At 41.8% G+C, this 72,089-nt stretch overlaps 4 protein-coding genes across 4 annotated transcripts; 1 reads left to right on the forward strand and 3 right to left on the reverse strand.

The window, feature by feature from the left end:
• Positions 1-28,304: 28,304 nt before the first annotated feature.
• LOC122054702 (heat shock protein 90-5, chloroplastic-like) lies at positions 28,305-32,519 on the forward strand. Its single transcript, XM_042616138.1, has 3 exons — positions 28,305-28,439; positions 31,909-32,016; positions 32,197-32,519. Exons 1-3 carry the CDS (start codon positions 28,305-28,307, stop codon positions 32,401-32,403), a joined length of 450 nt encoding a protein of 149 aa, XP_042472072.1. The 3' UTR covers positions 32,404-32,519.
• Positions 32,520-32,807: 288 nt separating this feature from the next.
• LOC122054703 (protein FAR1-RELATED SEQUENCE 6-like) lies at positions 32,808-36,582 on the reverse strand. Its single transcript, XM_042616140.1, has 3 exons — positions 34,453-36,582; positions 33,614-33,682; positions 32,808-33,083 (listed from the first exon to the last, which is right to left on the reverse strand). Exons 1-3 carry the CDS (start codon positions 36,580-36,582, stop codon positions 32,808-32,810), a joined length of 2,475 nt encoding a protein of 824 aa, XP_042472074.1.
• A 1,704-nt stretch (positions 36,583-38,286) lies between these two features.
• Positions 38,287-39,721, reverse strand: LOC121968100 (BURP domain-containing protein 6-like). Its single transcript, XM_042518604.1, has 3 exons — positions 39,648-39,721; positions 39,363-39,486; positions 38,287-39,275 (listed from the first exon to the last, which is right to left on the reverse strand). The coding sequence occupies exons 1-3, from the start codon at positions 39,678-39,680 to the stop codon at positions 38,482-38,484; spliced, it is 951 nt and encodes a 316-aa protein (XP_042374538.1). The 5' UTR covers positions 39,681-39,721; the 3' UTR covers positions 38,287-38,481.
• A 19,913-nt stretch (positions 39,722-59,634) lies between these two features.
• Positions 59,635-60,882, reverse strand: LOC122054704. The gene has a single exon (XM_042616141.1). It carries the CDS (start codon positions 60,880-60,882, stop codon positions 59,635-59,637), a length of 1,248 nt encoding a protein of 415 aa, XP_042472075.1.
• Between the last annotated feature and the right edge of the window lie 11,207 nt (positions 60,883-72,089).

Genomic DNA, 72,089 nt, shown 5'->3' on the forward strand with positions numbered 1-72,089 from the left:
CAAGGCAGCAGGATCGGTATCCTTCTAATTTTTCCTCAAGAAGATCGGATGCAACTCTCCGTGCAGCTTGATTATTGGGTCACCAATAACGAAGCCGAATAAGAAGCCTTGATAACCGACCTGTAGGTCGGGCAGCACATTGGAGCCACAAAAGTCCTCATTCACTCGAACTCTCAATTAGCCTCTCAGTAGCTATCAAGGACGTTCAAGATAACCAACTTCCGACTCAAGTTGTATGCACAAGCAAACTTCCAGGAGGCCATTATATAGAAGATCCCCCGATCGAAAAATTAAGCGATGGATGAGTTGGTGAAGTTTGCGAGTTCGCGGTCGCCGATCATGATACTGCATCCAATCGATCAAGTTTCATTAGTGGCGCATATCGACAGGATGGAAGGGATAACCTTCCCGAGCGATTGGATGACGACATTGATGGAATTCTTCTGATTGGGCGCCACAACTTTCGATCAGGAAGAGGCCCACTTATTGAAAAAGAGGGTCGAACAGTTCACCTTGGTCGGGAATCAGCTATATAAGAGAGACTTCTCCAGGCCCCTGCTCAAATGCGTTGGACTAGAGGACGTCGAGTACATCCTTCAAGAAGTGCTCTAAGGCTCCTGTGGAAGCCATCTAGGCGGTCGTTCGTTAGCTCGAAAGATTCTCTTGGCCGGATATTTTTAGCCCACCCTCCAAGAGGATGTCGCTCGGACGGTAGCCACTTACTTGTCTTTCCAGAAATATCACAATATCCCGCACCAACCGACCGAAGAGATGAAGGTGTTGGTTGCTACTCGGAAAACCTAGAGGTTCCACTGTACAAAAATTTTGTACAAATGTCTGTACCTTTTCCTAGCTACCATGTGTTCTTTTAAATTAAATTTTAGATCGCCTGCGGAACTTAACACGTTTGATCCAAAACTTAATCTATTTGTTCTTTTAGGTTTTGACTTGGATCTCCTGCGGAACTTAACACGTTCGACCCAAGTCACCTTAAGTTATTAATTCCATTAAATATTAATTTCCATAATTGGTTCCCAGTACTGACGTGGCGAGGCACATGACCTTCTTGGATATGGGAGCAACCACCACCGACTAGACAAAACCTTTTATGGAAAGCTAATATTTAATTTCCTAAAATAACTTTAGGTTAACCAAAAAGAACAATCAAATCACAAGGAAAAGAAAAAATAAAAGAACACAACATCGAAAAACATATTTGAAATCCTAGAATCGTAAGCCACTTGTATTTGGTATTATTTCCAAAAATAACTAGTATGATGCGGAAAGAAAAATTACTAGTTATACCTTTTAGAAAGACCTCTTTATCTTCTACCGTATTCCTCTTCTAACCTCGGACGTTGTGTGGGCAACGATCTTTCGAGATGAGAAACCACCAACCACCTTCTTCTCCTCCTAGCTAGGTTTGGCCACAACAAGGAAGCTTTACCAAGGATGAAGAACAAATCACCAACCAAGCTCCAAGGGATACAAGCTTTCTCTCCTTCTTCTTCTTCTTCTTCAAGTAGTATCCGGCCACCACAAGAGCTCCAAGGGAGATGAAGGATTCGGCCACCACAAGAGGAAGAGAGGGAGAGGATGTTGGCCGGCCACACCAAGGAATAAGAGAGGGAGAATAATAGAGGTTGTCACCCAAGAAGGCACCCTCACCCCTTCGTTTATATTCCTTAGCCTTGGCAAATTAGGAAATTTATTTATAATAAAATTTCCTTAACTTTCCTTGACAACAATTAATTAAGAAAAATTAAATAAATTTTCCTAATTAATTGTATGTGGCCGGCCACCTCATGTAGAGCAAATAGGATAATTTTAATCAACAATTAAAACTTCCTTATTTGTCTTTAGAAATTTTAAAAAATAAAATTTCCTTTTAAAATCCCTTCATGGTTGATAAAAAGAAATTTCTATAATTTTAATTTTCAACATGTGAATAATTTTTCAAAGAGAAAAAATAAAATATCTTTCCAATCTACAAATAAGGAAAGAGATCTAATCTCTTTCTTTTAATCTTTTGTAGATCTTTTAAAGAGAGATATTTTAATTTTAATTCTCTGTAATAAATTATATCCTCCACATAATAAAAATTAAAATTAAAATTCTTTTTTAATTTAATGTGGCTGGCCCCCTCTAGCTTGGGTTCAAGCTAGGGCCGGCCACCCTAAACCATGCTTAGGCAGGCCCTAGCTTGGTTCCCAAGCTAGCTTGGCCGGCCCCCTTTAGGTGGGTATATAAGGTGGGTATAGTACTCTATAAATAAGAGGCTACGATAGGGACCGAGAGGAGGAATTGGTTTTGGTCTTCCGATAAAATTAAGCATCCCGTGTTCGCCCCGAACACACAACTTAATTTTATCAATAATAATTCATTCCACTAGATAACTATTATTGAACTACCGCACCAATCCCAAATTACATTTTTGGGCTCCTTCTAATTATCAGTGTGTTACTCTCCCTGTGTTTAAGATGTCGAATGTCCACTAATTAAGTGAGTTACTGACAACTCATTTAATTAATATCTTAATCCAAGAATAGTACCACTCAACCTTATCGTCATGTTGGACTAAGTCCACCTGCAGGGTTTAACATGACAATCTTTATGAGCTCATCTTGGGGACATTATCAACCTAGATTAGTAGGACACAGTTTCCTTCTATAATCAACAACACACACTATAAGTAATATCATTTCCCAACTTATCGAGCTTATTGATTCATCGAACTAAATCTCACCCATTGATAAATTAAAGAAATAAATATCAAATATATGTGCTTGTTATTATATTAGGATTAAGAGCACACACTTCCATAATAACTGAGGTATTTGTTCCTTTATAAAGTCAGTATAAAAGAAACGACCTCAAATGGTTCTACTCAATACACTCTAAGTGTACTAGTGTAATTATATAGTCAAGATAAACTAATTCCTAATTACACTATGACCTTCCAATGGTTTGTTCCTTTCCATTTTGGTCATGAGCTACTGTTTATAATTTATAAGGTATTGATAACATCATCTTCTGTATGTGACACCACATACTATGTTATCTACAATATAAATTAATTGAACAACTACAACAAATGTAGATGATTTGACCAAATGTGATTCTTTATTCAAAATAAATGTTTACAAAAGCTTAGGCTTTCAGTATACACTCTAACAATCTCCCACTTATACTAATGACTAAGCTGTCATATCTTCTGCCATACATCTGATTCTCATTCCCTCCACATGTCGATCGAAAGCTTTTGCCGGAAGGGCCTTAGTGAAAGGATCTGCCAGGTTATCTGCTGATGCAATCTTGGCGATGACAACTTCTCCTCGCTTCACGATATCTCGTATCAGGTGGTACTTGCGCTCTATATGTTTACTTGCCTTATAGGCTCGTGGTTCCTTCGAGTTTGCAACTGCACCACTATTATCACAATAAATTGTGATGATTTTGGGTAAACCAGGAATCACATCTAAGTCCATTAGAAAATTCCTGAGCCATACTGCTTCTTTAGCTGCCTCAGAGGCTGCTACATACTCAGCTTCCATGGTTGAGTCCGAAACGCATTTCTGCTTAACACTCCTCCATGCAATGGCTCCACCTCCTAAAGTAAACACATAGCCTGATGTAAACTTACTGTTGTCCCTATCTGATTGGAAATCTAAATCCGTGTAACCCACAGGGAGCAAATCGTCTACTTGGTAAACTAGCATATAATCTCTAGTCCTTCTCAGGTACTTTAATATATGCTTTACCGCAGTCCAATGTCCTTGTCCAGGGTTACTCTGATATCTGCTAATCATGCTCACGGCAAAATAGATATCAGGTCTCGTATATAGCATTGCATACATTAAGCTTCCTACAGCCGAGACATAAGTAACTGCTTTCATGTCCTCTATCTCCTTTGATGTCTTCGGAGACATCTCTTTAGATAGAGCTACTCCATGCCTAAAAGGTAAGAAACATTTCTTGGAATCCTGCATGCTAAAACGAGCCAGGATAGTATCTATATATGAAGCTTGGGACAGACACAACATTCTTTTCTTACGATCCCTTATAACTTTGATCCCAAGAATGTGTGCACAATCTCCTAAGTCCTTCATATCAAATTGTTTGGACAACCATACCCTTACGTCTGATAATACCTTGACATTGTTGCCAATTAACAAAATATCATCTACATATAGTACAAGAAACACCACCACGTTTCCGTTACACTTTTTGTATACACAAGACTCATCCGGACACTGAATAAATCCATATAACTGGATTACTTCATTAAACCGTATGTTCCAAGACCTTGAAGCTTGCTTCAGTCCATAAATGGACCGATTGAGCTTGCACACTAGATGCTCTTTGCCTTTTTCAATGTATCCTTTTGGTTGCTTCATATGGATGTTCTCTTCAAGACTTCCATTAAGGAAAGCTGTCTTGACATCCATTTTCCAAATCTCATAATCCATATGAGCAGCAATGGATAAGAGTATCCGGATAGACTTAAGCATGGCTACTGGTAAAAAGGTCTCCTCATAATCGATTCCCTCTTTCTGAGTGTACCCTTTCGCAACAAGCCTAGCTTTGAAGGTTTCTACCTTCCCGTCTGTCCCTCTTTTCCTTTTGTAGATCCACTTGCATCCAACGGCTTTTACACCATCAGGTGGTTCTACAAGCTCCCAGACCTTATTAGAGTACATAGACTCTATTTCAGAATTCATTGCCCTTTGCCAAGATGCTGCATCTTTATCTTGGAGTGCTTCGTCATATGTTCGGGGATCAGGTTCATGTTTACCCGGGATCAAGTCCGAAGACTCTCCCAAAAACATGAATCTTTCAGGCTGCCTTACAACCCTCCCACTACGACGGGGCACAGTCTGTGGTTGTGTATCATGTGTGACACGTGTTGCAGTCTCTTGTGGTACTTCATCTTGTACTGATGGTACTAAAGTAGACGTGTCTTCTCTAAGTTCTTCTAAAACAACTTTGCTACTGGACTTGTGATCCATTATATAGTCTTCTTCTAAAAACTGGGCATTGGTGCTAACAATGACCTTCTGGTCTTTAGGACAATAAAATAAACCACCTTTCGTTCCTTTTGGATACCCCACAAAAATGTGAACTTCTGTACGAGATTCTAACTTATCAGCATCTGGTTTCAGCACATGTGCTGGACTACCCCAAATCCGAATATGTCTTAGACTGGACTTTCGTCCATTCCACAATTCTGTGGGAGTAGAAGAAACTGATTTAGAAGGTACTAAGTTCAGAATGTACACTGCTATTTCCAGAGCGTATCCCCAAAACGAATTTGGTAATTCCGAATAACTCATCATCGATCTAACCATCTCCATAAGAGTCTTATTCCTTCGTTCTGCCACACCATTCTGTTGAGGTGTACCTGGTGCGGACAGTTGGGATTGAATCCCGGCCTCAAATAATAATTCCTAAACTCTCCTAAGAGGTATTCGCCACCACGATCAGACCGTAGTATCTTGATACTTTTACCTAGTCGTTTCTCCACATCAGCCTTGTACTCTTTGAACTTATCAAAGCACTCGGACTTGCGGCGCATTAGGTAAATATATCCGTATCTTGAATAATCGTCTATGAAAGAGATAAAATATTCAAAACCTCCTCTTGCCTGGACAGACATAGGACCACATAAATCAGAGTGAACCAATTCTAACACTTCTTTGGCTCTATACCCCTTGGCCTTAAAAGGCCTCTTGGTCATTTTACCTTCTAAGCAAGATTCACAAGTTGAAAAATTTTCCAACTCTAATGAACCCAAAAGTCCATCGGCCATAAGCCTCTGAATCCTAATTAAGTTAATATGACCAAGCCTTAGATGCCAAAGATATGCTTGGTTCATTTCCGAAGGTTCTTTTCTCTTATTAGAGTTAGAAGATGAGTTATAAATTTCCATGTTTTGCTTTGTGGGAGAATTTGGATTTAAAATATACAAATTGCCAACTAATGTACCAGAACAGATAATCACTTTATTTCTTTTAATAACTACATCGTTACTGAAAGAAACTGAATATCCATCTAAAAACAGTTTAGAAACTGAAATTAAATTCTTTCTAAAACTGGGTACATAAAGACAATTTCTTAAAACCAAATTTCTATTTCTACTAAAAGATAAGTAGACGTCTCTCACTGCAACAGCCGCCACCTTAGTAGCATTGCCCATGTTGACGGTAATCTCTCCTTCAGTTAGTCGTCGGGTTTCCTGGAACCCTTGCAAGGAATTGCAGACATGATCAGTGGCTCCCGTATCTACACACCAGGTGCTGGTAGATAACACCGCTAAACATGTTTCAACAACTAGAGCATGAGATATACCTTTGTTGTTCTGATTCCTACGAGGACAGTCCGCCTTCCAATGCCCTGACTGCTTGCAAATGAAGCACTTGCCCTTCGGCTTCTTCACTCCAGCTTTAAATCCTGTACTCTGAGTTTTATTCACTTTCTTTGCTGATCCAGCTTGTTTCTTCTTCTTCTTTCCTCTCGGTTTAGAAGTAGAACTATTTTCAGCATAGTGAATTTGAGAATTGTGATGAAATAATCCTTCTGCTGCTTGAAATTCTGTCAGTAGTTTCGCTAATGAATAAATCCTTTTATTCATATTATAATTCAGGCGGAACTGCTCAAAACTTCTAGGTAGCGTTTGGAGGATCATATCGATCTGGGTTTCCCCATCAATTTCTCCTCCAAGGATCTGTATCTCGTTCAGATAAGCCATCATCTTTAGGATATGATCCCTCACAGGAGTACCCTCTTGCATGGTGGCTGTCATTATCTTTCTCATGGCTTCTTGCCTAGAAGCTCTATCCTGATAACCAAAGAGTTCCTTGAGATTATATCATAAATCGTTGGTAAATCTTGATCTCGATGTTGCAATACATTTGACATTGAAGCCAAAATGTAACACCGCGCCATCTCATCTGCTTTTACCCATTTCCTATAATATTCAATCTCCTCTTGGGTAGATTCACCAGTAAGTGCTTCAGGACAAGGCTCAGTCAGTACAAATTTATAGCTTTTAGCAGTAAGGACAATGTCCAGGTTCCTTTTCCAATCTATGTAATTAGGTCCAGTAAGTCTATTCTGTTGAAGTATGATGGACAGTGGGTTGAAAGTCATCCTAAGAATCACAAATAACTTTTGGTCAGAACTCTAAATTTAGAATAATATTGATTCCTCAAACAATACTATTTTAAATTAACCAACACCTCAAAACACCGTGAATATTGTATGCCACGATAGTGTGGACGTATACAAATTCAACATTTGTAAAAGGAGGGTTTAACCCATTAATTTTACTATCTTGTCAACCTAACTTTTTGACAAATAAAATTAATAGTTGGTATCCTTTGGTCACACGAATAATAGCAGTGACTCCGATGGGGAGGATACTATTAGACGTGCCTAAGTGTATACCACTACTTGACACTAAGTCCATTAATAAGATTGTGCCCCTTCCGATGGGGAAGATCACACGCTCTTAATTAACTTCCTATAGTCATCCAAAATGGAAGTTTGTTCTAGTGATCCACAAACAAGCTCATCCGATATGGAGGAAGGCACTCAGAGCCAACGCGCAAGCTTGTTTGCATCACTTATAAACCAGTAATGGAGACCGTGGAATTTATTTAAAATCCCTCACCCACTTAGTTATTTATAAATGAGGAATTTTAACTATGCTAGCCTACTAGACATGTATACTAACATGCACACACAGCACAATATAAAAGCAATAAATAGAAAATCTAATTTTCAACTATTATGGCTTTTATCTATGGTTGTCCTCCGTGTGTTGTCATCCCAAGCTGCTGCCATATTTGGCCACCGCCACCCGGTCTATCTGTCGCATCCATCTTGCTCCTTGTTCCGCTGCGCCTCTGGTCCTCAGAAGGTTCCACGCTTTGCTACTCGGAAAACCTAGAGGTTCCACTGTACAAAAATTTTGTACAAAGGTCTGTACATTTTCCTAGCTACCATGTATTCTTTTAAATTAAATTTTGGATCGCCTGCGGAACTTAACACGTTTGATCCAAAACCTAATCTATTTGTTCTTTTAGGTTTTGACTTGGATCTCCTGCGGAACTTAACACGTTCGACCCAAGTCACCTTAAGTTATTAATTCCATTAAATATTAATTTCAATAATTGGTTCCCAGTACTGACGTGGCGAGGCACATGACCTTCTTGGATATGGGACCAACCACCACCGACTAGACAAAACCTTTTATGGAAAGCTAATATTTAATTTCCTAAAATAACTTTAGGTTAACCGAAAGGAACAATCAAATCACAAGGAAAAGAAAAAACAAAAGAACACAACATCGAAAAACATATTCGAAATCCTAGAATCGTAAGCCTCTTGTATTTGGTATTATTTCCAAAAATAACTAGTATGATGCGGAAAGAAAAATTACTAGTTATACCTTTTAGAAAGACCTCTTGATCTTCTACCGTATTCCTCTTCTAACCTCGGACGTTGTGTGGGCAACGATCTTTCGAGATGAGAAACCACCAACCACCTTCTTCTCCTCCTAGCTAGGTTCGGCCACAACAAGGAAGCTTTACCAAGGATGAAGAACAAATCACCAACCAAGCTCCAAGGGATACAAGCTTTCTCTCCTTCTTCTTCTTCTTCTTCAAGTAGTATCCGGCCACCACAAGAGCTCCAAGGGAGATGAAGGATTCGGCCACCACAAGAGGAAGAGAGGGAGAGGATGTTGGCCGGCCACACCAAGGAATAAGAGAGGGAGAATAATAGAGGTTGTCACCCATGAAGGCACCCTCACCCCTTCTTTTATATTCCTTAGCATTGGCAAATTAGGAAATTTATTTATAATAAAATTTCCTTAACTTTCCTTGACAACAATTAATTAAGAAAAATTAAATAAATTTTCCTAATTAATTGTATGTGGCTGGCCACCTCATGTAGAGCAAATAGGATAATTTTAATCAACAATTAAAACTTCCTTATTTGTCTTTAGAAATTTTAAAAAATAAAATTTCCTTTTAAAATCCCTTCATGGTTGATAAAAAGAAATTTCTATAATTTTAATTTTCAACATGTGAATAATTTTTCAAAGAGAAAAAATAAAATATCTTTCCAATCTACAAATAAGGAAAGAGATCTAATCTCTTTCTTTTAATCTTTTGTAGATCTTTTAAAGAGAGATATTTTAATTTTAATTCTCTGTAATAAATTATATCCTCCACATAATAAAAATTAAAATTCTTTTTTAATTTAATGTGGCCGACCCCCTCTAGCTTGGGTTCAAGCTAGGGCCGGCCACCTTAAACCATGCTTAGGCCGGCCCTAGCTTGGTTCCCAAGCTAGCTTGGTCGGCCCCCTTTAGGTGGGTATATAAGGTGGGTATAGGTGGGTATAGTACTCTATAAATAAGAGGCTATGATAGGGACCGAGAGGAGGAATTGGTTTTGGTCTCCCGATAAAATTAAGCATCCCGTGTTCGCCCCGAACACACAACTTAATTTTATCAATAATAATTCATTCCACTAGAGAACTATTATTGAACTACCGCACCAATCCCAAATTACATTTTTGGGCTCCTTCTTATTATCAGTGTGTTAGTCTCCCTGTGTTTAAGATGTCGAATGCCCACTAATTAAGTGAGTTACTGACAACTCATTTAATTAATATCTTAATCCAAGAATAGTACCACTCAACCTTATCGTCATGTCGGACTAAGCCCACCTGCAGGGTTTAACATGACAATCTTTATGAGCTCATCTTGGGGACATTATCAACCTAGATTACTAGGACACAGTTTCCTTCTATAATCAACAACACACACTATAAGTAATATCATTTCCCAACTTATCGAGCTTATTGATTCATCGAACTAAATCTCACCCATTGATAAATTAAAGAAATAAATATCAAATATATGTGCTTGTTATTATATTAGGATTAAGAGCACACACTTCCATAATAACTGAGGTATTTGTTCCTTTATAAAGTCAGTATAAAAGAAACGACCTCAAATGGTTCTACTCAATACACTCTAAGTGTACTAGTGTAATTATATAGTCAAGATAAACTAATTCCTAATTACACTATGACCTTCCAATGGTTTGTTCCTTTCCATTTTGGTCATGAGCTACTGTTTATAATTTATAAGGTATTGATAACATCATCTTCTGTATGTGACACCACATACTATGTTATCTACAATATAAATTAATTGAACAACTACAACAAATGTAGATGATTTGACCAAATGTGATTCTTTATTCAAAATAAATGTCTATAAAAGCTTAGGCTTTCAGTATACACTCTAACAGAAGGCATCCATGATGTCTTGCCCGTTTGACCAATGGGGCATGGACATTGTTAGACCATTCCCCATGGCGACTGCTCAGTGAAGATTCCTGCTCATCACGGTGGATTACTTCTCCAAGTGGGTGGAGGCTGAGCCGCTGGCTAAAATAAGTGAATAGATAGTTATCAAATTCATCTGGCAGAACATCCTGTGTCTGTTCGGCATCCCACGTCGGCTCATCTCGGACAATGGAAGGCAATTCACCAATCGGAGGCTCCGGGAATGGTTAGAAGACTATGGCATTCAGCAGGTCTTCACCTCTATGGACTACCCCCAAAGCAATGGCTAGGCAGAAGTCACCAACCGGGAGATCCTTAGAGGCTTACGAGCCCGGCTTGACCACGCAGGAGGTAGTTGGGTCGACAAACTCCCTAGTATTTTATGGGCCCTTAGTACGACTCTGAAGGAGGCGACCGACGTAACACCATTCCATCTGGTGTACGGTGGTGAAGTGGTGGTCCCCGTGGAGGTCGGAGTAGAATCCGACCAGGTTCATCTCTGCGATGAGGGTAATGCCGAGCGGAGGCGCATGGAGCTCAATTTGGTAGACGAGGTACGGGAAAAGGCTATCATTTGACTGATGGTATACCGGCAGTGTATAAAGCAGAGCTACAACTAGAGGGTGATCCTGAGATCCTTCCAAGTCGGCGATCTGGTCTGAAAGAGAATCAAACCGGTAGGCGATGTCAACAATCTCGAGGCACCATGGTTGGGACCTTACAAGGTCGTACAGAAACTCCACTTGGGGGCTTACTACCTAGAGGACGAAGATGGAAGGCGGCTCGAGCTACCTTGGAGTGCGAACCATCTTCAACCCTATAGGGTCGGGTGAGGTGCGCGAGTGAATATCTGATGTACCTGTATATGTGTTCCTTCTGGATGTAGGATAAAAATGAATAAAAACAAAGTATTATAGACTCTTGAGCCGATTGGCCAAGTTAGAAGTTGAGCAACGACTATAAACCCTGGTCTTCATCAATCATCGAGCGGTGACGTTAAACCCTGGTCTTCATCAACCATCGAGCGGTGATGTTAAACCCCAGTCTCTGTCAATCGTCAAGCGGCGACGTTAAACCCTGGTCTTCATCAACCGTCGAGCGGCGACGTTAAACCCTGGTCTTCGTCATCGAGTGGCGATATTAAACCTCGGTCTCCATCAACTATCGAGCGGCGACGTTAAACCCTAGTCTTCATCAACCGTCGAGCGACGACGTTAAACCCCAATCTTCGTCAACCATCAAGCGGCGACGTTAAACCCCAGTCTTCGTCAACGGTCGAGCAGCAATATTAAACTCATGTCTACGCCATTCAGCAGACGAGCGACTACCTTAAATCCCCAGTTTTCAGCAACAGTCGAACGACGACTTTAAATCGGAGACTTTCAATCGGCGCCAAAGGCCAACCCAGAAATGCTGCTCAAAAGTAACAATTTTCACTATAAGGCGGCCATTCAGCAATCCTAAATTGATCGATCGACTATGAAAATGGATAGTCCGTTGTCGATCAAAAGGTAACGAAGCCACACTAGTAAGCGTATTATGGTAAGCAGTTCGTAAAATGGAAAAATATGAAAACGAAGAGCCAAACGACACAGGATGAGGGAGTGGCATTACATAAAAAAGGTTCGCCGAACAGGCGACCATTCATTAACACTTGCATAATTTTTACAAGTCCAAGAAGGTAGTACAAAAAGGAAACGGGGTATGCGGGAGCAGGCTCACTCAAGATAATCTAAAACATCATCGGGAAGTGACTCAGTCATCTTATCTCAGCTGATGACCTTGTTTGATAGAGCAGTGGGAATATAGCTGTCGTCCTTCAATTGGTCGAGCGTCCCGTCGATCGCGAAGTTAAAAAGGTGGAGCGCTTGATCGATTACCTTGTCGTTGAAGGTGTCTAAGCAGAGATAGGCACGTTTCATGAGCTCAAATCGCTCAGACTCCCCACCCTGATAAGTCTCAAGGGGGTGTTCGAGATGCTTGCAGCTCAGCCTTCAACTAGGTCAGCTCTGTTGGACCCCATGGGTATTTTGATGTGATCAACCAAGTTAGTTAGGTCCTGCTTTGTTATTTGATCCCTGTGTCTAAGTGTGCAGGAGCTTAAGAGCACAGGAAGTCGAGCGGAAGATGCAGCTAGCGAGAAGGACGACACGGGAAGGGAGTTGACGGGCTCAGTGCGTCCGAAGGATGAAAGAGCTGCGGAAGAGTACACCGGTGGATGAGAAGAACGTGTGCGATGTTCGAGGGACGAGAAGCCGGGATGGAAGCCTGCTCGAGGAGAAGGCTGGAAGTTAGGTTCGGGTGAGCCCTATTTCGGTTGGTCAGAATCACCCAAACGCATGAAGCTTCGGAAGTCAAAACAAAGGAGAAAGCAAGCTGGAAATGAAGCTCAAGGCGCCTTCATCAAGTATTGGAGGCGCCTCTACCTTGGAGGCACCTTCATGCTTGTTTGAGGCGCCTCCACTATAGAGGTGCCTTCATGTTTGTTTGAAGTGCCTCAGCCCTGGTCAAAACGATCGTTGTCGACCGGATAGAGTTCTATCCATTCACGCGAGTTGAGGCTCCTTGGACCTCAGTTGGAGGCGCCTTCGACCTACGGGATAGACTTTCCAGGGGCTATAAAAGGACCCCTGGACCTAGGAATGAAATCAATCAAGTATTCAACTCTGTATTAAGTTCCTAGCAACCTCTGAGCATTCTAAGTGTATAAAGAAGGCTTCTCCGCCTATAGTAAAGGAAATATTCTAATAAAGTCGTTCGACCGCCTTGGAGTAACAACCGTCTTAGTTGTAACCAAGTCAAAATTATGTCTCCTCTTTTATTTCTGCTTTTTATTTTATTTGTGTTGCATTTTTTAGTTGAAAGTCTTGAGGAGAGTATACTTTATTTTTCAGGCAATTCACCCCCCTCTTGCCAGCCCCGCTGCACCAACAAGTGGTATCAGAGCCCGACAACCTCAGAAGGACTAACCGCTGATTGAAGCACAAAGATCAAGACGATGGCTGGCACGAACATTCATCCCCCAAAGTTCGACGGAGACTTCACTATGTGGAAACGCCGAATGAAGGCATTCTTTAAGACTGAATTTGATATACTTTTAATAATGAAATATGGATGTGCAGCGCTAAAATACAAAGAAGAATACAACTGGACAAAGAAGAAGCAAGTCGATTTCTTAGCCAACGGAAAGACGTAATTTCACCTGCTCAGTGTTCTGCCACCCCAGGAGGTAAGTCAGATCGGAAGCTACGACTCCGCCAAAGGCCTCTGGGATAAATTCCTAGAGCTCCACGAAAGCACCTCAGAAGTGAAGCTAGAGAGGCGTGACATCCTCCGGACTCAGCTGACGAATCTACGGATGAACACCGGCGAGAAGGTAGCGCAACTCCAACCAAGAATCAAGGAGTTGATAACGCAACTGACAAATCTCGGTGAATCGGTAACAAATCGAGATTCCATCCGGTATTCGCTCAACGCCTTCCCAAGAACTCCAGAGTGGGCGTCCTTAGTAGATGCTTACTATATCTCTAAGGACTTTGAGGTAAGTAGTTTAGAAAGTTTATTTTCTACTATCAAACTTCACGAGTCTCGACTTGCAGAGCTTAAACAAGTAGAGAAGTCGAACCTCAACATTGCCCTACGAGCCGAAAAGGATGATCTCGACTCTGAAGCGTAGATCGACAAAATCGAAGCGGCGCTACTGGTAAGACGTTTCAATAAATTTCTTAAAACTAATAAATTTCAATCGCAGTCAAGGAAGAATCAATGCAACAAAAGGACGGTCCGATGCTACAACTGCAATGAGGAAGGGTACATCGAGGATGACTACCCCAAATTAAAGAAAAAGGAAAAGTCTCGAAGACCGATGCCCTCTAAACACAAGAGTTTGAAGGCTACATGGGATGAATCTTCATCCTCCGAATCAGAAGTCGAAGTCTTCTCGGGAGTACCACTGATGGCCAACCATCTTTTCAAAGAAACCAGCTCGGAGATGAGCATAGATGAAGGGGGAGGATCATCATCAGAAGAAGAAAGCTGTGACGAAAGGGGAGCATCACCAAGTGAGGTAAGTAAGGTACGTGCTCTAACCCCTACTTAGTCTTTTGAATTTATCAAAGTGCTTACAAAAGATCTAGCGAAATTAGAAAAAGAAAATGTTGAATTGAAATTACAAGTAGCAAAAGCATGTCCACTAAAAATGTATTATATTTTAAAATTAGAAAATGAGAAAGTGAAAATTGAAATTGAAAATTTTAAAAATAATCATGCATGCTTAATTAAATTTCCAAAATCAAAACTTAGTGTTTATGGAAAATTAAATTGGTATATTAGAAAGAATCAGGGATAACTTAGAAAAGTTCCTAGAAACTATGTACCCCCTAAGTTCTTAATTAATCCAGTAGGAAGGAACCTTTACTGGATTCCAAAATCTATTCTAGACTAATTTTTTTTTTTCAAATAAAAATTTTTAAAAGCTTTCAACGAGAAAATTAAACATTAAAATTTTTTTATGAGACTTTGTCTAAGGAAGTGGTTGTTGCTCCAATAATCAAGAAGGCCTAGTGTCTCGCCAAGATCTGGAAGCCAAAATATTGAAATAAAAATGTTTAATTAATTTTTGATAAAATATTAAAATTAAGATTAACTAATGCTTTAGAAAGTTTCTTTTAAAAACATTTTGGAAATTCCTTAAAAAATCTTTTAGAATATGTTAAAATCTTGTTTCAAAAGGGGAGAGATAGGCCTAAGTTAAAATTTTGTTTTAAAATTTTTTTACTTCGAAAACTTTTTTAACTCTTTTTAAAAGTGCCTAAGTTAGAATTTCTTTTTAAAGAAATCTTTTAGAATATGTTTTCAAAAGACTTAGAAACTGTTTCAAAAGACTTAGAATTTTGAACATGTTTTAGACCCCGTTTTTGCTGTGATCAAAGGGGGAGAGATAGACACAAGTTAAGAGGGAGTTAGAAATATTTTAAAATTCTGTTTTGAATTTTTGTAAAATGATATTCTGTTCAAAAATTGGTATTAGATCTGAGTTAAATCTTATGTTGCAATTTATTTTAATTACAAATTTATGCTTAAAAAAGTTAGTTTAGTAATTTCTTCAAAATTACTACTTGTTTGTTTAACCCTAACTTGAACTTGGGTTAATGCACATCAAAAAGGGAGAGATTGTTGGACCCCGTGGGTATTTTGATGTGATCAACCAAGTTAGTTATGTCCTTCTTTGTTATTTGATCCCTGTGTCTAAGTGTGCAGGAGCTTAGGAGTACAAGAAGTCGAGCGAAAGACGCAGCTAGCGAGAAGGACGACATGGAAAGGGAGTCGACGGGCTCGGTGCGTCCGAAGGACGAAAGAGCTGCGGAAGAGTACACCGGTGGACGAGAAGAACGTGCGCGACGTTCGAGGGACGAGAAGCCGGGACGGGAGCCTGCTCGAGGAGAAGGTCGGAAGTTGGGTTCGGGTGAACCCTATTTCGGTTGGTCGGAATCACCCAAACGCGTGAAGCTTCGGAAGTCAAAACAAAGGAGAAAGCAAGCTAGAAATGATGCTCAAGGTGCCTTCATTAAGTATTGGAGGCGCCTCCACCTTGGATGTGCCTTCATGCTTGTTTGAGGCACCTCCACCATGGAGGCGCCTTCATGTTTGTTTGAGGCACCTCAGCCCTGGTCAAAATGACCATTGTCGACCGGATAGAGTTCTATCCATTCACCCGAGCTGAGGCGCCTTGGACCTCAGTTAGAGGCGCCTTTGACCTACGGGATAGACTTTTTAGGAGCTATAAAAGGACCCCCTGGACCTAGGAATGACAATCAATCAAGTATTCAACTCTGTATTAAGTTTCTAGCAACATTTGAGCATTCTAAGTGTGTAAAGAAGGCTTCTCCGCCTACAGTAAAGGAGATATTCTAGCAGAGTTGTTCGACTGCCTTGGATTAACAATCATCTTGGTTGTAACCAAGTCAAAATTCTATCTCCTCTTTTATTTCTGCTTTTTATTTTATTAGTGTTGCATTTTTGAGTTGAAAGTCTTGCGGAGGGTATATTTTATTTTTTAGGCAATTCACCCCCCTCTTGCCAGCCCCGCTGCACCAACAAGCTCCTCATCCTTGGCATAAAGCTGAGCCTTCGCTACAGACCAATCAGCAGACCTGCCCTCTCGCTTGGCATTCAGCGCGGCCTCCACATCCTTTAGGTTCTTAGCCAACATCCGAAACTCTTTATTTTTTATCTCCAAGTCTTCGATAGCCCGGAGCTTCTTGGTGTTGGCTGAGTGGATCTTGGACTCGAAGGAGCTGGTTTATTTATTAAGCCAGGACAATTGAGTAGTCTGCTTAGCGCTTTTTCTCTTCTCTGTGTCCAACAGCTCGGAGCTCTTATTCAGATCAGCCTTTAGCTGGGCCATCTCGACGCTCATCTACTCCATACGTGCTTGTGAGGCCGCCTCTTGGCCACTCAGGGAGCGTAGCTGCTGGACTTCATGCTCTAAGTAGGCGAGCCTGTGGTACATAGCCAAGCTCTCTACCCAGTACTCCAACGACGAAAGAATTATATAAGCTGAATGGACGATCAAGAAGAAAAGAAAGGTGTGATATACATACCCCAGTGGACATCTAGGTATGACTGTTGGCAAGTTCCCCTGGAGCAATAATCGTCGCACGAGCTCGAGCATCGGCCCAGATCTCTGCAAGCGAACCTTGAATTTTGATTTGATGCTCGGGGGTGAGGGATGTTGGGTCGTTCGGATTGCGGTACTCGTCCATCAGCAAATGGATGATTACTGTTATTTGCCTCTGGTCGCTCGGGCCAGAGGAGTCTGAAGTTGCTCAACTGGAAGACCGGGATGCGGGACACTTACACCACTGGCAAAGGCGATGGCATGAATGCGATTGGCGGCACACAGATTGTCCCTTGAGGAAGCTCGGACAGCGAGGGTGCCCGGTCGGATGAAATGGGCACAGACAATTCTGTGTTTCACTGCACAGGAGGCAAAAGTGAGGTCTCACCTCGCTCGGAAGAGGGTCGAGAGATGACAGTTGTTGGGGTCTGCAAGGAAGATGTGGCAGATTGAGAGGTGGCCTCTTGCGTTGTTGAAGGGGCTCGTTAAAGGTGGCCGACTCTGAGGCGACCACGATAGGGACCATTGATGGCCGAGCGGGCGGAAGGTCGGTTGTGGCAGCCACTGCATCGCTCGCGACTGTTTGACTTCTCCCAACTCCGCTACCCAACACCTGTGTTCCCTCCTCTTCACTGAGCAGATCCTCGTTAGAGCCGACTGACTGCAAACCATGGCTCTCCAGCTTGGCTACGGCCGCAGCGTTGATGTCTGTGTCTGCGAGCTTGCACTTGCCAGCCAGCCGCGCTCGTAACATGATTCGAGTTGCACAAAAGTAAGAAAAAACAATTAGATTCAAAGGTTGGGAGAAATAAATAACATACCTAGGCTGGACAGAAACTTTGTGCGGATCAGGCTCAGGCCGAACACGTAGAGGACGCCCTCTAGCAGTAACTTGTGGATATGGTACTTCTGACCGGCCAAGCTTGCAGCTACATGGAGGTAGTCCAATCAGCTCTTGTATTTCTTTAGCTCCGGAGGGTTCGACACTTCTAACCGCTAGAGGGTCGGAAAGTCTGACCGCTCAGGAAAGCAAACAAAGAAGTAGTCCTTCCAATGCTTGTTAGAGAACGACATCTTATCAAAAAAGACTAGGCCCACTCGGGCTTGGAAGAGAAAAGTCTCCAGTTCAGACAATTTGGGATAATAGAAATAGTGGAAGAGCTGAGGAGTAAGAGGAATGTCGTACAGGCGGAACAAGACGACGACCCTGCATAGCAGCCGAAAGGAATTCGACACTAATTGATGGAGAGAAACACAAAAATATTTACAAACGACAGAAAAGAAAAGGTGGATCAGGAACCGCGGACCAGTGGTAAATTGGCCCCTAAAGAAGCATAAAAAACCCAGCGGCAGTTAGTTCGGGTGGTCGAAAGCCGAAGGAAGACCAATTTGATAGTCAGTTGGAATTTCGTAAGCGGCTCTCAAACTCTCAGTGTCGCTGTCATTGAACCTGGACTCGGTGGAAGTGTACCAGAACCCAGGGACGGTGGCGGGGGTAGTGAGGAGCTTGCCATCAAAAAATAAAGAGATTGAAGAAGTTGTTGGGGTGTATACTGAAAGCCTAAGCTTTTGTAAACATTTGTTTTGAATAAAGAATCACATTTGGTCAAAATTATCTACATTTGTTTGTAGTTGTTCATATAATTTATATTGTAGATAACATAGTATGTGGTGTCACATGCAGAAGATGATGTTATCAGTACCTTATAAATTATAAACAGTAGCTCACGACTAAAATGGAAAGGAACAAACCATTAGAAGATCGTAGTGTAATTAGGTATTAGTTTATCTTGACTATATAATTACACTAGTACACTCAGAGTGTATTGAGTAGGACCATTTGAGGTCGTTTCTTTTATACTGACTTTATAAAGGAACAAAGACCTCAGTTATTATGGAAGTGTGTGCTCTTAATCCTAATATAATAACAAGCACATATATTTGATATTTATTTCTTTAATTTATCAATGGGTGAGATTTAGTTCGATGAATCAATAAACCCGATAAGTTGGGAAATGATATCACTTATAGTGTGTGTTGTTGATTATAGAAGGAAACTGTGTCCTAGAGATACTAGGTTGATAATGTCCCCAAGAGGAGCTCATAAGGATTGTCATGTTAAACCCTGCAGGTGGACTTAGTCCAACATGACGATAAGGTTGAGTGGTACTACTCTTGGACTTAGATATTAATTAAATGAGTTGTCAGTAACTCACTTAATTAGTGGACATTCGATATCTTAAACACAGGGAGACTAACACGCTCATAATAAGAAGGAGCCCAAAAATGTAATTTGGGATTGGTGCGGTAGTTCAATAATAGTTCTCTAGTGGAATGAATTATTATTGATAAAATTAAGTTGTGTGTTCGGGGCGAACACGGGATGCTTAATTTTATCGGGAGACCAAAACCAATTCCTCCTCTCGGTCCCTATCGTAGCCTCTTATTTATAGAGTTCTATACCCACCTATACCCACCTTCTATACCCACCAATAGGGGGCCGGCCAAGCTAGCTTGGGAACCAAGCTAGGGCCGGCCTAGGTATAAAATTGGGTGGTCGGCCCTAGCTTGAACCCAAGCTAGTGGGGGCCGGCCAAATTAAATTAAAAAGGGATTTTAATTTTAATTTTTATTATGTGGAAGAAATAATTTATTAAAGAGAATTAAAATTAAAATATCTCTCTTGTAAAAGATCTACAAAAGATTAAAGAAAGAGATTAGATCTCTTTCCTTATTTGTAGATTGGTGAGATATTTTATTTTCTCTTTAAAATTATCCACATGTTGATAAAATTAAAATTATAGAAATTTCCTTTTATCAACCATGAAGAGATTTTTAAAGAGAAATTTTATTTTTAAAATTTTCGGAAACAAATTAGGAAGTTTTAATTGTTGATTAAAACTTGTCTAATTTTTCCCTTCATTGATGCCGACCATTGGAGTTTAATTTGGGAAATTTTATTTTATTTTCTCAATTAAATCATGTCAAGGAAATTAAGGAAATTTTATTGTAATTAAATTTCCTAATTTACCTAGGCCAAGGAATATAAAAGAAGGGGTAGGGGTGCCTTCATGAGACACAACCTCTATTATTTTCTCTCCCTCTTTTGTTCCTTGGTGTGGCCGGCCATCATCATCATCTCCCTCTCTTCCTCTTGTGGTGGCCGAACCTCTCTCAAAGGCTTGGAGCTCTTGTGGTGGTCGGATACTACTTGGAGAAGAAGAAGAAGAAGGAGAGGAAGCTAGCATCTCTTGGAGCTTGGTTAGTGTTTTGATTTTCTTCCTTGGTGAAGCTTCTTTCTTTGTGGCCGAACCTAGCTAGGAGGAGAAGAAGGTGGTTGGTGGTTTCTCATCTCGGAAGATCGTTGCCCACACAACGTCCGAGGTTAGAAGAGGAATACGGTAGAAGATCAAGAGGTTTTTCTACAAGGTAGAAGATCGTTGTACATTCCTTTTATGGAATATAGGATCAAAAATGTAAAATTCTATTTATGTCGCGATCGAATCTTGCAAAGCGTGGAACCTTCTAAGGACCAGAGGCGCAGCGGAACAAAGAGCAAGATGGATGCGACAGCTAGACCCGGTAGCGGTGGCCAAATATGGCAGCAGCTTGGGATGACAACACACGGAGGACAACTAGAGATAAAAGCCATAATAGTTGAAAATTAGTTTTTCTATTTATTGCTTTTATATTGTGCTATGTGTGCATGTTAGTTTACAAGTTTAGTAGGCTAGCATAGTTAAAATTCCTCATTTATAAATAACTAAGTGGGAGAGGGATTTTTAAGTAAATCCCATGGTCTCCATTACTGGTTTGTAAGTGATGCAAACAAGCTTGCGCGTTGGCTCTGAGTGCATTCCTCCATAACGGATGAGCTTGTTTGCGGATCACTAGAACAGACTTCCATTTTTGGATGACTATAGGAAGTTAATTAAGAGCGTGTGATCTTCCCCAACGGAAGGGGCATAATCTTATTAATGGACTTAGTGTCAAGTAATGGTATACACTTAGACACATCTAATAGTATCCTCCCCATCGGAGTCACTGCTATTATTTGTGTGACCAAATAATACCAACTATTAATTTTATTTGTCAAAAAGTTAGGTTGACAAGATAATAAAATTAATGGGTTAAAACCCTCCTTTTACAAATGTTGAATTTGTATACGTCCACACTAACGTGGCATACAAAATTCACGGTGTTATGAGGTGTTGGTTAATTTAAAATAGTATTATTTGAGGAATCAATATTATTCTAAATTTAGAGTTCTTACCAAAAGTTATTTGTGATTCTTAGGATGACTTTCAACCCACTATCCATCATACTTCAACAGAATAGACTTACTGGACCTAATTACATAGATTGGAAAAGAAACCTGGACATTGTTCTTACTGCTGAAAGCTATAAATTTGTACTGACTGAGCAGTGCCCTGAAGCACCTACTGGTGAATCTACCCAAGAGGAGATTGAATTACATAGGAAATGGGTAAAAGCATATGAGATGGCGCGGTGTTACATTGTCAAATGTATTGCAACATCAGCATCAAGATTTACCAACAGCCTATGATATTATGAACAATCTCAAGGAACTCTTTGGTCATTAGGATAGGGCTTCTAGGCAAGAAGCCATGAGAAAGATAATGACTGCCACCATGCAAGAGGGTACTCCTGTAAGGGATCATATCCTAAAGATGATGGCTTATCTGAACAAGATACAGATCCTTGGAGGAGAAATTGATGGGGAAACCCAGATCGATATGATCCTCCAAACGCTACCTAGAAGTTTTGAGCAGTTCCGCCTGAACTATAATATGAATAAGAGGATTTATTCATTAGGGGAACTACTGACAGAACTTCAAGCGGCAGAAGGATTATTTCGTCACAATTCTCAAATTCACTATGCTGAAAATGGTTCTACTTCTAAACCGAGAGGAAAGAAGAAGAAGAAACAAGCTGGCTCAGCAAAGAAAGTGAATAAATCTCAAAGTACGCGATTTAAAGCTGGAGTGAAGAAGCCCAAGGGCAAGTGCTTTATCTGCAAGCAGGCAGGACATTGGAAGGCGGGCTGTCCTCGTAGAAACCAAAACAAAGGTATATCTCATGCTCTAGTTGTTGAAACATGTTTAGCGGTGTTATCTACCAGCACCTGGTGTGTAGATACGGGAGCCACTGATCATGTCTGCAATTCCCTGCAGGGGTTCCAGGAAACCCGACGACTATCTGAAGGAGAGATTACCGTCTACATGGGCAATGCTACTAAAGTGGCAGCTGTTGCAGTGGGAGACGTCTACTTATCTTTTAGTAGAAATAGAAATTTGATTTTAAGAAATTGTCTTTATGTACCCAGTTTTAGAAAGAATTTAATTTCAGTTTCTAAACTGTTTTTAGATGGATATTCAGTTTCCTTTAGTAACGATGTAGTTATTAAAAGAAATAAAGTGATTATCTGTTCTGGTGCATTAGTTGGCAATTTGTATACTTTAAATCCAATTTCTTCCACAAAGCAAAACATGGAAATTTATAACTCATCTTCTAATTCTAATAAGAGAAAAGAACCTTCGGAAATGAACCAAGCATATCTTTGGCATCTAAGGCTTGGTCATATTAACTTAAGTAGGATTCAGAGGCTTATAGCCAATGGACTTTTGAGTTCATTAGAGTTGGAAAATTTTTCAACTTGTGAATCCTGCTTAGAAGGTAAAATGACCAAAAGGTCGTTCAAGGCCAAGGGGTATAGAGCCAAAGAAGTGTTAGAATTGGTTCACTCTGATTTGTGTGGTCCTATGTCTATCCAAGCGAGAGGAGGTTTTAAATATTTTGTCTCTTTCATAGACGATTATTCAAGATACGGATACATTTACCTAATGCGCCGCAAGTCCGAGTGCTTTGATAAGTTCAAAGAATACAAGGCTGATGTGGAGAAACGATTAGGTAAAAGTATCAAGACACTACGGTCTGATCGTAGTGGCGAATACCTCTTAGGAGAGTTTAGGAATTACTTATCAGAGGCCGGGATTCAATTCCAATCGTCTGCACTTGGAACACCCCAACAGAATGGTGTAGCAGAACGAAGGAATAGGACTCTTATGGAGATGGTTAGATCGATGATGAGTTATTCAGAATTACCAAATTCGTTTTGAGGATATGCTCTGGAAACAGCAGTATACGTTCTGAACTTTGTACCTTCTAAATCAGTTTCTTCTACTCCCATAGAATTGTGGAATGGGCGAAAACCCAGTCTAAGACATATTCGGATTTGGGGTAGTCCAACACATGTGCTAAAACCAGATGCTGATAAGTTAGAATCTCGTACAGAAGTTCGCGTGTTTGTAGGATATCCCAAAGGAACGAAAGGAGGTTTATTTTATAGTCCTAAAGACCAGAAGGTCATTGTTAGCACCAATGCCCAGTTTTTAGAAGAAGACTATATAATGGATCACAAGCCCAGTAGCAAAGTTGTTTTGGAAGAACTTAGAGAGGACATGTCTACTTCAGTATCAACAGTACAAGTTGAAGTACCACAAGAGATTGCAACACGTGTCACACATGATACACAACCACAGACAGTGCCTCGTCGTAGTGGGAGGGTTGTAAGGCAACTGAAGATTCATGTTTTGGGAGAGTCTTGGACTTGATCCCGTAAACATGAACCTGATCCACGAACATATGACGAAGCACTCCAAGATATAGATGCAGCATCTTGGCAAAAGGCAATGAATTCTGAAATAGAGTCTATGTACTCTAATAAGGTCTGGGAGCTTGTAGAACCACCTGATGGTGTAAAAGCCGTTGGATGCAAGTGGATCTACAAAAGGAAAAGAGGGACAGACGGGAAGGTAGAAACCTTCAAAGCTAGGCTTGTTGCGAAAGGGTACACTCAGAAAGAGGGAATCGATTATGAGGAAACCTTTTCACCGGTGGTCATGCTTAAGTCTATCCGGATACTCTTATCCATTACTGCTCATATGGATTATGAGATTTGGCAAATGGATGTCAAGACAGCTTTCCTTAATGGAAGTCTTGAAGAGAACATCCATATGAAGCAACCAGAAGGGTTCATTGAAAAAGGCAAAGAGCATCTAGTGTGCAAGCTCAATCGGTCCATTTATGGACTAAAACAAGCTTCAAGATCTTGGAACATCCGGTTTAATGAAGTAATCCAGTCATATGGATTTATTCAAAGTCCGGATGAGTCTTGTGTATATAAGAAGTGTAACGGAAACGTGGTGGTATTTCTTGTACTATACGTAGATGATATTTTGTTAATTGACAACAATGTCAAGGTATTATCAGACGTAAGGGTATGGTTGTCCAAACAATTTGATATGAAGGACTTAGGAGATTGTGCACACATTCTTGGGATCAAAGTTATAAGGGATCGTAAGAAAAGAATGTTGTGTCTGTCCCAAGCTTCATATATAGATACAATCCTTGCTCGTTTTAGCATGCAGGATTCCAAGAAAGGTTTCTTACCTTTTATACATGGAGTAGCTCTATCTAAAGAGATGTCTCCAAAGACGTCGAAAGAGATAGAGGACATGAAAGCAGTTCCTTATGTTTCGGCTGTAGGAAGCTTAATGTATGCAATGCTATGTACGAGACCGTTTATCGTGGGCATGGTCAGCAGATATCGAGTAACCCCGGACAAGGACATTGGACTGCGGTAAAGCATATATTAAAGTACCGAGAAGGACTAGAGATTATATGCTAGTTTACCAAGCAGACGATCTGCTCCCTGTGGGTTACATGATTTCCAATCAGATAGGGATAACAGTAAGTCTACATCAGGCTATGTGTTTACTTTAGAGGTGGAGCCATTTCATGGAGGAGTGTTAAGCAATGCGTTTCGGACTCAACCATGGAAGTCGAGTATGTAGACCTTCTGAGGCGGCTAAAGAAGCATTATGGCTCGGAATTTTCTAATGGACTTAGATGTGATTCTGGTTTGCCCAAAATCATCACAATTTATTGTGATAATAGTGGTGCAAACTTCAAGGAACCACGAGCCCATAAGGCAAGTAAACATATAGAGCGCAAGTACCACCGATACGAGATATCGTGAAGCGAAGAGAAGTTGTCATCGCCAAGATTGCATCAGCGGAAACCGATCCTTTCACAAAGGCCCTTCCGAAAAAGCTTTCGATCGACATGTGGAGGGAATGAGAATCAGATATATGGCAGAAGATATGGCAGCTTAGTCATTAGTATAAGTGGGAGATTGTTAGAGTGTATACTGAAAGCCTAAGCTTTTGTAAACATTTATTTTGAATAAAGAATCACATTTGGTCAAATCATCTACATTTGTTGTAGTTGTTCAATTAATTTATATTGTAGATAACATAGTATGTGGTGTCACATACAGAAGATGATGTTATCAATACCTTATAAATTATAAACAGTAGCTCATGACCAAAATGGAAAGAAACAAACCATTGGAAGGTCATAGTGTAATTAGGAATTAGTTTATCTTGACTATATAATTACACTAGTACACTTAGAGTGTATTGAGTAGGATCATTTGAGGTCGTTTCTTTTATACTGACTTTATAAAGGAACAAAGACCTCAGTTATTATGGAAGTGTGTGCTCTTAATCCTAATATAATAACAAGCACATATATTTGATATTTATTTCTTTAATTTATCAATGGGTGAGATTTAGTTCGATGAATCAATAAACCCGATAAGTTGGGAAATGATATCACTTATAGTGTGTGTTGTTGATTATAGAAGGAAACTGTGTCCTAGAGATACTAGGTTGATAATGTCCCCAAGAGGAGCTCATAAGGATTGTCATGTTAAACCCTGCAGGTGGACTTAGTCCAACATGACGATAAGGTTGAGTGGTACTACTCTTGGACTTAGATATTAATTAAATGAGTTGTCAGTAACTCACTTAATTAGTAGACATTCGATATCTTAAACATAGGGAGACTAACACGCTCATAATAAGAAGGAGCCCAAAAATGTAATTTGGGATTGGTGCGGTAGTTCAATAATAGTTCTCTAGTGGAATGAATTATTATTGATAAAATTAAGTTGTGTGTTCGGGGCGAACACGGGATGCTTAATTTTATCGGGAGACCAAAACCAATTCCTCCTCTCGGTCCCTATCGTAGCCTCTTATTTATAGAGTTCTATACCCACCTATACCCACCAATAGGGGGTCGGCCAAGCTAGCTTGGGAACCAAGCTAGGCCGACCTTTGGGGTGGCCGGCCCTAGCTTGAACCCAAGCTAGTGGGGGCCGGCCAAATTAAATTTAAAAGGGATTTTAATTTTAATTTTTATTATGTGGAAGAAATAATTTATTAAAGAGAATTAAAATTAAAATATCTCTCTTGTAAAAGATCTACAAAAGATTAAAGAAAGAGATTAGATCTCTTTCCTTATTTGTAGATTGGTGAGATATTTTATTTTCTCTTTAAAATTATCCACATGTTGATAAAATTAAAATTATAGAAATTTCCTTTTATCAACCATGAAGAGATTTTTAAAGAGAAATTTTATTTTTAAAAAATTTTCGGAAATAAATTAGGAAGTTTTAATTGTTGATTAAAACTTGTCTAATTTTTTCCTTCATTGATGTGGCCGGCCATTGGAGTTTAATTTGGGAAATTTTATTTTATTTTTCTCAATTAAATCATGTCAAGGAAATTAAGGAAATTTTATTGTAATTAAATTTCCTAATTTACCTAGGCCAAGGAATATAAAAGAAGGGGTAGGGGTGCCTTCATGAGACACAACCTCTATTATTTTTTCTCCCTCTTTTGTTCCTTGGTGTGGTCGGCCATCATCATCATCTCCCTCTCTTCCTCTTGTGGTGGCCGAACCTCTCTCAAAGGCTTGGAGCTCTTGTGGTGGCCGGATACTACTTGGAGAAGGAGAAGAAGAAGGAGAGGAAGCTAGCATCTCTTGGAGCTTGGTTAGTGTTTTGATTTTCTTCCTTGGTGAAGCTTCTTTCTTTGTGGCCGAACCTAGCTAGGAGGAGAAGAAGGTGGTTGGTGGTTTCTCATCTCGGAAGATCGTTGCCCACACAACGTCCGAGGTTAGAAGAGGAATACGGTAGAAGATCAAGAGGTTTTTCTACAAGGTATAACTAGTAATTTTTCTTTCCGCATCATACTAGTTATTTATGGAAATAATACCAAATACAAGAGGCTTACGTTCTAGAATTTCGAATATGTTTTTCGATGTTGTGTTCTTTTGTTTTTTCTTTTCCTTGTGATTTGATTGTTCTTTTTGGTTAACCTAAAGTTATTTTAGGAAATTAAATATTAGATTTCTATAAAAGGTTTTGTCTAGTCGGTGGTGGTTGCTCCCATATCCAAGAAGGCCGTGTGCCTCGCTACGTCAGTACTGGGAACTAATTATGGAAATTAATATTTAATGGAATTAATAACTTAAGGTGATTTGGGTCGAACGTGTTAAGTTCCGCAGGAGATCCAAGTCAAAACCTAAAAGAACGAATAGATTAAGTTTTGGATCAAACGTGTTAAGTTCCGCAGGCGATCCAAAATTTAATTTAAAAGAACACATGGTAGCTAGGAAAAGGTTCAGACCTTTGTACAAAATTTTTGTACAGTGGAACCTCTAGGTTTTCCGAGTAGCAACCAACAGAAGTGCAATGAAAAGATCCGATTGAAAGGGGGAGGAAGCTTACTGGAAGATCACTGGAGAGACAGAAGAAACAAAATGTTGCCGGAGAACTCGAAAACGAAGGTGAGCGAAGTGAGGAAGAAGGCGATGCACGCGAGGTTTATAAACCTCGTGGCCAATCGACCCGAGCCGTCCGATCCATGGCTGTGAAAAACTAAGAGAAGATTAAGTCGTTGAATTCGAAAAGGCGCCTATCATGTTGCCGGCCGATATCTGTCTATAATGTTGCCGGCCGATATCCGCCTATCACGTCAAACGTGCGGTGACAGAAAAAAGGACATATGGCGCTCAGCCACCAGACAACATTAATGAGCCTTAGTTAAAAAGCATGGTCACGTGCTCGGACATAATGATTAGGGATTTGAATGGTCTCCGAGAAATATGGATGACGTCAGAGCGCTCGGCCAAGGAGTGCCAGAAAAGGAATTTTTTCACAAGTGTTGTCGCTCATTGCCCAACTGGCGTGAGTAAGTGATTATCACACAACTGAATGGCTGAAACACAATCGCTTCGAAGGACTTAGACCGAGTGGCGTTTATATACCCTATCGGGCCATGAGAGGTCAAACGACAAAAGTGTGGAATTCATCAAAGACTACTGGTCCAGTCAGTCAGACTTGCAGCCTCCTTCGATTAGACTTGAGGCGGAGGCTTGTTATTTGACGATGGAGGAAAGCCTATCTAGCACAAGATGGTTAACTTCCAGGGTGGAGATCAAAGTCAAGGTGATCAACGCCCGGATGTCAAAGGGCCGAGCAGAGGACAATTACAATGGCTGGTTGGGCGATCAGGCTCAACCGGTAAGAGACAGGTCCAAGCTGACTCCCACTCAGGCTTGGGATGATACTCAAGACAGCCGACGCTCGATACGGAGTGGCAGGACGTCGTACGGGACCTGGCCAAGGATGGAGCAGAGTTCCAGCCGAGCAGCTTCCCCGCTCGGCCAAACAGCAGGACCTAGCCATGGACGGAGCAGGGTTGCCGCTCGGCAGGGACTTCGCTCCTTCCATGGCCAAATCCCACTGCTTGACCGAGCGGGGAAGCCACTCAGCCGAGACTCCCTGCTGAGCGACTACCCCACTTGGCCAATCAACAGGACCACTGTAGTATCTCTCGACATCCTTTTAGGAGATAGTGTCGTTGACATGAGACATGGTCGACAGGCGAATCGTACGACCGAAGGTTCTACTGCCGCGTTAGGGATATGCATGCCCTGTTAAGGTATGATGTTAGGGGTACTTTTCTGACAAGGCCTTATCATGAGACACCTGGGAGAGCGTGACCATGCCTTGAGAAGCGCACATATCGCCCACCAAGGCTCTATATAAAGGGGGGTCCTTAGCTTCACCAGTGGAGGTACGCTTTATTATTGAGTTCTACTATTGATACTGTTGTTCCGCCTTTCTCCATATTCCGATGACTGACTTAAGTGTCGTAGGGCCAACGTCGGGGACCCCTTCCCTAGCCCGGCACTAACGTCGTTTGTTTTGCAGAGCAGAACGAAGTCCACATACGATCAGCGAAGTTGCCACCTCCTAGCTTTCCAACTTCACGGTTTCGGACAGGATTAGTAATATATTTTTCTTAAGATCTAAACCCTCATGCATTTATTTTTTGCTTTACTGAAGAAATCTTATACCAATGAAGATATGCTTCATTTTTTAAATCCATAATTTTTTTATATATATTTTTAATATGAGACTTTGATAGTATTCCGAACATTTACTATATCAAAAGACAATCCAATACAACAAACTAGCAAGCAAAAGCAAAGATCATTATAAAAAGTTATTTTCACTTTTATTTATATTTATATTCTTATTTTCTTATTGTGTTCATATAAACATAAGTTGTAAAAGGTTTCTCTATATTCGGAAGGTATTCAAGAATGCGAAGATTAATGATGGTAGTTATTTGGACTAGGTTTTAGATATAGTCATTTTGGGAGCCTATAAATCAAGTAAAATTGATTGTGTATTATGTTATATTTTTAAGTTTTTACTACATTCTCAACGATGACACGATTAAAGTTGTTCACCCTCTCTAACCCGTACTGGTCTTAACATATAAAATATAATAGAGAGATCATATTTAAAATTTAAATAGTTTAGATCCATATGGTAGTTCTAATTAAAATTGATACATTATCTAAATTAATTTAAATTTAAAAACAAAGGTAAATAATAAAATCTTCATGGTACAAACGAATATTTACATGTAAATATACACTCAATTAAGAGCATCCATAATGGGAGTAGGGATGTAAACAAGTTATATCAATTTGAACAGTATTAAGCTCGAGTTCAGCTCGTTTAAATTATAGAGAAATGATATATATCTCGAATCTTCATCTCGAATTCCTATCTCGACTCATGTGGCCTCCAGCCTGGACATTTCCACATCAGCACAAATTTTCTCTCCGCCCGCCTCTTCTCCATCTCGAACTCTATTTTCTCTTCTCTCCGCCTCCCTAAACCCTAAGAGCTCTCTCCGCTCTCCGCCCCATCGTGTCTCTCCGCTCTCCTCCCCCATTCAACGCTCTCTCGTCGCGCTTCGCCCCATCCAACGCGATCTCGTCGCTCTTCGCGCTTCGATCTCCGCTCTCCCCATCTCGAACGCTCGGCCCCAAGGCAACCTAGATTCTTCCCCTCGCCCCCGCCCTGCCCGAAATCTGTCCTGAGGCCAGGTATCAGGTATTACTTAGCCGATTTTACGATTTTTGTGATTTCTTTTTGTCCAAATCAACTTGCTTCGATTTTGATCTTCATTTTCCTCGATGTTCTTCTGTTTAGTTGCTCGGCTCACCTCAGGATAACTGCTGGGTTCGACTCTCCTTGCAAACAAGACTAGACTGTGGCACAATCCGGTCAGTGGTTTGATTCTATCTCGGTCAGACTTAGTAAATTTGTTAGATTTTTTTTTTTTTGAGTATTGTGAGGGGGCTGCTGTATCGCATGTGCCTAACACGATAAAGGGGAAGACTTTCATTTTACAATCCACAGGACATTCAACCTCAAAAATGACTTAATTAAACTGAGTTAAGAGCAAAGTTTGATTATGTTTAAGCTTAATAAACTGAGACGTAATCTAAAAAGTTTATGAATCAGATCAATAGAATTTATTTGGAGCAGAGTCAACCGAAACAAAAGTCATTTTGATAGAGGGCAGTACTGCACTAATAGGCATCTCTTAGCAACTCCATTCCCTTTTGCTTCCCTTAATTAAACTATGGTCTACTCATCACTATTAGTGAACTTCTTTTCTAAGTCTATGTCTTTTTGATATATTTTTTCTATGTTCTTTCTCTATCGGTTTTTTTTCTTTCCATGAAGTGAACCCTCATTCTTGTATTTCAAGAGATGCAAAAATATTTCAAGAGATGTTCTTTCTCTGATTTATACAGTAATGCAAAAATTGCTTATTTTCTGTTTTTGAATTGATTTAGCATACAATCTATGACCATTAAAAAACATTTGAATCTAAGTAATTCTCGTTTGCTTAATAGGGTGGTATTTCATGTCATCATCAAGTTACAGCTCCATCGACAATACGAAGTTTGAACATGTACCATGCAGAGTCTGCGGACGAAGAACATTGGTATGTGTTTCTAGATCGATCAAAAATCCCGGAAGGAGGTATTATGGATGTGGCCAACATGGTTGGCAAAAATGGGTGGTAGCCGATACTTTGTCTGATGAAGATAGCAGTGAAAGATGTCGTGGAAGGTTAGGTAGAATAGAGTCAAGGTTAGGAAGTGAACACATTGCTTCTCGTGGACATATTCTAGGAAATTGGAATGTACCATCAGTGGTCTGGATATTAGTTATAGTGAATTTGACTCTTTTGGCCGTATACCTTATTACTCTGTTAGTTCGGTCTTGTTAATTAGTTTTGAGTAATGTTGTTGTTGTAATATGACAGATTAAATGTTTGTAAGAACCAGCTGAAGGCTAATTGGTTTATTAGTTTAGGTGGTTAATTAGTGTTGACTAATGTTGGTATTGTAATGTGATGGGATAATTAGTTTTTAGTTAAGATGGATGATGCGAAACATGTTATATAATGGTTTGAACATTTTGTAATGATTTATTTAGCGTTGTTTTTCTTTCGGGACTTAGTTCTCATCTCTGATACTTGTTTAGCCAAGCAAGAATGTGAAATTGTATGGCAGTATTACGTGTTATGTTAAATCCAAGCAAAAATAGTTTATATCTCCCTCCAAAACATGCCTGAAAGAAGCAAAAATAGTTATTTCTATATGGCAAATAGAAATTGCTTGTTCTAGAACATGGCTACAAGAATGATCCAAGCAGTGCAGAAGCAAAGAGGGGCGTGGATTTACCATATGACACGGCACTAATATCCAGTGGTTATACTGTGAGTCACAGCTCGACCTCTTTCATTCACATCTGTTCATCAAGTCATATCACCTGTATTTTTTCTATGGATATACCGATATTCTCTATCCAGACTTTTAGGTTAATCAAATATAATAATTTTTGTTTAAGAAAGAAATTCTCCAATTTCGTCAATAACCAAGTTTTGTTTATTCCTCAGCCTGACAATCCTGCTGAAGTGGGAAACAAAATCTATGAGATGATGGTCATTGCACTTGGTGGAAGGTGGGGAAGAACAGACTCACTGGGAGCAGCAGAAGAAGCTGATGCCGAGGCAACAAGCTCTGAGGGCAGCTTTGAGACAGTAGAGGCAGAGGTGGTCGAACCATCAGAAGTGAGGACAGAGGATGATCCTTGGAAGGATTAAATCGATTCCTTGAGATTATTTGTGGATTAGGCAAAGGTGATGAGAAGGGGCCAAGGTGATGAGAAAGGGAGTAGTGTAGGTTGAGGGTATTAATTTTGTCATAACGATCAGCGAGAACGAAGTGTATAATCATTATGTTGGCTGAAAGGCCCCAAGGTTGACTGTTGGTATTTGTATGTGTATCGTTTTAATAGGTCATGAGATCGATTTGTGTACGAAATGCATTGTAGATCATTTGACCCCTCATATCAAAGGTCATGAAGTTTTCGTGATTTATTTATTTAAGATTGGGTAAAAAGATCCATCAGTTTTGCTACTCTTACTTGAACCAAATAATGCAAATGCAAGAGAGACAAGAGAAGGTTGTGTTTTCGTGTCACAACTTAGCGTCCTAGTAGAGAATCTTAGTGTGGTGGTTGTGGAGGTAATCTGTCTGGTGTCCGTCGACTATCAGAATTCAGACTGGTCTCACCATTTTGGGCCGGGTCACTGTATCGAGAACTACCACGGCTATCGACACTTTTTGATTTGGGTGAACTCTTGAAAGAGTCATTGACTGGTCCTTTTGTGCCGGCGGCAAAGGCAAATCTCCAATCATCGCCTGAAGCAGCATTTCTCCTTGGGTTGCTTTTTGCACAGCAAGAGAAAAAGGTTTTGGTAAGTTGTTCATCATGGATAATCTTCACAGGTTACCAAAAGTAAATTTCAAATAGCAGAATATTAATCAGGCTGTCCTGTTTGCAAAAACAAATAAATAAATAAATCCTGGTTTAATGTAATCAATGTCTTCAAAATATAAGATCTTCACAGGTCTAAGCAATCAATGTCGTGCAAAAAAGAATTATCAAAGCCCCTCTTTAAGGTAAGGCCGGAAGTATAAGTGAGGGGAATTTCACATATTAAATTGACAGAACTAGAGTATGATCACCAACTAGAGTGGAAATAGGAAGAATACAAAGTATTGAACTCGCATTACATGACCTTATAAACTTTAGAGAATAAGCATCAATTATCACAACAAATCTGCTCAATCAAAACAAAAGTTCAAATCATATTTCTCAAAAAAAACTTCGTCTTTAGTAACCAGCAAAAAAAGGTGGGCCCATCAGAAACAAACTAAGAGAGAATGTAAGCAGAATATATAGTCTCTCAGAGCTTCTGCTTAGTCTCCAGATCAGTCTTCAAATCTTTTTTCACCATCAGAATGTACAAGGGAATCATGCTTGCCATTTTCCATGTTGGTGAGCTCTTCTACACTCACCGTTGGGCCCTCGATGACCTGCAAGCAAATCAATGAAAACCAAATCAGCTTAGCATGATGGATCATCAAATAATTATAGAGAAATTAACTAAGAAAAGGTGGGAACCACCAACTTGATAGTTTTGACTGTTTTAGTTGTAGTGTTATCTTTGCAATGTCCAAGCGTGACCAAAGACTTTATCATTTCTTCATCAGTTTCAATTGATCCAGTTAATTTGTTATCCGAAAAATTTTGTTACTAGTTAGAAGATATCCAATTGAGAGGAATGCCCAAGCTAAAAGAGAAACAACCATTCTTCGTAGCTGAAAATTCTGTGTGCCAACATGCAAAAGAAGACGGCTGGAAAAGTCACTGGGGATGGAATGTCATTCATGTAAACCAAAATGGCAAAAAGGAATAGCACAAAAAATGATCCAGAGAATCCTCCTATTAACTTTCAATAATATTTGTGACAACATAGCAGTGTATTGACAACATCTCAAGAAAATAACCTAATTTACTGATGACAGATGAAGTGAATCACACTACTTAATATTGTACAAACGTTATTAACAATTTGGACAAATTATAGGGACTAACCTTTGCTTTGACATCATATTTTAAGAAACGCATATTATGATGTTCCTTGGCTAGTTGTCACAGAATTAATCACCTGAAATTGTATCCAACAAAGAACCCTATAAATAGTAAATAGAGATATTTGACTACAACAAAGTATATCAAGCAAAAGTTATCTTATAGGTACCGAACAATAATCCTCTATCGCTTAAAACATAATAAAACATACCTTTTTTCTGGCCTTTGCAACTGATTTCTTCACAATTTGTTCAATCTTAGATTGTTTCCTCTTTGTGGGTGGACAACCTCGAGATCGTACTTTTAATGGAGAGTGTATTGTTTTTGAACTCGATGTAGATGCTTCTTTCAGTTGGTCCGCCCTTGAATGATCTGTCTGAATAGCAATCAATTTTTCCTTCGCATCTTTTAAGATTTTAACCAAAATAGAACAACTGTCATCATTATTTGCTCCAAGTTGTTGAACCTCTTGTATCAATGGAGTGAGAATATTATACCGATGTCTTTCTTCATCACAAACATATTCATCATAAATATTAGTGATACTTTGATAACCACGCTTAATATCTTTGCGCCATCGATCCATAATATAATTCATAGGAACCTCAATCACCTTCATTCGTATCAATACAGAGATCACATGCCTACATAAAATTCCACGAAACTCAAAAAGATGGCATAGACACTTAACTTGACAATCTAACTCGGTATAGTGTACCCTGAAGGAAGCATCTCTTATAGGGTCTCCATTTTTTCCCAACAAAGTTTCTACCACTTCAAATATAAAAGCAACCCCTTCTTGCCTCACTAGTGAGGTATTGCAAAACATCAACCCTCTTATCTCATCTTGGAACAACTTAAATAAGTTGTTAGTGTAGAAACTTTGAAATTGTCTTTCAATAGGATAACCAGTAATTACCGGTATCATTGAATTAAATGAACCAAAATCCAAATGTTTTTCTTTTTCAATCTTCTTTTTCAGAGCATTATCATACTGTTCAACAAATTGCTTCAAAGAAGTTTTGGAATGAACATATTCATCAAAAAAAGCATTCATACTTTCACTCCTTTGAGATGTGGACATACCTGCCCAAAACTTGTCTTTGACGTACACAGGTATCCATTTATTCCATTGTTCATACAAAGATTTCAACCAGTCATTGTTCTCCAAATTAAAATGCTCAATCATTGTCATCCATCTCTCATCACATTCATCAACAGTAAGCGAGTTGTAAACAATATTCTTCAATTGTTTCTTTATCATTTTATATTGAGCATGACCACCTAACTTTGCTGGTAGTTTTTTCATTATATGCCAAAGACACAAACGATGATGAGAATTCGGAAATATCTCTTCAATAGCAATTGCCATGGCACGACATTGGTCTGTGATTATGGCCTTTGGAGCACGTCCAAGCATACATGTCAGCCAAGATTTGAACAACCATATGAATGTTTCTGAATCTTCACTTGATAATAATCCACATCCAAGCAAAATGGATTGACCATGATGATTCACCCCAACAAAAGGAGCAAATGGCATGTCATAACTATTAGTTAAATAAGTTGTATCAAAAGTCACGACATCAGAAAAGTAATCATATGCAGCCCTACATCTTGCATCTGCCCAAAAAACATTTCTTATTCGAGATTCTTCATCTAAATCAAGCACATAAAAGAAGTTTGAGTTCCGACTTTGCATGCGGCAAAAATAATTACTCAAGGCTTCAGCATCTCCATCCCCTAACCTCAACCTTCTAGCTTCTGAAATAAAATTCCTACACTTTCTCTCATCAAATGACAAATTCTCATAGCCTCCAGCCTCAACTACCAATGAATGAAAACTTTTACTTAAAGTTATTCCTGCTTGATCATTTAATTCAAGTTTCCTCTTTGTAGTTGAATCCAATAATTTATTACATCTAAAATGTCGTGACTTTCCCGGGCTCAAGACATGATTATGTTCAAGAGATACACTATTTATCACAAAGTTATCATCATTCCGAATAACAACATTAATCTTAGCTTTGCAATTCGTCTTAGTAGAAGGTCTAGGGTACAAAGCATTTTTTCCTTGAGATACTGTTTTACCACTTTTGGCACATCCAAAACAAAAATATTTTTGCTTTCCATCATCTCCCTTCTTTCCACCTAATTTGGAAATACCGAAACCAACATTCTGAGCATAGGATTTATAAAAATTACGAACTTCATCTTCAGATAAAAAAGTCATTCCAATCTTAGGAATCATGACTTCATTTAAACTAGACGGAGATAGGTCTTGATGCACATTCTCGTTGTTATCATTTACCTCATTTGAATCACTTTTTCCTTGTTCCATGACTATTTTTCACCTACATTTATTCAAAATAGAAGGCAGATAAGTATTCACCTACATTTTTTTTTATATAAAAAAATAGAAAATAGATTCAAAAAGTGAAGTATCCAGTGAAATTAGCAAGGAATTTTCTTCCATAAAATAAAGGAGGGAGTTGAAATCAAATAAGGAAAAGAGTCTTATTCATAGGAGAACCCCGACAACTCAATCCTAGATCTTCTAGTTTATCTGTAAAGTGACCGTGACTGTAAAATGAAAGTCTTCCCCTTTATCGTGTTAGGCACATGCGATACAGCAGCCCCCTCACAATACTCAAAAAAAAAAAATCTAAAAAATTTACTAAGTCTGACCGAGATAGAATCAAACCACTGACCGGATTGTGCCACAGTCTAGTCTTGTTTGCAAGGAGAGTCGAACCCAGCAGTTATCCTGAGGTGAGCAGAGCAACTAAACAGAAGAACATCGAGGAAAATGAAGATCAAAATCGAAGCAAGTTGATTTGGACAAAAAGAAATCACAAAAATCGTAAAATCGGCTAAGTAATACTTGATACCTGGCCTCAGGACAGATTTCGGGCAGGGCGGGGGCGAGGGGAAGAATCTAGGTTGCCTTGGGGCCGAGCGTTCGAGATGGGGAGAGCGGAGATCGAAGCGCGAAGAGCGACGAGATCGCGTTGGATGGGGCGAAGCGCGACGAGAGAGCGTTGGATGGGGGAGGAGAGCGGAGAGACACGATGGGGCGGAGAGCGGAGAGAGCTCTTAGGGTTTAGGTAAGTGGAGAGAAGAGAAAATAGAGTTCGAGATGGAGAAGAGGCGGGCGGAGAGAAAATTTGTGCTGATGTGGAAATGTCCAGGCTGGAGGCCACATGAGTCGAGATAGGAATTCGAGATGAAGATTCGAGATATATATCATTTCTCTAAATTATATTCGAGCTCAAGCTCGAATTGAATTTTTATCACAAGGCTTGAACTCAGCTCGTTTTGGAATTACCAAGCTTGTGAATAGTTCGAGTTTGGTTCGTTAGTAGCTCGATTATCATAATTAATGAGCTTAATTCGTTAAGCGAGCTCGAGCTCGTTTTAGAGCTCGTTTAAAGCTCATTTTAGAGCTTATTTTGCAGGCTTGTTAAACGAATTTGAAAATTCATTTGAATAAATATTCAACAAACCTAATAATTAAATAACATAAACTTAATATATCATTGAACATCCCAAACTACTATATTAAACTTCCTAAATCAACACATCATTGGACATGTTTGTGAGCCATTTAATCGAGTCGAGTTCGAGCTCGAGTTCACGAGCCTATAAACGAACAAGTTCTTGAATTCTTTAAACGAGCCGAGCTCGAGCCTGAGCTCGCAAGTCTATAAATTTTAAATTTATTTTTTTAAAATAATAAATATTAAAAAATAATAATTTATGTGAAAATATAGGATCCATTAAGAAATTGTTAGGAGAATTTTTTTATAATAAAGAGAAGTGCGAGATTTTTTATTCTTGACATAGCATTGATATAACATCGAGGAGTTCTTAGAGAGCTCTCATGATCATGAATATCTTAATAGTTCTTAGACACAATTGAAATTGAGTGGTACGTATTAGCTAGATTTCATAAAAAGGAATATTGGAATAAAAATATTTTTTTAAAAAGAAAACGTCATTTCATTATTTTTTTGTTAGTTTGGTAATCGAAATTAAAAACGAATTAGAAACGATGCGCTTTAGTAAATATATTTATTTGCTAATCCATTAATGGGTACACACCGACCACCACATCGTTCAGACTACTGCAGTCGTTTAGACTATACATAAGCACAGACAACGTAGGCACATACTTTACGTATACAGGCACAAGCAACGATAATAGAGGCAGAGACATAGCAGTCGTTTAGATTATTAGTCACAGCATTTGTTGGCGAGGGGTCCACAGGACATGGTCGCTGGGCAGGAAATGGCACACCGGCACTGCGCTCCCCGGCTTCACCTGCAGCACCTGGAGCATCACGTGCTGCGGATTCCACGACGTCGTGTCCAGGTGACAAACTGCGATCGCCTCCACTCGGCTCCCGCCGCTCCCCTTCAGGCTCACCGCGTACTCCCTCATCATCCCCTTCCCAACCGCGTGGCAGTGGAACACAACGTACGCGTATGGCTCGGCGTGGCAGAAAACGCCCAGCCCCTCCCCGCCCATCCTTTCGAACCCCTCCACCACGTACCGCTGCATCGCCGCCGCCGCCGTGGCGTTCGCGACTGTCGACACCGCGCTGACATAGTCGGTGGCCAGAGCCGAGACGGCGAAGTCCACCATGGACTCGATGGAGGTGGCGCAGTGCTTCGTCTCCCTTGCATTCGCCGTGCGCTCGCACCGTTCCAGGGTCGCGCTCATCTCCCGGGCTTCCTTCGAGTTAGGGTCGACGGAGAGAAGCGCGAGGACGTCGGGGAGCTTGTTTGAGGAGAAGGGGAGGGCGTCGGCCACGCGGCGAGGGAGGAGGTCGGCGTGCTTAGGGATGGATCGCTTGAATTGCAAGTCGAAGGTGGCTCCTGGAAACAGGTCCTTCTCGAGGAAGAACAGGGACCGGGAGGACTTGTCGCGGAGTTGCGCTACGTTGGCGGCGTTGTAGTAAATGGAGGAGACTCCGGGAATCACCGCTTCCTCTTCGGACTCCGACAACGTCCATAAGCCCGGGCTTGTCTCTGAAATTCAATTGATATATATATTGGGATTCCAAATTAACAAGATCATACCGTAATAAAAATATACATGGATAAAAATCAATGAACCAGGGGGGTGAAGGAGGTCACGGATGCAGCTAGGGATGGGAGTGTTGGGGAGAGCAGTTTTCCAGTAGAGCTCCGGCGACGAAGCAAGTGCAACCGATGGATGGGCTACGAGTCCGGAGAGGAGCTGCAACCATTTCGATCGAATCAAAATTCATGCGCACATAATTAATCGAAGAAAACAAATAAACGTCATACAAGACAAATCTATTGAATCAGATTACTGACTGATTCAACCAAACAAGTTCCGTTGATTAATAATTCTACGAGTGGTATGAATTTGCTCACCCCGAGGAAGAACAGGATGAGCTGGTTCGCCATGAACAATATAATGCAGAGTAGAAATTGAGGATTGGTAGATGGTTCATGGGTAGGCACTTTGGCTCACTTATATAGAGGAGAAGTGGTGGGAAGCTGAAGTATTTTCTTAATTCGCATGCATTTCACGTTGTATTAATATTTTTTGTTATAAATGAAAATATTTCTGTCGATCAATATTGTACAGTGCAAAGCTTTGAATTATATATCAAAAAATGGATAAATCGGATAACGGGAAAAGAAATTTAGGAGGCAAATAATATTTCTCAAAGACTAACGGTGAGTTTAATTTGGAGGTTATTTATTCCTGTCAATTCTTATTCATGGATAATTTAATTCTCCAAGATTTGTACTTCAACATACATCACGATAAAAATTTCTTGATTTATCGATGAAATATATCAATGGAATATTTTTTTCGTCGGTATTTATTCGATATTACCACTCGTAAGAAGCATTAAGATGATGATGAGTCTAACGGTAGAATATGGAGGATATCACTAGCATGAGCAACATGACCTCATATTTCTCCCACCAAATAAATCCAAAAAGTGTGATTGGCTCCTGACGTGACGCCCAAGCTTCACTAGTTGTTCAATCACCGTATGTGTGTTCTGCTTTAGAATTTAACACTGATTGTTTGGGAAATGCACCCTATCTCTTGCCACCACACCAGGTCCTAGGGCCAGCACGTGCTTTGTGTGACAAAAGGTAACTTGCTCATCCCAAGTATCCCTCACTGCCCACAATGAGATTAAGGGAGTAAATCATGGTGACCGATGAGCCTTTCTAGGTAAAAGAGATTTTATTATCCATTGAGTTGTTCTCCCGGGGATTCGATCTTTACTCTTATATGATAATCTGTCACTCAAGTATGAATTCGATTATGCCTGTGGGGGATATATATCTATTAAATATAGAGCTCATCACAAGTACCAATTGTTTTAACTTTTTTTTTATTTTAGATTTTTTAATTTCGAAGAGAACCATACTAAGAAGTCTCCACCTTGAGAACTCCGTGGCCCCGAAAATGTTGATTGAAAGTAGAGATGTCTATATGGGCCTCAATTTTTGCATATTGAATGTTTTAGGGTTTTCAACAAATTCTAATTTCAATTCAATCATCACAGGACTTCATCTGGTAATTCACACAGAATTGCAAAACGATAAGCTAGTAAGCATATCAAATAGCTTAGTGAATTTGAATCACAACAAAGTTACAGAGATGACAGGATCAAATATCTTACACTAATAAACAAATAACCTTTAGAGTTTATGCCAGCAAAATAAACAGTTGCACACACTTTGAAATCTAATAAACTTATAGTTTCTCGAAAAAGAAAGAACATCAAGTTGGGTAAGTCCCAACTTTGAATCAAATTATTTTATTGAACTCTATGTAAGAATTTATCACACGAAATACTCAGAGCAATAAAATTAACTTTTTTTATTGCATTAACTAGAATTTGCTTTGGTTTTCTCTACCCTCTACTTGCCACGTACAGCTCATAAACGTAACCCAATATTCTTACGTCTATTTTAAAAAAAGTACCAACTCTGATGTGAATCTTGAGTTGGTGTAGATTTATATCTTTTATTGTGGCAAATATAATAGTCTTATGTGATTTTTGATCTATTGAATCAGATTTACTGATTTAACCAAACAATTTCCATTGATTATTAATACTACGAGTGTTATGAATTTGGTCAACCCGAGGAAGAGTACGATGAGCTGGTTCGCCATGAGCAATATAATGCAGTAGAAATTGAGGATTTATTGATGGTTCTTATAAAATATTTTCTTTTCACTCGCTTCACGTTATATTAATATTTTTTAATTTTTTATCAGACCTAATAGATAAGTTTCTAAATACTTAAATCATGTATCATAATTTAAAAATTATTAAATCTATCCACTTTCCGTTTTATCCTCGTCCTAAAATCAACTCGACTTGAAAAATAAATCAGTCGACTGATTTTTTTCCAGTCAAATTGATTTTATTTTGTTTGAAAAATCCATCAACTGTTTTCAACCAAAATCATATCTTAGAATGATATGAAATTAGTTCCTATATATTTGTCTAGTTGCCCTGATTATAAAAATACTATCAAATATCAATTTGACCGAATATATTGAGAATAGTATTTTTTTTAACATAAATTAATTTTTCAGACATATTTGTGTTCAAAAAATCACTGTTCTCAATATATTGGGTCAAATTGATATTTAATAGTATTTTAATAATCAAGAGAACTAGATGAATGCACAGGAACTGATTTCATATCATTCCGAAGTCTTTAGGTCCATCAGTCAATTTTGGCCGGAATCGACTTATGGACCTAGAGACCTTGAAATGACATGAAATCATTTTTTTATATATTCATATAGTTCTGTTGATTGTAAAAATACTATCAAATATCAATTTGATGCAATATATTGAGAGCATTGATTTTTTTGAAACTACGACTGAATGAACCTAAATAAAATCAATGTAAGTTCATTCGACCAAAATTGGTTGATGTACCTAGAGAGTTCAGAATGAAGTGAAACTATATCCAATTAGTTCTTATGATTATATCTATATCTTCAAACATCAATTTAATTAATATATTGAGAGCAGTGATTTTTTAAATATAAATTAAATTTTGAAACATATTTATGTTTAAAAAATCACTACTCTCAATATATTATGTTAAATTGATGTTTGATAGTATTTTTACAATCAGGAGAACTAGACGAATATATAGAAACCAATTTCATGTCATTTCTAGATCTCTAGGTCCATCAACCGATTTCAACCGAAATCGGCTGATGGACCTAGAGACCTTGAAATAACATGAAACTAATTTCTATGTGTTCGTCTAGTTCTCATGATTGTAAAAATATTATTAAAAATCATTTTGACTATATATATTGAGCATAATGAATTTTTAAATATGAATTAGTTTTATACACACATTTATATTTAAAAAATCACCGTTCTCAATATATTAGGTCAAATTGATATTTGATAGTATTTTTACAATCAAGAGAACTAGACGAATACATAGAAACTGATTTCATGTTATTCCGAGATTTTTAAGTTTATCAGCTAATTTTGATCGAAACTAACTGATGAATTTTTTCAAATACATAGGAAGAAATCAATTCGACTGGAAAAAATCAATTGATTGATTTTTTTCAATCGAATTGATTTAAGGATAAGGGTAAAATAAAAAATAGGTATGTAATTTAATAATTTTAAAATTATAATATGTGATTTAAATATTTTAGAAATTTATTTATTGGTTCGGTAAAAAATTGAATATTTTTTCTTATGAATTAAAATATTCCTTCCAATCAATCTTGTGCAGTGCATGCAGTGAAGTGCAATGTTTTGAATTATATATGACAAATAGTGTTTTTGAAAGACTAATGGTGAGTTTAATTTAGAGGGAATTCATTCCGGTTAATTCTCATGAAATGGATATATAATTTATATATTTGATTAAAAAAATGGTATGTGAATCTTAATGGAATTGTTACTTCAGAATTATTGATGATAAACTATTTTAAATATTTATTTGTGACATTTGAATGAGATGGAGATGCGCAATCATTCAAATCGATCGCATGCAATATCTGCCACGTGATAAGAATTTTTTATGCAATATCTAGCACGTGAAAAAGATTTTTTTTTATTTTATAAATGGGCCGTACAATTAATCGATTAAATCGCAATTCATAAAAGACACGTCGGGCAAACCAATGAATTAGATGAGCTAAGCAAATAGATTGGACGTATGAGTCAATAAAGGATGCCCCAAGTAATATCAAATGAATTGAATGTAGGCAGAATGAAATAGAGCAAACTAGATTTGATAAACATTATCTTTTAGAGAGATAAAAAGAATCGAAAATGACAAGCAAATTAAACTGGACAAGAGTGTAGGATCGTTGGGTCGGTTAAAAAGGGAGGTTGAATAATCCTGAAAAAAAAATAAAAGAATTCTTCTCGAACTCTTAAACTAACACTTGTATAAAATTAGCTAAGCAGAAATGCAAGAAAGAAACGAGGCACCGTGTTTGACTTGGTTACAACCGGGGAGGTTGTTAATCCAAGGAAAGTGATCGCACTAAAAACTCCTTCCGGCGGAGAAGCCTCTTACACCGGTGAAAGCACAAAAACAGAAGTTAAACTAGAACAGTGAGCACACAAGTGCTTGGAATGCTAATTACTGAGTTGATGAAAAGCTTCTGGACCAAGGCTATATTTATAGCCTTGGTCCAGAAGCCTGGAAGGATTCCGAGCGCCCTGGGGGGATAAATTTTATCCCCCAACGTTCAGATCGAGTCAAAACTCGATCTGGTCAAAATACTGGGTCCGGGCGCCCCGGAGCCCAAAGTCAACCAACGTTGACTTTTTCATCCGGGGACCACTGCTCCGGTTTGGTTCGGCTCGGTCCGGGTCTTCTACTCCGGATCCGCTTGCTTGGGTGATCTCTGCCATCCGGAAAAGGGCTCACCCGAACCCAACTTCCGGTCTTCTTGAGCGTGCTTCCCTCCGGCTTCTCGTCCCTCGGAATTGCCGCGTGTTTCCTCCTCGTCCGCCAGCGTACTCATCCGCAGTCTTCGTCCCTCGGTCGTCGACCTTCTCGCTAGCTGCGTCTCTTGCTCCCCGAGCAATCTTCCGCTCCGGCTTTCGTCCCTCGGAACCACCGCGCGCTTCCTTCTCGTCCGCCGGTGTACTCTTCCGCAGCGCCTCGTCCCTCGAACGCACAGCGTGCCGTCCTTCTCGCTAGCTGCGTCTTCCGCTCGACTATCTGTGTTCCTAAGCTCCTGCACACTTAAACACAAGGTTAAATACACAGGACCTAACTTAACTTGTTGATCACACCAAAACAACCTTTGGGTTCCAACAATCTCCCCCTTTTTGGTGTGATCAACTCAAGTTAAGCTAGGGTAAAAATAGACATAAAATAGAATTAAGTAAATTTACTTAAATTACAATTATAGACAAAATTAAATCTATCTACCTACTTCCCCCTAGACTTATACCTTCCCTTCTCCCCCTTTGATCACAAAAAAAATGGGGTTTCAAGAAAAACAATATAAGGGTTAAAGACTTAGAAAAGTAATTCTAAAATTTTTTAAGAGATTTAGAAAATTTTTCTAAGTAATTTAAGCTGAGATTTCTAGTTTCAAAAAAGTTCTTAACTTAGAAAAAAAAATGATTTTTTTTTTAGAATATTTCTAAGTAAAAAAAAATCCTAAAAAATTTTTAATTAAAAAAAATCCTAACTTACATTTTTAAATATTTTTTTTTTAAAAAAATATTGACTTAGGCACAAAAATTTCTAAGTAAGTAAATTTCTAATTTGAAATAAAATGTTTTGAATAACCTTTTTCAAGCACTAATTAATTCTTGTATTAATGCTTCATTAGTAAGTTAATTAAACATTTATTTCAATATTTTGGCTTCCAGGTCATGGCGAGGCACTAGACCTTCTTGGTTATTGGAGCAACAACCACTTCCTTAGACAAAGCCTCATAAAGAAATTCTTTGTTTAATTTTCTCACTTAAAGCGCTAATTTTAATTTTAAAATTAATTTAAGCATGACTTCGGAACCCAATATAGGTTCCAGCCTACTGGATTAACTAAAAGGTTTTTAGGAACATATTTTCTTGAAATGTTTCTAATTTGTCCAGGGTGATATTTAAAGTACCAATTTAAATTATTAAATCTTCTAACATTAGTTTTAGATGAACATGCATGGTTTCTCAAGTTATCTACTTACATTTTCAAATCATCATTTTCAAGTTTCAATTTTTCATTTGCTAGTTTTAATTTATCTAATTCTTCTAAGGGACAAGACTTAGCTAGAATTACTTTTAAAATTTTATTTTCACTTTCTAATTTGCAGCAATCTTTTGTTAAAAGTTTAACGAACTTAAACATTTTATCGGGAGGAAGAGATCGTACCTGACTTACCTTGTCGATCTCGTTGTCCGTTTCTCCCCCTGAGCTGCTACTTTCTTCTGACGTGTCTCCCCCTTCATCGATGCTCTCGATGCTCATTTCGGAAGAGCTTGAATCGCAGTCGTCGTCTTGATGACTCGCCATCAGTGCGAGTCCGGAGAAAGCTTCGACTTCCGATTCGGATGATGTATCGTCCCACGTCGCCTTTAGGGCCTTTCGCTTTTGGATAGGCTTCTTACCCTTCTCCTTGTCCTTGTTCTTCAGCTTGGGGCAGTTGTCCTTGACGTGCCCTTCTTCATCGCAGTGGTAGCAACGGATCGTTCTTCTCTTCTTTCCCTATGGATGGTTAGTAGATCTGGATTTACAAAGTTTCTTGAATCTTCTTACCATCATTACCATTTCCTCGTCGTCGAGAGAGGATTCCGATTCTGGTTCGTCTCTCGAGGCTTTGAGGGCGACGTTATTTTTAGACTCCTTCATTCCTGCACATCTTGACTCATGCACTTCAAATGTTGAAAAGAATTCTTCTAATGAAATCTTTTCTAAATCTTTAGAAATATAAAATGCATCTACTAATGATGCCCATTTGGTATTTCTAGGAAAGGAATTTAGAGCGTACCTGAGCGAATCTCAGTTATTTACCTTTTCTCCGAAGTAACCGAGATTCGAAAGTCCGATGATAATTTCTTTTATTCTCGAGTGCAGATGCGCGACTGACTCGTCTTCCCCAAGTCGCAGGCTGGTGAGCTGATTGCGAAGCAGATCTCTTCTGGCGAGCTTTGCTTCGGACGTTCCTTCGTGCAGCTCGAGGAACTTCTCCCAAAGTTCCTTTGCAGAGTTGTATTTACCAATCCTGTTGACTTCTTGAGACGGAAGAACGCTCAGCAGATGGTACTCTGCTTTGCCGTTCGCCACGAAGTCGGCCTGCTCCTTTTTTGTCCATTTATCTATTTCCTTGTCCTCTGGAGCTTGAAAACCAAGTTTCATTGTTAAAAATAATTCAATATCTGTTGTAAGAAATACCTGCATATGTTTTTTCCAAGTGGCAAAATCAAGCGAAAATGCTTCCAGCCAACCCCTTGCTCGATGTTGGTCACACTGAGCGCCTGGCTCTGATACCACTTGTAGGACCGTTGGGCCGGCTAGAAGGGGGGGTTGAATAGTCCTGAAAAAAAAAACAAAAGAACCCTTCTCGAACTCTTAAACTAACACTTGTATAAAATTAGCTAAGCAGAAATGCAAGAAAGAAACGAGGCACCGTGTTTGACTTGGTTACAACCGGGGAGGTTGTTAATCCAAGGAAAGTGATCGCACTAAAAACTCCTTCGGGCGGAGAAGCCTCTTACACGGGTGAAAGCACAAAAACAGAAGCTAAACTAGAACAGTGAGCACATAAGTGCTTGGAATGCTAATTACTGAGTTGATGAAAAGCTTCTGGACCAAGGCTATATTTATAACCTTGGTCGGGGCGCCTGGAAGGGTTCCGGGCGCCCTGGGGGGGATAAATTTTATCCCCCAACGTTCAGATTGAGTCAAAACTCGATCTGGTCAAAATACTGGGTCCGGACGCCCGGAAGGGTTCCGGGTGCCCCGGGCTGCTCCGGGTGCCCCGGACTGTTCCGGGCGCCCCGGAGCCCAAAGTCAACCAACGTTGACTTTTTCATCCGGGGACCACTGCTCCGGTTTGGTTCGGCTCGGTCCGGGTCTTCTACTCCGGATCCGCTTGCTTGGGTGATCTCTGCCATCCGGAAAAGGGCTCACCCGAACCCAACTTCCGGTCTTCTCGAGCGTGCTTCCCTCCGGCTTCTCGTCCCTCGGAATTGCCGCGTGTTTCCTTCTCGTTCGCCAGCGTACTCATCCGCAGTCTTCGTCCCTCAGTCGTCGACCTTCTCGCTAGCTGCGTCTCTTGCTCCCCGAGCAATCTTCCGCTCCGGCTTTCGTCCCTCGGAACCACCGCGCGCTTCCTTCTCGTCCGCCGGTGTACTCTTCCGCAGCGTCTCGTCCCTCGGACGCACAGCGTGTCGTCCTTCTTGCTAGTTGCGTCTTCCGCTCGACTACCTGTGTTCCTAAGCTCCTGCACACTTAAACACAAGGTTAAATACACAGGACCTAACTTAACTTGTTGATCACACCAAAACAACCTTGGGGTTCCAACAAAAAGATCATTGTTTGAACCAAATGGAATGGTAGAGCACGAGTTAACACGTAATTAGAGGCGTCGGTTTAGTCCCAACGTAATTCCTCTCATGCTTACGTTAGACACTAGAGAACATTTTAATAGAATAAAAGACATGATTGTATGAGATTAGCATACTCTATCTCTTGATTATCACCCTCCTTTTATTGTTCTTATCGTGTAACGGAGTCCATTGTGACATTTAAATTTTCCTCCAATAATGGTCGTTGATACGGCGCGCAATAGAGGGGGCCCATGAGGAAAGGATCAAGGCTATGTTGTGGCCATAAGTCAAGGTGACTTGGCAGTCAGTAGTCAAGATGGCGTGGCAATCAAAGTCAAGCATCTATGGCAGTCAGAGTTCGGGTAGACCTGTCGATCAAGGGGGCAAAGTAGTCAAGTGACAAAGGGCAATGACATGCGGAACATAGGGTGCAGGTCGAGATCGGCAGAGCTGTTCAGAGACAGCTCGATCTACAGGCCTGCGTTTGAAGGCCCGGAGCATAAGTCACACGGTACAGGTCGGGATCGGCAGAGCTGTTCAGAGACAGCTCGATCTACAGGCCTGCGTTTGAAGGCCCGGAACATAAGTCACACGGTACAGGTCGGGATCGGCAGAGCTGTTCAGAGACAGCTCGATCTACAGGCCTGCGTTTGAAGGCCCGGAGCATAAGTCACACGATACAGGTCAGGATCGACAGAGCTGTTCAGAGACAGCTCGATCTACAGGCCCGCATTTGAAGGCCCGGAGCATAAGTCACACGGTTCAGGTCGGGATCGGCAGAGCTGTTCAGAGATAGCTCGATCTACAGGCCCGCGTTTGAAGGCCCGGAACATAAGTCACACGGTACAGGTCGGGATCGGCAGAGCTGTTCAGAGACAGCTTGATCTACAGGCCCGCATTTGAAGGCCCGGAACATAAGTCACACGGTACAGGTCGGGATCGGCAGATCTGTTCAGAGACAGCTCGATCTACAGGCCTTCGTTTGAAGGCCCGGAGCATAAGTCACACCGTGCAGGTCGGGATCGGCAGAGCTGTTCAGAGACAGCTCGATCTACAGGCCCGCGTTTGAAGGCCCGAAACATAAGTCACACGGTACAGGTCGGGATCGGTAGAGCTGTTCAGAGACAGCTCGATCTACAGGCCCGTGTTTGAAGGCCCGGAACATAAGTCACACGGTACAGGTCGGGATCGGCAGAGCTGTTCAGAGACAGCTCAATCTACAGGCCTACGTTTGAAGGCCCGGAGCATAAGTCACACGGTGCAGGTCGAGATCGGCGGAGCTATTCAGAGACAACTCGACTACAGGCTGCGCTTAAAAGCTGAGGAGCAGGTCTGACAGGAGGATGTGAGGGGGTAATCATCACACACCAGGGGATATACGCAAAGGCGAAGGTTCCTAAACGAGAAGATGCCTTCATAACCAATAGTAACCAGACAGGTGTCCTTCACTACATGACAAAGCCCCTGCGCAAAGGCGGAGGTTCCTAAACGAGAAGATGCCTTCATAACCAATAGTAACCAGACAGGTGTCATTCACTACATGACAAAGCCTAGCGTCTAACGCTTTCTGAGATGCTTGTAGGTTCTAGAAGCCCTAGCTGGCACATAAAAAGGGGAGGATTCCTCGTACGCGGGTACGCTCTTTCATCACTTTTTTTCACAACTTTTCACTTTCAGTCATTTTTTCTCTCTGCGTTTTCTGGGGAAAAAGTACCTGACTTGAGCGTCGGAGGGCCTGACCCGGGGACTTTTTCCCTGGGTTCTGGTCTCTAACGTGAGGAGGGGGATCGTCTGAGTGTGTGCAGGAGCCATCGTCAGCCGCCCGTGGGAGCCGGATCACCCACGACTTTCCGTCAACAACCAGGCCACCGCGACCAGCCTTCGTCCGACTCAGCTTTCGGACCGGATCAAATTTGGCGCCGTTTGTGGAAAACACAGGAGCCTGATCCGAAGCGTGAAGATGGAGGACTCTGGTCGAAGTTCCAGCCGAAGGATTAATGTTACCATGACCGCTGGGGAGTACGAACTCTTCAAGGAGGTCAAAAGGCGAGTCGCCTCTGAGAAGCAGGGAACAGTTTCACGACCTCGCCTAGCGCCTGAAACGTCCAAAGAGCCAGCTCCTGTCTCCGACAGGGGCTCGAAAAGGAAGCAGCCAGAAGAACTTCCTCGTACTTTATTCCGAGAGTCTCGCCGCAACTATCATAAACCTGGGACTCGCGAGCATAGTCCGAAGAAAGAAGATCCGCAGGCGTCGGTGGCGGAAAGCTCTCTACATCCGCCTCGGGATTCAAGAAAGGGAAAAGCTATTATCTCTGCCAAAGATCTGTCCGAAGACCCGGATGACAAGGTACCCTTCTCGGTTCAGATATTGAGGGAAAATCTACCGAGGGGGTATCACGCTCCAAACATAGGAGAATACAATGGAAGCAAAGATCCAGAAGAGCATTTGCGAAAATTCAAAAACCCGACCATGTTGTATCAATATAGCGATGCTGTCAAATGTCGAGTATTTCTGCATACCTTGTCGGGTTCGGCGCAGAAGTGGTTTGATGGGTTACCCCCAGGATCCATCAATCACTTTTTGGATTTCAAAACGGCCTTCTTGCGTCATTTCGACAGTAGTCGTAAGTATCAAAAGACCGACCACTATCTTTTCGCTCTGAAACAGGGTCCGACCGAGCCCCTGAGAAGCTATATCAATCGGTTCAGCCAGGTAGTCAATGATGTCTCTTCTGCCACCTCGGAAATACTGATGAGCGCCTTCTCCCACGGACTGCTGGAAGGGGAATTCTTCAGGGACCTTATCAAAAACCCTGCCCGAAATTTTGATGATATGGTGGAGAAAGCTTCCTGCTACATCAAAGTGGAGGAGGCTCAGGCGGCTAGGAGGAAGGCCGAAAAGACAGTGGCTCCTGGCAATCGACCTGAAAGGAGGGCACCACAGCCAGCTCAACCTCTTCAACGCGTTCAACCCAGGCCTGTCCTTCAGCCCGCCCAAGGAGTCAGACCAGCTCCTCGAGTTGCTGCCATACACGCGCCTAGACCTGGACCAAGAGGAGCACGATATTGCACATATCATCGGTCCAGGACGCATGATATCAGTAATTGCTTCCAATTCGCCCGTGACTCTAGACGAGCTGCCGAGCAGGGCTTGCCTCCCCTGGAGTTGGCACCCCAAATACAGAGAATGGAAGAAGAGCGGACCGCGGCCGGACATGCTCGGCCCGACCTGGCAGGCCCTTCTAATCAGGCTGGTCCCGCGGGGGACCAAAGAGATGCCGGGGAGATGGAAAACAGGGGCAACACTGCTGTACGAGAGATCGACATGATTTCGGGAGGGCCCACTGATGGGGACTCTGGCCGAGCCCGTAAGTCACATGGTCGGCGGTTATATGTGGGGGCTGTTGGGTGCAGCCACGAGCAGGCGTCTGGCCCTGTTATCAGCTTTGGCCCACAAGATTTGGAGGGTCTGGAATTACCCCACGACGACGCTCTCATTATCAAGGCCGTTATCGCTAACAGCCGAGTGGCTCGGGTCTTCGTAGATACCGGAAGCTCGGTTAATATTTTATTCAGAGCTGCGTTCGAGGAGATGCAAATCGATGCCGCTGAGCTTCAGCCCGTAACCACTTCTCTATATGGGTTTACGGGCAACGAGGTCAAGCCAATGGGTCAGATTAAGCTGGCCATATCCATGGGCACTGAGCCACTGGTGCGCACTAGGAGGAGCACATTTATAGTGGTGGACTCTCCTTCTTCCTACAATGTCATCCTGGGAAGGCCAGCTTTGCACAAGTTCAGGGCTGCCGTTTCTACCTTTCATCAGAAGATTAAGTTCCCAGTCGGTGAGCGGATCGGGGAAGTCAGGGGAGAGCAGAAGGTATCCCGTAGCTGCTACATCGACATGGTTCGGGTAGAGGCGCGCAAGAGCCGAAGGATCCATGATGGTGGTGTGCACGCTATTCAAGAAGAACCTTTACCTGTTGCAGATGAGCCTATCTCTTGGGAAGAGGTTCAGTTGCATCCTGACAGAGCGGAGAGCATCACTCGCATTGCTAGCAACTTACCCTCGGAGCTTAAGTTTGAGCTGATACGGTGTCTGACCCGTAATAAAGATGTTTTTGCTTGGTCCCCGGAAGAATTACCTGGAGTCAAATCAGAGATAGCTGAGCACAAGCTACATTTAATACCTGAAGCCAAGCCAGTCAAGCAGAAGAAGAAAAATTTCTCTGCTGACCAGAATAAAATTATCCGAGCCGAAGTGGATCAGCTCAAGAAAGCAGGACATGTTCGGGAGGTACAATTCCCGTCCTGGCTATCTAATGTCGTATTGGTAAAGAAGTCTAACAACAAGTGGAGGGTTTGCATAGACTTCCGCAATCTCAACAAAGCCACCCCCAAAGACTGTTATCCTCTCCCTCGGATCGATCAGATGGTGGATTCAACTGCTGGCTGTGAGAGGATATGCATGATGGATGCTTACCAGGGATACCATCAGATACCCTGGCTAAGGAGGATCAGGAGAAGGTTAGTTTCATAACGGCTGATGGTACTTTCTGCTATACTGTCATGCCGTTTGGACTCAGGAATGCTGGAGCCACCTACCAAAGGATGATGGACAAAATCTTCCGGGGGCAGATCGGACGGAACGTCGAAGTCTATGTTGATGACATCTTGATCAAGTCCCCCCTAGCGTCCAATCTAATAAAAGATGTAAAAGAAACCTGCGGGACTCTGAGACAATATGGTGTAAAGCTGAATCCTCTGAAATGTCTGTTTGGGGCCAAAGGAGGGAAGTTTCTGGGATATCTGGTGACTGAACGAGGGATAGAAGCCAATCCTGAGAAGATTCAAGCGCTTCGAAACATGCAGATCCCTCAGAATCTGAAGGAAACGCAGAAGTTAGTAGGCAGGATAACAGCGCTGTCCAGATTCATTTCCAGATCTGCAGATCGAGCCGCGCCCTTCTTCAAAGTGCTTAGGAAAGCAGCTAAGTTTCAGTGGACGGAAGAGTGCACGCAGACCTTTGAGGAGCTAAAGCAATACCTGAAATCTTTACCATCGCTGTTCAAACCTGTTGTTGGAGAGCCCCTTTGGGTTTATTTATCAGCCACTCCTGAGGCCGTGGGGGCCGTGTTAGTTAAAGAGCAGGAAAATGTACAACGGCCAGTGTATTTTTTCAGTCATCTATTGAAGGGGGTTGAGTCTCGGTACACAGCCCTGGAGAAGTTGGTTTACGGACTTGTTCTCATGGCTCGGCGCCTCCGGCCGTATTTTTTGGCGCACCCTATTACCGTCCTGACAAACAGTACTATGGGTCGAGCTCTCACCAAGGTGGAGGTAGCAGGTCGGCTTATCAAATGGGCAACCGAGCTAGGGGAATATGATATACAGTATCATCCCCGAACCGCGATCAAGGCACAGGCTCTGGCAGATTTCCTGACAGAAGTTTATCAAGCGGATTCGGAGGAGGTCTGGAAGGTTTATGTAGACGGGTCGGCTACACATCGTGGAAGTGGTGTAGGTGTACTTTTAATATCTCCGCAAGGAGACATTATGCAACTGGCTGTACGGCTGAGTTTCAAAGCTACCAACAGCGAGGCAGAATATGAGGTCATACTAGCAGGTCTGCAAGCAGCTCGACATGTGGGGGCAAGCCGAGTCATAATATATTCAGATTCGCAGCTAGTAACCCAACAGGTGACCGGACATTTTGAGGTAAACAATGACAAGATGCAAGTTTACAAGGAAGCCTATGAGAAGATGAGGGAGGAATTTAAGGAAGTCACAGTCACTATGATTCTCAGGGCTGAAAATGAAAGAGCAGATGAATTAGCTAAAATGGCCAGCTCCCTAACCACCTGGGTACTCGACAGATCTATAGCACAGACCGTCCTTATAGCTCAGATAGATCTACAAAATAATCTGGGAGGAGTGATTGATTGGAGGGCGCCGGTAATAAATTTCCTCCAGCAAGGAATTGTACCAACCGACCTAGAAGAGGCGCGTCTGCTCAGGAGACATGCCCACTCTTATGTTATGATTGGAGATCAACTGTACAAGAGGTCTTTTACCAGACCTCTGCTCAAGTGCTTGAATATGGAAGAAGCAGATCAGGCCTTGCGGGAGATACATTTGGGGTGCTGTGGCAATCATGCAGGCGGAAGAACGCTGGCTCGGAAAGTACTACTGGCAGGATATTTCTGGCCTACTCTGCAAAAGGACGCCCAGAAGCTGGTGAATACTTGTTTGCCATGCCAAAAGCATCAGAACTTGACACACCGGCCCGCTGAGCTGCTGAAAACTTCTATAGTTTCTTGTCCGTTTGACCAATGGGGGATGGATATAGTGGGGCCTTTCCCAATGGCCACGGGTCAAAGACGCTTTCTATTGGTAGCAGTAGATTACTTTTCCAAGTGGGTAGAGGCCGAAGCTCTGGCCAGAAATACTGAGGATGCTATGATTCAGTTTCTGTGGAAGAATATTTTTTGCAGATTTGGCCTGCCTCATAAATTAGTGTCAGATAATGGAAGACAATTTCAGGGACACAAGATACAGACTTGGTGCAGGGGGCTCGGTATAACTCAAGCCTTTACTTCGGTGGCTTATCCTTAAAGCAATGGTCAGATAGAAGTAGTCAATCGAGAAATAATACGCGGGCTCAAAGTCAAGCTGGATCATGTGGGAGGCAGTTGGGTGGATGAGCTGCCGAGCACTCTGTGGGTTTATCGTACGACACCCCGAGAAAGTATAGGTTTGACACCTTTCCATTTAGTGTATGGTAATGAAGCAGTGGTGCCTCTGGAGGTTGGGATACCTTCCGCTAGAAGAATGCTATATGATGAGGGGAACACCGAACGACGACTGGCCGAGCTGGATTTCATCAGCGAAGTTCGGGAACAAACAGCTACCCGGTTGGAAGCTTATAGACAGAGGATACGACAGAGCTATAATAGAAGAGTAATCCCTCGTTTTTTCAGGGAAGGGGACCTAGTCTGGAAACAGGTGAAGCCCGTAGGGGAAGTAACAAAATTGGCGCCTCAATGGGATGGACCGTACAAAGTTACCAAGAAATTAGCATCAGGGGCCTATTATTTGCAAGATGCTCAAGGAAGGAGCCTAGACCGACCTTGGAGTGCTAATTACCTACGACCCTACCGAGTCTGAAAAGATCTAATCTTGCGGGTGTAAGACAGGCCAGGCGTGGGGCATGAGAATAGTAGGATAGACGGATAAAAACTTAAAGATACATATGTACATTCAAAGAAATGACAAAAGAGCTTGGTTGCTTAAAAGTTCAGTTGCTCGTACGTACAAATAATTAGCGCAAATCATTTAAAGGGGGCAAAAATCTCAGCTGGGAATCCTTGAATAATTTTGTCATAGTCTAAAAAATCAGGAGGAGGTATGGAGTTCAAGAAGTTCTGCGCATGAAGTTGCCGTATAACTCCAGTCGCCGTGTAAGGGACGGATGCAGAAAAGCATGCCCCGGCTTGAGATAAAAATTCGAGAGATCTCAGATATGATATTCGACTTCGAAGGTACCGATCACTCTCTCCTTCTCGATAGACCGCCAAGGCAGTGGATACTCCCGTCAAAGCTGCCCGGGATTGGGATAGCTCTGCTTTCAGAGCCCTTAGTTCAGCTTCTTGAGTTTCCAACTGAGTTGCCTGAACCTCCAATTTCTTGTTCTTTTCCTGCAGAAGGGTTTCCTTGGACTGTATTTCCTGAGTTTGTTGGATTAATTGTTGTCGGTACCCTTCCTCAGCTGTGTTTTTCTCCTCTTTCAAAGCTTTGAGCTCATCTTTGACCCGCACCAGGGACTCTGCCTGTCGTTTGGTTTGGTTGGTTAAGGCTTGGATTTCTGCTCGCAGTGCATAACTAGCCTGGGCTGGGTCATTCAATTGTAGCTCTAGTTCAGAGACCCTCTCGCGGAGCTCTTTGCTTTGATGATGGAGGTAGTGGAAAGATTGGTTTAGAGATAAAGATTCTGCATGAGTCTGGATGGAAGACATAACCTTCAGCTAAGACCAAGTAACAGCAAGTGCAAAGTAAGGGACACTTACTTTAGCCCAGGACTTCGAGAATCTCTCCATCTAGGCTAATGGTGGTGAGGTATTCATCTGGCTCATGCTCTCTGCCCACAAACTGCCAAGATAACCTTTCATCACCAGAGTGCTCGTGGGGATATCATGTCTTCGGTCTAAGGCAGCTTCAAAAGGGATAGTAGTTCTATAACGATATCGGGCAGAAGGAGAAGGTCGAGAAGGACCGGCGGCCGAACCAGGAGGAGCGGGAGGCGACATAGGAACACGCTCAGTTGGTGTCGTATCAGGAGGGTCGCTTGAACTATTTTCTTCAGCAGAGAGAGGGGCAGAGCGGGATGCTGCTGGTCTTCCCCTGTAAGGGTCGGAGGCAGCTGCAGGAGGAACAGGACCGAAAGCTTGTGTAGTCAAACCGGGCTTCCGACACCGTCTGTGAAGCAGGTGCTGGTTGTCAGAATCAGGATCATCAGAGTCAGGATCATCAGAGCCAGGGTGACTCTCGGGAGAGGCTGGAGCACTGTTGTCCGTAGTGCCCCGACCAGATGAACCTCGACCTGCACGATGGCGGGCCGAGCGGGCACGTCTAGATGTCCGAGGGGCTCCTCGGAAGACGCGTCTGGCTGGACAGTGGGCTTGATCACAACCACGACCTCGGCTCGGAGCGGCAGTCGAAGGAGGAGCGGCATGCCGGGGAACAGTAGCAGAGGCAAACGGGGGAAGAGAAGTCGAGGAGGCAGGATAGGAAGTAGGCTGAGTAGCCGTCCTGGACGAGGTGGATCTGAGATGAGGAAGTAGTCTCCTCTCCAAGATTATTCGATCGCGCCGTAATATTTCCAGATCATTGATGGGCAAAGGCAAAGCCTCTGAGGCATGATTCAAAACCTCGGCTGTATACCCAAAAATAGGAAAGGTCATTTCAACGGAGGAAGAAGAAAGTGAGAAATTATAGTAGATGCTAATACGGACTTACCTAAGGAGTGGGGTGTTTCAGGAGAAGGGGGGCTCAGCCTGAAATAAGAAAGTAGGTCGCCGGACAACAGTCTTGTCAGATTCAAGCGCCAATTCTCCATGCGGGTCGCAGCCACAGTAAAGGGAAGGTCCATATGGAAGTCTTCCAGTGTCGGAGTCAGAGGCAGCTCATATTGCCATCGCAGAGGCCAGTCTACTTCCTCTGGAAACCGGAGAAAAAAGAACTTTTTCCTTCAGTTAGCGCTGGGGGGAGGAAGAGGAGAGAAGAAAGTAGTGTGACTGCGAGCTTGGAAGTGAAAAAGGCCGTCAGCGAGCCGAGTAAGAGCGAAGAAGCAGTGAAAGAGTGGAGCTGACCAGGAAACCTCACAAACTTCGCAGAGTATCAAAAAACCACATAAAATCTTTATGGATTTGGGAGTCAGTTGACCTAAAGGGATCCTGAAGTAGCGGCATACTCCAGATAAAAAAGGATGTGGAGATAGGCGAAGGTCGGCTACAAATTGATCAGTAAAGAAGGTACAATAGCCAGGCGGAGGATCGAAGTATAGGTTCACACCAGTAGGAAGGATAGGACGAATGCTAGGAGGGATTTCATAAGTATACCTTAGGTCATCCCAATCCAATTCGGCAAAAGTCGATGCGCCAGGGAAATGCTCCGATAATAGGGAGGACCAAGAAGGGGAAGAAGTCATTGTAAGAAAGATTACCTCAGAAAGGAGACAGAGCAAATGGAAAGATGAAACCCGGAGAAAAGGGGGGATCTCGGCGAGGTCTTAGGGGAAGTCGGTCTGTGGCAGCGACGTTTGATTACTCCGTGTCGATGGCGAAACATAACAAAGGGAAGGGAGAAGAAAGAAGATACTTATAGGTATTGCGGAGGAAGGATATTTTCGTGAGTTGACAGCCGACGGCTGATACAAGGGCGGAGATAAAAGGGGAACGCCTTGTGATGCTCCTCGAGAATATAACCAGGGGGTATTATGGGAAAGGCAGAGGCTCGAGATACGAGGCGCCTCGTAGGGCACATGGAAAGCAGGAAAAAGGCACATTCAGTGCAGCTTCTCGCTAAATAGCTGATCGCTGAGAGCAGGACAAAAGTATGCGGAGTGGTCATCGGAAAGATAGGCAGATCAGATCAGCGGGCTTCACAAACATGCGTCAGAGGCAAAAAGTAGAGTCTAGTCCTCGTCAAGCTCAGTATGAAAACAGTCATTGGGAAGAAGAGCCACGTAGCAAAGCAAAACAAGCAAGGGCGAGCTGATTAGTAAAGGTCAGCTGATTGACAGAAAGCCGTGAGCAACTTACTGGGAAAATGGGCAGGCTATAGATACATGGGAGAAAAACAGTACGACCATCCAGATAGAAAAACGGATAAGTACATTCATTAGAATTCAACACTACCACCTAAATGTTAACACTACAGCATACTTCCCATTAAGCAACATCGTGGGAAGAAGGTACGGGGTCATCAGACACCAGTGGGAGGAGCACAGGATCGGTCAGCGCAGATGAAGAAGATGCGGGATCAGCAGATGCCTGGGAAGCAGCAGCGGGAAGAGTCTGGGCTAAGACATCAGAGGAAGTTTTGTCGGTCGTAATAGGGGGAGCCTCTAGAAGGAAAAGTCCATCGTCCACCTCAAAGGAAGGAAAAGTTTCATGGGGCAATTCCCTTGATAAGCGAGCTGTGTCCAGAAAAGTTGCAGGAGGCACCGAGCGTAGAAAGCCTTGCTCGAATGCTTATCTGACCCCACCAGCAGGCCCATAACACAGCAGTGAGATCATCCAACTCCCCAGCTTGCGAAGGAATAAGGAAGAACGAACATAGGCCAGCCTGTAGGCTCTTAGCCGCTCTGGTTCACCAGCCTGGTATATTTCCAAGTTGTTCTTATTTGCGGTAGCCTCAATGCGGACCACAGATAAGTCGTTCTGGCCCTGAGTTATTGCTTCCTGGGCCTTCAAGAGATCTGCTTGTAAGGATTGAAGAGTGACCTGGCAGGCTTCCCATCGAGACTTCATGGTTGCTTCCCGGGCAGCGGAAGCAAAAGCCTGAGCCTGGGCGTCGGCCAGTCCCATTTGCAGAAGCTCCTGACTTTGCTGCAATAATTTCAGCTCAGCTGACCGGGAAAGCAGCTCTGCTTTCCTGTTTTCTAGTTCAGCAATTGCCTCACGATGACGCTCCTTCTATAAAACCAGCAGGGATTCGCTCGTCTTTAAGGCCACCTACAATTTTTGTAGCTTATCGAAGGCGGCATGGGAGATGGCTCGGGCAGAAGTGGCAGGTTCCCCGGCAGAACGCAGGTAAGCATCCAGATTCCCAAATAAAGGCTCAGGAGGAACTGAGGTAGTAACAGGATGCTCTAGTTCCTAAAGACGGACCTTAAGTGCCGTATTTTCTCGCTGAAGCTCGGCTGCATGCTGAACGGCACTCAAGCTCGCATAACAGGTCTGCAAACAGCCATAGGAAAGGAAAAGAGGTTACAAATATATATGTCAACAACTGAGAGTAAAAAAGGAGCTTACCGATACCAGACAACGGGCAATTTGGTCAAGCCCCTCTAAAGGAGAACTGCTCCCCCAAAATTGACGATTGGTCGATTGCCAAGAGATGGCCAAGTCCCCATATAGATCAACCCTACCAAGGATAGAAGATGTGGTAGCAGTGGAGGCATTAGCAGGATCAGTCTCCGAAGGCAATCTCCAGAAGGCCTCGAAAGCTAGTTCCGGGGAAGGCAATTCTTGGGTCGGTGTAGCAGAGCTTGTGGGCATGACAGGAGAAGTTGGGGGAGTCATCGAGCTCTGGGGCTAATCACCAGAGGACGAAGGCTGGGTAGGTAATAAACTCTGGATCGGTACCGGAGCTGTTACGTCCAATGACAGGTCTGCAATTTTTAGTTCAGAAGCCTTCCCCTGGGCCAAGCTTGTATCCGAGGGCCGAGAAGGAGAAGAGATACCAACTACACGTTGACGGCGAGAGGGTGGCGGAGAAGTTGCGGTGGCCGGTGCCACTCTTTTGCCTTTGCGCGCAAGACGCAGCTTCATAGTAGGAGGGAGAGAAGGCACTTGTTCTGTCAGAGATGGTTCTGTCGCAGGCCGATCGAAGACTCGGAGTAGGGATGAGTCTGCGTGGCTAAGGGCGGGTGATGCAGTAAGTGTAGAGGCAACTGTAGGATCAGAGGTTTGGGGTTGGAGTGGCTGCAGACCGGTGGAAGCAGAAGGATCAGAAGATAGGCCTTGTATCAACTCTTCGTTAAGAGCCTGCAGAACGGCCACAGATGGTTGTTCTTGGCTGGCAAAGGAGCGGAGAACGGCAGCCACTACAGGGTTAAAGGGAAAAAGCACCTCAGTTAGTGAAGAACGGCACAGAAAAAATAGCAGCTTACCAAAGGGAGCTCCGATTTCTGCAGAAATAGGGCTAAGACCAAAAGAGTATAGAAGGCCTTCTAGCATCAGCACGGACAAGCGGACAACAACGCCGGTAAGCTTGCCCGAAGCCGCGGAGCAGGCAGGTTCATGAACATATGAGGGGAAGTTGGAAGGAAGATTGGGGCGCCATTGGGAAGGTCCGGCTAAGGGGACGGGAGGCTTAAGAAAGAAAAAGCGAGATTTCCAGCCTTTATTGGAAGAAGGTAGGTCATCAAAAAATTTATATCCCCGTTTGACCTGAACATTGAACACCCCCGGCTCAGCCCGCCTGAAAGAGTAGAAATGATGGAATAGCTGAGCGGTCAAGAGAATTTGATAAATGCGGCACAAGATGACGATGTCGCAGACGGCTCGGAATACATTGGGGGCAAACTGAGAGATGCCAATATCGCAATATTGACTCAACTCAGAGAGAAAAGGATGTAAAGGAAAGCCAAGACCGCCTAAGATTTGATCCCTAAAGACAGTGACAAAGCCTTCGGGAGGAGAAGAAGGGTGTTCATCTGGCGAAGGGAGACGAAACTCATATGCGGAATCTAGCCCCAAGTTGGATTGAAGTGAAGACAGGTCATGATAGTCTAAATCGGAGATGTAGCATGAATACCAGAAGGTTTCCTTACCATCCATGATTATGAGGAGTAAGCAAGTGAAGGGGTCGGAGACGAGAGGGGTCACAGGTCGGGCGCAACCAGGAAGACGAAAAGTTGCGCTACCAGAAACGGCCACGAGCGAAAGGAAGAGGATAGCGAAGCGTCAAAGTGAAAACGGCGGACTGCCTTTAAGGTTTATAAAGCCCATTCATTCCAAGGAAATATCAAAAGTCGAGCCAAGTATCTTTTTGGGTAATACGCCCCAACGCCGTCTGATAGAAGGTAGGTGCAGAAGGGTACAAAAAAGGGTCAAAAAGCTGGCGTCAAGGGGCGTAAGCAGTAAAAGCGTCGGACAGGTGTCGTCGCGAGAAGAAGTGCATTAAGGATTGACATGGCAAGGAAATCATGAAAAGGGGACGTGGCATAGAAAAGCGGCATTCTTCATGAAAGGGCCGAGACTAAGCGGGAAGTTTCATAAAGCTGCAGAATCCAGACAATTTGTAAGGGGAAGCAGATGCAGGTCAGCAGGAGCGATTTGCAGGTCAGAAACTGGCAAGTAGGCTGGTGTGGGTGTTCTCCGCTCGTACCATCTAACCAAGTTTACCACAAAAGATGCGGGGGCGTCATAGCTCAAGTGTCAAGTAAGGTTTATGTAGCTCTCGCTTTATTCTTAACCTTATACCGTACATAATGTGAACACAGGGAGAAGGCGGTTGGCGCAAGTTGGCCCAGGGCCAGCAATAGTGACCCGGTCGGCATAGGCAAGACAGACGAAACTGGGACACCGGTCTCGGACCGGAGTATCATTACTGGTCTCGGACCAGCGCCATTGCCACCGGTCTCGGACCGGAGTATCATTACTGGTCTCGGACCAGTGCCATCGCCACCGGTCTTGGACCGGAGTATCATTACTGGTCTCGGACCAGCGCCATCGCCACCGGTCTCAGACCGGAGTATCATTACTGATCTCGGACCAGCGCCATCGCCACCGGTCTCGGACCGGAGTATTCCAGACTCTCGTCTCAGTGCGAGTTATAAGTGAACTCTGCTCTCACGCCCAACGACCTTTCAGGTCGGCTCCCATGCGAGAATCAAAAGTAAGCCCTGTGCCCACGCCCAACGACCTTTCAGGTCGGTTGTCCCAGACTCTCGCCTTAGTGAGAGTTATAAGTGAGCTCTGTTCTCACGCCCAACGACCTTTCAGGTCGGCACCCATGCGAGAATCAAAAGTGAGCCCTGTGCCCACGCCCAACGACCTTTCAGGTCGGTTGTCCCAGACTCTCGCCTCAATGCGAGTTATAAGTGAGTTCTGTTCTCACGCCCAACGACCTTTCAGGTCGGCTCCCATGCGAGAATCAAAAGTGAGCCCTGTGCCCACGCCCAACAACCTTTCAGGTCGGTTGTCCCAGACTCTCGCCTCAGTGCGAGTTATAAGTGAGCTCTGCTCTCACGCCCAACGACCTTTCAGGTCGGGTCCCATGCGAGAATCAAAAGTGAGCCCTACGCCCACGCCTAACGACCTGTTAGACTGACACACCTCACATCGAGCAGAGCATCTTCAAATAATCAGGTCAACTTCATCTAATCCTATTTTAGCTCCTTTATGCAAATTACAAATATGCGAGGTGCTGAATACGGGAGGTCATCTGCCATAACACATCAATATTAACTGCGAAATCAGGTTTTGCCCGTTCACTACAGTTTTAATTTCAAAGTATTATATTGGCCTGATTATTTATAGGTCATAAAAATGAGTCATGATGCAATTCTTATTTCATACATATGGGCCAGTTTCTAAAAATGCTTGCCAGATGAAAATTGGTCAGGATAAACTATTCAGGAAGATGGTAAATAGACAAGTACAATAGCATAGTTCGATGAGTAGGTGGTATAGCTGAGGCCACAAGAAGAAACGTCCCGTGGGCCAAGAGCCCCTAAGACCACTAAGGCTCAATAACTGCATTATCGTAGCTAAGTTACATAAGACCAGTAGGCGATACAACTGAGGCCACAAGAAGGAACGTCCCGGGGGTCAGGAGCCACTGAGACAACTAAAGCCCGGACAAACTTTAACTCGGGGAAAGGATTGGTTATGGAGCATGAGCACTGCCGTGTGAAGAAATGTCTGGGGACTCAGGAGCCTCTGGGACGTTCAAAGCTCGAGCCAGCTCCGCGTGTAAGGATCTGATGACTGCTTGTTGCTGAGCGATCCTGTCTTGCTTGGCGTTAAGGCACGCGCGGAGGAGAGATATCTCCGTCTCATGCTCTCGTTACAAACGTTCTTGGAGGCTAAGTTGGTGTTGCGGGCTAGACTGGTATTCCTCCTTCATCGCCTTTTCCGCATACACGCGAGATTTTGCAAGACGATACAGGGCGTCCATGTCCTGCAAGACGGCCAGCTAACGGGCCCGATCTCGGGACATACGTTCCAGTTCACGTTCCTTCTCGGCAAGGCGCAAGGTGAGTTGATCTCGCCGCGTTTGGGGGGACGGCTGATCAACCTCATCAGAAGAAGGGGAATGCATCATGTCAAGGAGCAACTAGTGGAATGCAGGATAACGAAAGATAGTAAGAAAGCATGAGGAAAGAATGACATGACAAAGAAGCAGCTGGAAGGCTCTTTAAAAAGGGGAGCTCGTCTTTAAGTCAAAGCAATTACGTAGGCACTGTATCCCAAGCAACCACTAAAGCAATTAAGCAGGCATGGTATCCCAGGCTACAGGACATAAAGGTTGGCACGGTACGTAAGACAGGAAGCAGAGAACACAGAGGCATGGTATCCCAAGCGATAGGACATAAAGGTTGGCACGGTACGTAAGGCAGGAAGCAGAGAGCGCAGAGGTGTGTTGGGGTCTAGTCAGTCAGACTTGAGCCTTCCTTCGACTAGACTTGTGGGGGAGGCTTGTGATACGGCGCGCAATAGAGGGGGGCCCATGAGGAAAGGATCAAGGCTATGTCGCGGCCATAAGTCAAGGTGACTTGGCAGTCAGTAGTCAAGATGGCGTGGCAATCAAAGTCAAGCATTTGTGGCAGTCAGAGTTCGGGTAGACCTGTCGATCAAGGGGGCAAAGTAGTCAAGAGACAAAGGGCAACGACAAGCGGAACACAGGGTGCAGGTCGGGATCGGCAGAGCTGTTCAGAGACAGCTCGATCTACAGGCCTGCGTTTGAAGGCCCGGAGCATAAGTCACACGTGTGATCGCAGCTGTTGAGATGATCTACAGTTCGCATTTGAAGGCCCGGCATAAGTCACACTGCAGTGTCGGGATCGGCAGAGCTGTTCAGAGACAGCTCGATCTACGTTTGAAGGCCCGGAGCATAAGTCACACGGTTCAGTCGGGATCGGCAGAGCTGCTCAGAGACAGCTCGATCTACAGGCCCGAACATAAGTCACACGGCAAGTGGATCGGCAGAGCTGTTCAGAGACAGCTCGATCTATGGGCCTGGGTTTGAAGGCCCGGAGCATAAGTCACACGGTACAGGTCGGGATCGGCAGAGCTGTTCAGAGACAGCTCGATCTACAGGCCTGCGTTTGAAGGCCCGGAGCATAAGTCACACGGTACAGGTCGGGATCGGCAGAGCTGTTCAGAGACAGCTCGATCTACAGGCCCGCGTTTGAAGGCCCGGAACATAAGTCACACGGTACAGGTCGGGATCGGCAGAGCTGTTCAGAGACAGCTCGATCTACAGGCCCGCGTTTGAAGGCCCGGAACATAAGTCACACGGTACAGGTCGGGATCGGCAGAGCTGTTCAGAGACAGCTCGATCTATAGGCCTGCGTTTGAAGGCCCGGAGCATAAGTCACACGGTGCAGGTCGGGATCGGCGGAGCTATTCAGAGACAACTCGACTACAGGCTGCGCTTAAAAGCTGAGGAGCAGGTCTGACAGGAGGATGTGAGGGGGTAATCATCACACACCAGGGGATATACGCAAAGGCGGAGGTTCCTAAACGAGAAGATGCCTTCATAACCAATAGTAACCAGACATGTGTCCTTCACTACATGACAAAGCCCCTGCGCAAAGGCGGAGGTTCCTAAACGAGAAGATGCCTTCATAACCAATAGTAACCAGACAGGTGTCCTTCACTACATGACAAAGTCCAGCGTCTAACGCTTTCTGAGATGCTTGCATGTTCTAGAAGTCCTAGCTGCCGCATAAAAAGGGGAGGATTCCTCGTACGCGGGTACCCTCTCTCATCACTTTTTTCCACAACTTTTCACTTTCAGTCGTTTTTTCTCTCTGCGTTTCTGGGAAAAAAGGACCTGACTTGAGCGTCGGAGGGCCTGACCCGGAGACTTTTTCCCTGGGTTCTGGTCTCTAACGTGAGGAGGGGGATCGTCTGAGTGTGTGCAGGAGCCATCGTCAGCCGCCCGTGGGAGCCGGATCACCCACGACTTTCCGTCAACAACCAGGCCGCCGCGACCAGCCTTCGTCCGACTCAACTTTCGGACAGGATCAGTCGTCATACCATTATTATCTACCCATTTAGTAACCACATCTCAGGATATACTCCTTATGTAACGATTAACATTCATCATTATTGATTGTGTTTATTGTCCGTCACTTTCTCCTCGAATTAAATCGAAACTACGTCCTCTTTTCCAATCTCAATTATTTTATGCCAAGCACTATTCGGCTGCAAACCTGACTCTCAGACACTAGATTCCAATTTAGAGCACCATCAGGCTCTGAGCCGAATTCTCTAGCACTAGATTCTAATTCCTAGCACCATCCAATGAAGACCTCTTGATGGGTAAATTAATAATCAAACTTTTGTTGAACATGTTTATTGTCGGACAAATTTTCACAACTGATGGTTATAGAAGAATCAGATGGACGGCCTCTTGATGATCCTATGAATTGTTTAGTGTATTCAATAAAGGATGAAGAGGTAAAGCAAGCAGTACCTAGTTCCTCCATGAGCAAAGTTTAATAGATGTGACAAGCCAAAGAGGATGTGCATATTTGATCGAAGGTCAAGACACAAGAATAGGAGAGTTAGAAAGTATTTGGCACCGACACGAGTAGGATTCAAAAGATTTTTCATTGAAGCACCTATCAAGAGAAGAGGGAAGCGAAATCATCTTAAACCATGCAGTCCCGATTGTAACTAATAGGGGGTTGAGCTAATGACCGAAAACAAACCCTTCCTAAGAGGCAACCCAAGTTCTTTTTAATATTTGTTTGAGTTTATTTTAAAAATTGTTTCATCTTAATTTTTTGTTTTGTTTAATTTCAGGGCTAGAGCGCTCCATGATTTGGTCTTAGCAACCACTATGGTGTGTGGGGATCCCTTCTATAAAAATACCTTGATTTAGGGATGAAATTAAGGGATGAAAAATTTTCATCCCAAATCTATAACAAATTTAGCGACAAAAAAAGAAATCGTCGCTAATTAGCAACGAAATTAAGGACAAAAGAGTTTCATCGCAAATCAGTAACAGATTATATTTCGTCATCAAATACGTTGCAAATTAATGATGAAATTCGATATTCGTTGTAAACTCTGCGATGAATTCTAGATTCGTTGTAAATTTTGCAACGAAATAGATATTCCTTGCAAACTCTACGATGAATTCAGAATTTTTCGCAAAAGATGAAGTCATGAAATGACTTTACCGAGGTCGTAGGCCAAAGATTTGTTGCTAATTATTCTATGACGAATCTAAGGATTCGTGCAAAATGGATAAATTTAAAATATAAAAAAAATATCCAAAAATTGACTGATAGACCTAAAAAGCTCAGAATGATATGAAATTAATGTTCATATGTTAGTCTAGTTCTTCTGATTATATCAATGTCTTCAAACATCAATTTGATAGAATATATATTTTTCATAGCCAAGTCAATTAGAAAGACTTTAATCAATTGATGACTTAGTAAAAATACTAAAAGAGTTATTGATTGAACATGTTAGAGTCATTTTGATGTTAAAATAAAATCACTAAACTCAGTATATTGGGTCAAATTGATGTCTAATGGTATTTATATAATTAGAAGAACTAGACAAACATATAAGAATTGATTGCTTGTCATTCCGAGCTTTTTAGATCCACCAGCCAATTTTATACACATTTATTTTAACGTTTAAATTTTGACCATTCTGCGACAAATCCATAGATTCATCATAGAATTAGTGATGAATCCTTGGAATTGTCGCAGAATTGGCAACGAATCTATGGATTCATGGCAGAATAGTTAAAAATAAAAAATTAAAATTAATGTAAAAAGAATGACATATTGATCTAAAGAGTTTAGAATGATATGAAACAAGTTTCTATATAATTACTAGCTCTTTTGATTATATATATGTTATAAAATATCAATTTGACTAATATATTGAGAGCAGTGATTTTTTTAATATGAATGTGTCAAAAAAAAAAAATCTTATTTCTGTTCAAAAAATTACTAATTTCAATATATTGCGTCAAATTCAAGTTTGAGAGCATTTATATAATTTGGAGATCTGTATGAATACGTAGAAACTTATTTCATGTCATTCCAAGTTCTCTACGTTCATTTTCCTATTTTAGATAAATTTATTTATAATTTTTAACCATTCTACGAGGAATCCATGGATTCATCGCAGAATGGTCTAAATTGAAAAATAAAAATAAATGTATTTGAAACTAGCTGATGGACTTAAAGAACCTAAAATGACATGCAACTAGTTTCTATGTATTCGTATAATTCTACTAATTATATCTATTCTCTCAAATATCAATTTGACACAATATCTTTTTTCATAACTAAGTCAATTAGATGGACTTCAATCAATTGATGACTTAGTAAAAATACTAAAAAGAGTTATTCATTGAACATACTAGAGTCATTTTGATGTTAAAAATCATTGATCTCAATATATTTAGTTAAATTGATATTTGAGGGTATTTATATAATTAGGAGAACTAAACGAACACATATGAACTAGTTTCATGTCATTCCGATCTCTTTGGTCCATCTGCTGGTTTCAGACACATTTATTTTTATTTTAAAATTTTGATCAATCTGCGAAGAATCCATGGATTCATCGCAGAATTGGCAACATATCCTTGGATTTATCTCAAAATTGATGACGAATCCATGGATTCATCACAGAATAGTCAAAAAAATAAAAAATAAATGTGTTCAAAATGATAGATTGACCAAGAGAACTTGGAATAACATGATACTAATTACTATGTGTTCATCTAATTTTTCTGATTATATAAATTCTCTAATACATCAATTTTACCAAAAATATTGAAAACATTGATTTTTTTTTGTAAATGAATGTGTCCAAAAAATCTAATTCATGTTAAAAAAAAATTATTGCTTTCAATATATTGAGTTAAATTAATATTTGAGGACATTTATATAATTAGGATCCTTCGAGCTTCAATTTAGGTAGAGTTTTCTTGTTTGATCCATGTTAATTTAGGTAGAGTTTTCTTGTTTGATCCATGTTAATTTAGCTTGGTGCATAATTAAATGAAAAATAATTTTAGATTACTCAATTAGTTTGTTCGATCACTTTGTATTATGGTAAAATCCTTATTCTGTTAATAAAATTATTTTTATAGTATCAATTTTATTATTATTTTTATATAAATACAAAGGGTCTATTTTTTTATACCAGACCTTTCAAAATCTAGAGCCGGCCCAGATCCTTAGGGATGACCGATCCCATTTCATGGAAGTTTTGACTATCAGGATAAATCGAAAAGTACTCGCAACAGACGACCCATCAATTCAGCATTCTTAGGTCAATCATACATTAAAAAAATTATCGATTAATTTATCATAAATATCTCTAAAATGCTTTATCACGGCATCATTGTCCTAGGGGTAGGGATGATGTTTTTTGATTTATCATAGAAGGGTGTTACCAAAAGAACGAATGAAGTATAAGACTTTGTAAGATGCATATATCTACTTAGATTAAAATTATTATATGAACACCTTATGCGAATTTAGTAGTTTTTCAATTATCAATTTCATTGAAACTTATCCAATAACATTCAGAAAATCAATATCATTGAAATGAATTTAGTAATTTACAAACAATATCCATATTATTTTATTCATATAATACTGCACACCTACTATCTATACAAGACAAAATAATATTGTTATGCTCGGACGTACGAGCATAACATGCTGCAAAAAGGTTGGAACCGTCAACCCAGCGGCCCCCTCAACCCGGCCCCACAAGTATGAGAGGGAGTAAATCACGGTGAATACGGGCCCAGCTATGACATGGTGGTCTCAAGTGTTTAACACGGACAGATATTGATGTTATCGCATTTGCTGCCGCAGACCCTCGACCTCTCGACTCATGCTGCAAGAATCCATGTCATAACCAGTTGATCCCGCCCGTGGAGGCGGACGTACGAGCATAACAGCCCTCATGGATCGAGGTAGATGGTTCAAATAATAATATTACCATAGATAAATTTAAAGTCGATTATTTATAAAGAATGTAAAAATCTTATGAACTTTTTTATCCTATTTTTTTTTTCTGATTTATTTGTCTATATTTGATCAGGATCGATGATATCTGAGATGAGCATATCATCTTTTACCTTAGATATATATCTTTATTTTTTTATAATTATATAAAAATGGTCAACTTAACTCATGTACTTATCCTTTTCCGTGACCTCTTAATACGACATTTTCACATTATCCTAATATGAATTTTTGTTGTCAATGTGTCTCATCCCACTATTGTCATTTACAGCTATATATATATTCCAGTGTCTAAATTTCGTCTTATTAGTTCTAAGGTGGACGACTCTCTTCCCTAGTTTATCCACCGTGTACATCCGAAAACACTAGCAATATTACTTTGGCAGCCAACCTTCGTAGTTTTTACCATTCCTATAAAATCACTCCAACGTTGAATCGAGTACTTTGCTCATGATGATAGATTTGTGAGCTGTTTCCGTACATAGGAACTTCGGCTCACCGACGTCCCATCTCAAGTTTTCTACTAAATTCAATCCCAATAAAAAATCAAACCGTGGTGCTCTGGCGGTTGAGATCCTTTGGTTTCAAATTTTGTTATTCCTGTGTTTTCTATTGATCGGACGGACCAAAATATATCTCAAAATATCATGACATCTTTAAGATGTGTGCAGTATCCTCGTGATGTGCAAGGCATCTTTGAGATGTAATCTGATCCATCCGATCGACAAGAAAACACGGGAACAAAGAAATTTGGAGACAGAGGATCTGAACTCGGTGCTCTGGAGTTCTCCACTCCGCCCTACTAGGGCCAACTAATTATTTCTATAGTGATACCTTATCTGGGGATGAATAATAGAAATCATCAATGTCAATACTATCTAAATAGAAATTGATGATTGTTTCAAGTACCGTATAAGACAACAATAATACTTATTAGATAGAATCATATTTTGAATTTATACTAGTTAAAATTGAAAATTAAGGGTATAAGATAACTCCAATCGCCTTGGGAAAATTTACAGACAGGAAGATTATGAAACTTAGATAGTCCAATTAGCTTTAGATAAAATTCTTATGACTTTTTGGGACTCAAATAATAAAATTAAGAGCTTAAAATGATTGTATGAACTCTATGATGTTATAATTGACTTTTCTGATGAAGGTTAATCAAGCTCGATTAAATTTGGTATGATTTGAATTTGAATTTTAATATTTAATCAATATATTAGTTGATCCGGTGGTAAGACGGGGCCCGCATGATGAGAAGTCAAAGAGGTCAACATTCAGGGTAGGTGGTCGATCAGACGAGATACCTTCTCGAGCGGCAGGAAGAATAGTCAAAGAGTTCAACATCCAGGGTAGGCGGTCGATCGAGCGAGATACCTTCCCGAGCGGCAAGAAGAATAGCCGACCCGACATCACGACAGCTCGGCCTGGTGCCGAGTTTCCGACACTCATTAGGTAAAGAGGGAAGAGACGATGGTCGAGCGGCCATCACGCTAGGCTAACAAAGGACACGACATCAACCCCGCAGTTAAGGCTCCCTCGCTCGATAGGGTGGAGTCGGACATCAAGTCATTGGCCGAGCGGACATCCGAGTCGGTCCGATCTTGGTGTCGCCTAGAGGGAGTTAGCCGAGCGGTTCCTTCGCTCGGCCCATGAAAGGACAAAGGGAGTAATTGGCGATATCTTCCTAGGAACCAGTGTCGTCGACAAGAGGCATGGTTGGTGGCATGGTCAGATAGAGAATCGTACGGTGGAAACTTCCACTGTCACGTCAGAGATATGCTCGTACTACACGCTTTTTTGACACATCCGTTCCAGGTATGCTTTGAGTAGCGTGCATGCCTCAGGGAGCGTGCGCGCACCTCTAGGGAGACCTATATAAGGACCCTCAAACTTCGACGGAGGCAAGCTCACTTCTTTACTGTAGCTACAGTTCTCGTTTCTTCTTTGCTCTACTCTTTTTTCGTCAGAGATCTTACTTGAGTGTCGGAGGGTCATTGCTGGGGAACCCCACCCTGGCTCGGCGTTGTGATTGCAGGTTCACCTCGACGGGAGATCTACGTCTTCGAAGTCTTTGGCCAGTCAACAGGAGCGCCACATCCCCAGCGTCCATCGACTCAGCTCTCGGACATGATCATTAGTTGTCAAAAGAAAAATCTAAGTAGTTCAGGTTGATCAGATATTTGATGATTGGAAGTCTAACTTAGAGTTAGCACGAGGCATAAAATTCTAGCCGATCAAAGTTGATTGGATGCTAGACAACGATAAAATCTCGATGATCAAAATTGAATGTTAAGTAATGATGAAGTTTAGATAGAATAAGGTTGATCGAATACTAGATAATAATGAAAAAAGAGAATGGGTAGTAAAGACAGAGTCGAGAAATTGACATTGTTTTCACTGTTCGAGTGAACGTAGAGTTTACAATTCAATTGCAGGATTTAATTGATGAGAATGGGTAGTTGATTGATCTCATTATTATTAAGCGGATAGAATGCTCAATATTTAATTATGGGATTCAAATGAATAATCAGTAGTCGAATGATAAAAATTAGACATTTCGATGCATGTTAAGGTGAAGGGAATCGCTGCGCTGACATATTATAGTAATATTTAAATCTACAGTGGATGAATATAACCGACTATGGATAAACTTAAGAGACTGATAGATGAAAATCAGCTAGAGCATTATCCTGTAAAAGAGAGTTTTAAGATAATTTGAACTATCCAACTTGATTTGGAGACTAAGTGTTCCGGATAGATTTATTTTTAGGTTCTGCTTAAAGA

Source organism: Zingiber officinale, chromosome 3B (genome assembly GCF_018446385.1).
Source record: "Zingiber officinale cultivar Zhangliang chromosome 3B, Zo_v1.1, whole genome shotgun sequence".
NCBI lineage: Eukaryota > Viridiplantae > Streptophyta > Magnoliopsida > Zingiberales > Zingiberaceae > Zingiber > Zingiber officinale.

Bases quoted from the DNA above. Each gene is read 5' to 3' on its own strand.
- LOC122054702 (XM_042616138.1), top strand. From the start codon at position 28,305: ATGGAGGAAAGCCTATCTAGCACAAGATGGTTAACTTCCAGGGTGGAG. The intron at 28,440-31,908 runs GTAAGAGACAGG...TATGGCAAATAG, and splicing joins TGGGCGATCAGGCTCAACCG to AAATTGCTTGTTCTAGAACA. The intron at 32,017-32,196 runs GTGAGTCACAGC...TTTATTCCTCAG, and splicing joins TAATATCCAGTGGTTATACT to CCTGACAATCCTGCTGAAGT.
- LOC122054703 (XM_042616140.1), bottom strand. From the start codon at position 36,582: ATGGAACAAGGAAAAAGTGATTCAAATGAGGTAAATGATAACAACGAG. The intron at 33,683-34,452 runs GTATGTTTTATT...ATTTGCTTGCAG, and splicing joins TTGCAAAGGCCAGAAAAAAG to GTCATCGAGGGCCCAACGGT. The intron at 33,084-33,613 runs GTACATTCTGAT...TAACCTGTGAAG, and splicing joins ATGGCAAGCATGATTCCCTT to ATTATCCATGATGAACAACT.
- LOC121968100 (XM_042518604.1), bottom strand. From the start codon at position 39,680: ATGGCGAACCAGCTCATCCTGTTCTTCCTCGGG. The intron at 39,487-39,647 runs GTGAGCAAATTC...AAATGGTTGCAG, and splicing joins TCATCCTGTTCTTCCTCGGG to CTCCTCTCCGGACTCGTAGC. The intron at 39,276-39,362 runs GTTCATTGATTT...ATTGAATTTCAG, and splicing joins TGACCTCCTTCACCCCCCTG to AGACAAGCCCGGGCTTATGG.
- LOC122054704 (XM_042616141.1), bottom strand. From the start codon at position 60,882: ATGGATGGTAAGGAAACCTTCTGGTATTCATGCTACATCTCCGATTTA.